The 72,089-nt window shown below is 40.2% G+C and overlaps 1 long non-coding RNA gene across 2 annotated transcripts; it reads left to right on the top strand.

The window, feature by feature from the left end:
• The first annotated feature begins 16,608 nt into the window (after window positions 1-16,608).
• On the top strand, window positions 16,609-63,869 carry LOC124606816. 2 transcript variants are annotated; one of them, XR_006978735.1, is made up of 2 exons: window positions 16,609-16,811; window positions 63,645-63,869. It is a non-coding gene; the product is annotated as an uncharacterized LOC124606816 (long non-coding RNA). The 2 variants fall into 2 exon arrangements; XR_006978734.1 differs by lacking the exon at window positions 16,609-16,811 and adding an exon at window positions 46,109-46,334.
• Window positions 63,870-72,089: the final 8,220 nt, after the last annotated feature.

Here is a 72,089-nt window from a genome sequence, read left to right as displayed (position 1 = left end):
CAGATGGCGCTATGGTTGGCCTGCTAGATGGCGCTGCCATAGGTCAAACGGATATCACTGCGTTTTTTTAAAATAGGAACACCCATTTTTTGTTACATATTCGTGTAGTACGTAAAGAAATACGAATGTTTTAGTTGGACCACTTTTTTCGTTGTGATAGATGGCGCTGTAATAGTCACAAACGTATAAGTACGTGGTATCACGTAACATTCCGTCAGTGCGGACGGTATTTGCTTCGTGATACATTGCCCGTGTTAAAATGGACCGTTTACCAATTGCGGAAAAGATCGATATCGTGTTGTTGTATGGCTATTGTGATCAAAATGCCCAACGGGCGTGTGCTATGTATGCTGCTCGGTATCCTGGACGAGATCATCCAAGTGTCCGAACAGTTCGCCGGATAGTTACGTTATTTAAGGAAACTGGAAGTGTTCAGCCACATGTGACGCGTCAATCACGACCTGCAACAAATGATGACGCCCAAGTAGGTGTTTTAGCTGCTGTCGCAGCTAATCCGCACATCAGTAGCAGAAAAATTGCACGAGAATCGGGAATCTCAAAAACGTCGGTATTGAGAATGCTCCATCAACACCGATTGCACCCGTACCATATTTCTATGCTTCAGTAATTGCATGGCAACGACTTTGAACGTCGTGTACAGTTTTGCCACTGGGCACAAGAGAAATTACTGGACGATGACAGATTTTTGGCACGCGATCCATTTAGCGGACAAGCGTCATTCACCAACAGCGATAACGTAAACCGGCATAATATGCACTATAGGGCAACGGAAAATCCACGATGGCTGCGACAAGTGGAACATCAGCGACCTTGGAGGGTTAATATATGGTGCGGCATTATGGGAGGAAGGTTAATTGGCCTCCATTTTATCGATGGCACTGTAAATGGTGCAATGTATGCTGATTTCCTAGGTAATGTTCTACTGATGTTACTACAAGTTATTTCACTGCATGACAGAATGGCGATGCACTTCCAACATGATGGATGTCCGGCACATAGCTCGCGTGCAGTTGAAGCGGTATTGAAATGCATACTTCATGACAGGTGGATTGGTCGTCGACGCACCATACGATGACCCGCACGTTCAACTTATCTGACGTCCACGGATTTCTTTCTGCGGAGAAAGTTGAATGATATTTGCTATCGTGATCCACCGACAACGCCTGACAACATGCGTCAGCACACTGTCAATGCACGTGCGAAAATTACTCGCTGTTGAGAGGAATGTCGTTACACGTTTTGCCAAATGCATTGTGGTTGACGGACATCATTTTTAAGCATTTATTGCATTAATGTGGTATTTACAGGTAATCACGCTGTAACAGCATGCGTTCTCAGAAATAATAAGTTCACAAAGGTACATGTATGACATTGGAACAACCGAAATAAAATGTTCCAACGTACCTAAGTTCTGTATTTTAATTTAAAAAACCTACCTGTTACCAACTGTTGGTCTAAAATTTTGAGCCATACGTTTGTGACTATTACAGCGCCATCTATCAGAAAGCGGAAAAAGTGGTCCAACTAAAACATTCATATTTCTTTACGTATTACACGAATATGTAATAAAAAATGGCGGTTGCTATTTAAAAAAATTCAGTTGATATCCGTTTGACCTGTGGCAGCGCCATCTAGCGGGCAAACCATAGCGCCATCTGGTTTCCCCCTTCAAGCTAGACAAGTTTCGTTCTTTGTAGTTTTTTCGTTTGACGCTTATTTGGTGATTAGGAATACCACTCAATCCATGATAAGAAGATGACAACACTGCATTGATATCAATGGTCATAACTTTGAACACCTTGTGTAAATGGATGTTCCTGACAGCTTTTTGACCTTCGTTGACCTTACTGTTACACATGATTGGATTCGTCTCGATAGCTGCTATCAGAAAATAAGTATCAAACTCTAACATCCCATTTAAAAAGCAAAGTTGATCTTTCTCTGACGCGACCACGCCTAGCAACAAAAATCCAACGTCATACTGTGGCCCCCTTTGTCCCATGCAACATTTGTCCCACAAAAGTTTCAGCTACCATCATACATTCGGAGTTATTGAAGGTGGCAATAGTTAGTGACTCACCCTGTATAAGGTTTACTGACTTGGGTATCACATGAGTTTTAGATGTGAGAATAACACTGTTTACTGTGATAATTCTCTTAGAGAAGTACACTTTAAGCTGTACATTAAATCACCAGCAGGGTTGATGTGCGTATCGCAGTGTGGTTTGCGTGTCACATTATACCAGGCCGATTGCGAAGTTCATTGGATGTCATCAATACGAGGCTTGTCGGAGCAAAGAAAATGAGCAGTCAGTGAGTTCAGTGTTATGGATGTTTGCCTGTCTGCTTTGTGACACCTGAAATGCGTCATACATCAATTGAAAAGGGGCGTATAATTTATGTGGGACTTCTTTGTGCCTTACACCATCTATGAGTATGGTACAGAAATAGAACTTTGCACATACGCAAGATCTCTTTCATACAACTATTGCATGAATGCATTTGAAATTGGCGCAATAAATTCAGTACCTTCGAATACTTTTGGACACACTCGACTATGGCTGGCTGTTTCATTTCGAGAGTTTGTAATGTTCTAGGCTCCGATTGGCGGAAAGGAGGATGGAGGGGGAAGTGTGACAAAGTACAGCTGTATTACGAATTCCCGCCAAATTTAATTTTTAAATTTACCACCATCTCTTATTTATAGTTCCAGCTTTCTGTTATCCACCATCCCTAATTTTTAAATTTCCTGCCATACACGGTCTTCTTGATATCATCCATTAAGGAATAATGGATGTCGACATTTCCCCTGACGTATAGGCAATTCACATTAACGTTTGATTCTAGGTGAAGTGGTGTACTTTGTAAGAAGGTTTTTGCCGTACAAAAGTGGTTTACTCGACGCCTCCAACTTTTGCAAAGTCAGGTGAAACAACGTAAGTAACCTAATGGAATCGCATAAAATATTGTTTGAGTGGTTGTCTGAGCATTCGTATAAATTTGTTGTAGAAAACTTGTACGAGGATGACTGTGCGTTAACATCTGTGCAGCAAACTATAGAGAGTGCTGGTGCTACAGCTCATTCCAAAGGTCGCCCATAAGCATCGCGATCGCGCTGGGACTAGCATGATGTGCTTCAGCATGCTGGCTCGGAATTTTGTCAGATTCCAGGAAACTAGGTTCCGGGTATTTGTAATCAGTTCGTGAGTGCTTTCCAAGAAAACAAGTTCCAGATATTTGTAACTAGTTCGTGAGTTAGAAGGGGGTCAGCGTTGGCCGTAATATTGATGGTTTATTGATAGCAAAATCTATTTTCAATCACATAGTGATCATCTTCAGTGCTGTGGTGAACAAATTAAACTCATAGGCACTGGTATCAAGTTATTATCACTAACCAAAACTGAAAAACGATCACAATAGCTCATTATTGTGATCGTTTCTTAGCTTTGGTTGCTGATTATAACTTGATATCAGTGCCTATGAGTTTAATTTGTACACAACAGCACTGAAGATGATCATTATGTGATTGAAAATAGATTTTGCTATCAATAAACCATCAATATTACGGCCAACGCTGACCTCCCTTCCAATTTCGCGTATATGGTCGTTGTGCACACAACACTCCATGGAGTCGCCAATCAGTAGTTCGTGAGTGCTTTAGCATTCACTAGGGAGATCTATTTAAGCCACGATACTACCAATTACACTGAAGGAATGGGTTCACCTATGCGGTACCTATTCAATTTCATTTGCTGGAATACAGGAACGTACATCCAACTTTGTCGGACACAGGATCCTATTGTTTCCTGTAAGTAAGGGTTGTAGATGTATAGGCCCTCTCTAAGATACATGTGAGTTGGACTTTTGTTTGGAGATGGATGGATATTTGATATATCCGAGTGCGATGATGTTTCGAAGTGACTGAACTATTCTGATGGACCTAGAAGAGAAGTAATCGTGAATGTTTTTAGTTAGTGCTTCATAAAGTGTTTAGTATAAATAAGTTGAGATATAGCCTAGCGTATATAAAGCTATTGCCCCATAATTTTGATACCATGACGAGAAGCGACGTGCGCCTTTTTTGTAATATGGGAATACATAGTGTGACGTGTGACCACAATTAAATGAGATTTTGTTGGTGGATTCATTATCTGACAGCTGCTGACTTTAAGGTCACGTTATACAACTGCAACTCAGAAGTGGCGGTGATATTTCGGTTTTTTTTTGTGTAATTCGAGTCCAACAGTGGCGATTACTCATTCTCGCGATAAGAAGTGTATGAATCACACACGAATAGTCAATATCGCACAAATAAAGAACGGTCCTTGATTGAAACAAGAAAAAACCTAAATAAGAGGTTTTCTGATTTGGCAATCAGATTGCCTGTGCGCTTCGTGAATGTTGGAAGCTCACAGGAATTGGGACAGATGGAATTTTGTCGAATCACACAGCTCTTAATGAACGATATTCACGATAATTAAATTTTCCCTGACGATACGACCAACTTGCATTGGAAGTTACAATCAATATTTAAAAAAAAAAAAGAGCGAAACTCGACGAAAGAAAAAAAAGTTACGACTACGTTCCACATAAAGTGCTACATATAATAGTGGCAAGTCTTCCTCCTTTACGACTAACAGACCTACTGCAAATAAAAGTAAAGTTTGTAGGAAATGTTAAATAAAGTCCTATAACCGGAATAAACTCAAAATAGTGAAAAAACTTGGCTGTGTGTGATTTATTTTAGAATCGCATTCAGCAGTTACAAATATTACTGATATAATATCAGAAGCAGTGAGCTTCGCTAATAACATCGCTGGTATAAACACAGTCAAAGAAATAATTGACATATTTACTGCTTACGCAAGTAGCATATTTTGAAATTGAGTATGTTCTTCATCTTATCAGTGAGAGCTAAGTTTTCTCATGGCATAAAACTGAAAGAAAGGAAAAATAATTATTAGTTTGCGTATTACGGGGGATTGGCGATAATTAACGGCATGACAATAGCAAACTTTACAGGTACGCTAATTTTGTTTCAGTGCAGTAGATTATTATTAAGGTGTCACATGTAGTATTTGAAATGTGATAATCTGTTGTAGGTGAGATACTGAGGCAGTAATAACGTTAGTTATTGCCGTCATATTTGCTTGTTACAAATTACTTGTAAGTTTCTCTCGTTTTTGCTTGTTTGTAATACTTTGACATTGAGTAATACGTGTGATTCAAGACTGTCACTTCTAGTACGAATTAATTGGAATACCGAAAGTACAAACGCATTTAAAAAGGGAAGATATTTTATATTACTCATCTAGTCCGATATCAGAGTTATTGAAACGATTCACTATGTGCTTGTGCTGAGACCTAGGTCACATGTTTTTGCCCAAACTGTGTATTAAATTTTTTTTGTATATGTGTCATGTCAGATTACACTGAGTGCTTGAGAGATTGCAGGGCACTCTCACTTCTGTTGGGGTGTCATGCTGCTTAATGTTCTTAGAGAAGATGATCTTTATTATGATCTGACTTCATACATCATGATGAAATGGTGGGTAGTAGTTAACGCTCATGATTGTGTGCTCTAGTGAAGGAATAGCGGTAAGCTTTACCAACATTCAAAGGAATAGGAGGCTGATTTAAACGACTGCAGCAAAAGCGTACAGCGACTGAGGGACGAAGGGAGTGCGTTTCTTCTGCAGAACGTGGGTGAAAACATTTCCGGACAGCTGAGTTCCGCGGTCTCGTTGTCCAGACACGTTTCGATGGCGCCAGTCGGTTGCTAGATGCGTCCAGGTAGGCTGACTAGCGCCGAGGAGACGCCGTTGCAATTGCCAAAGCTTTGTAGACTGGCAATAAAGCAGAGGATGGGCCTTGTTAGGCAGGAAATCGATGAGACGACTGTGAGTGTTCTGCGAATTTCCGTGAGAGAGGTCTCTGGCGCCCAGACGTCTAGACTGTTACGAAAACATATTCGTGAAGGCACGAGGCTTTTAGCAAGTTTACAGCCATTCTTTGGAAACTTCGAAATGGACGCAACAGGGGAGATAACAGTCTTTTTATAGGGGACTGTGCTTCCATCCTGGTCATGTTCTTAGCAAAAGACACAGCATAAACGCATGGGAATGAGGCTGCGAAGCTGAATCTTTCTTTTTCTTTTCTCCCAATTAACTTTAAAATAGCTGATTGGTGAAATCGGTGTATGCAGAGCAACGAGCAGCCTCCCATCTTAAAAATGTGGCTCTCCATCTCGTGATTGGCTTGTGCTAAAGTGGGAGTAGTCTAACATGTAAATGGGCTTCACTACTGAGCTGGTGAGGAAAACAGATCGAAAGAGAAGAGGTCACTCATGTACTGGCGCTTCTCTAGTAAAGAACTGCAGCTCTCTACCTAAACGGTGAGACTTGTGTCCTTTGCTAGTGTGCCATATAGAGCCTGTGCCAGTCACCTTCTGAACCGTCAGAGGTCTGCTTCTAGCATCACGCACACAACGAGTGATGTGTGGGTGTACTTATTTTTCTTGAGACAGCCACTTAAACATTTGACATATTGCGTCATGTACGGTCGTGAGACGAAGTCAAATTGGTTTGTCAGACCAGCAAACAGATCCTCCTGCACACTGGAATCCACCAGGGTTTCAGAGGCTCATAGGGAAGTACCTGCGTTCCGATTTCCAGATCGCGTAATTGCATTTTTCGGGCGGGCGCTATTAATAACAGGTTGGTGCCGTCCATGACTTCAGTCGCTAAACGCATCGTCGTGTGCTACCCTGACCAACAGAAGGGTAAAGTATTTGCTGCTATGTCGTAGGGCTCGAATATATGTTTCTCAGCACCCTGTTGTTTCGAACCATAGTTTTCTTTTTGGAATAGTAGAGTACAGATTGTGGAGTACTTTTTGTGCCATATCACGGATTCCCGTGTATGAAGTTAGCTAGAGTGATTAGTGTTCTGGTTAGTGTCGTGTGTCGATCCCCAGCTGATTACTTTGTCCACCATAGGCCCCATATTAGTGAAAGCGTTTATCAAATGAAAATGTTTGTGTGACGTTTCTTTAGTCTCTTTTTTGTCTTGTGATGTTAAGAAGATATAAATCTGATGTCATTTAGATCACAACTTCTCCCTGTGTTTTGATTAACTTTACCTTTGCCATTTTTACCAAAGCCCTCATTACAAAGGAAAGTAGCAAGTTTGCATGCTTATCACAGTCACTGTTCGACATCGACATTAACATCGGAGTAGAAACCAAAGTGAAGAGACAGGGCAGGAAGGCAACGTTACATTTGGTGGCGTGTCTGCCACGATTGTTCAGTTACGAGACAATTCTCAGTATCGAAATTGAAGTGAACAATGAAACTTCTAAGTGTATCAGCTGAGTGGTTGTGGCTATAGTTAATTAGCGTCAGTGGGTCCAAGTTAGATAACTGTCACAATATAACTGAGAGGAAACTGTTCTAATATATTCTTCTAAGTTTCGTCCACGGTGTACACTTGTTGCGTTGCTGTTGTGGGAGTTTTTTACCGACGGAAGGAGTTTTTGTGACATTAACGACCGTCATCCAGGACTTTAATTGCAGTCGAGCCAACACCACTACTGAGGCATCACTCTGAGCCAGACCTCAACTTCGGATGAGCCAACGCTTCGGTCGACACATCGCTGTGAGCGCTATCTGGCGAGTGCCGAGACAACACTTCAATCATGTCATTGCTGCTGGAGGAGCTGCTAAGTAGAAAAAAAATTAAGTATGAAGTTCTTTTGTTGTGTTATAAAAGTGCAGCGTGCTGTATGTCTATGGTAGTATTCTCTAGATGCAGTAACTCTTTGGCCCGGTAAGGACGTGCCTTAAATGGATGTTAGGGAAATTAGTTTATAGTAACTGGTAAGATGTTGGCAATGTGGAAAAGTCAGGGAACGTTTATTTTATGAAATTAATAAAGGAATAAAGAGACTTGATAAAGTAATGGTAGGAGGAAGCCAAAGCCTTGAGAAAGTAACGGCAGGAAGAAGCGAAAAAAGATAGAGAGGCAGTCAAAGACTTGATGAAGGAAAATTAGGAGGAAGCGAAATGAGACAGTGAAACGTTAGTGAACTGATGGAGGAAATTAATGAGGTTGACAATCATGAATTGTTAAAGAATGAGTGTTCTGAAAACAAAAGTACAACGACCTACAGCTCCTCCTGATGAACTGGAGAAGATGAAAGACAAAGAGTATAAGTGAGGGCGTCATTTTTAAAGGATGTATCCGAACAATTGCCAGAAGATCACAACCAAATAGAGGAAAAGTTAAAATGATATTAGCAACTTTGAGTGATTGAGTCTATTTCAGGCGACAGAAAACTCAGACTTGAGTGATAGGCAAATTTAAATCTTTAAGGTTTCCATTGACGTAGCAATTTCCAGAACATAAACTTAGAGGTTCGTTACGTCCAGTTATTTTTCTTAAGTCTTCCAGGGATCTCTGCCATTCTCATGTGACAGGCAGAAAAACAACATATTTGTTGTGAGTCATTTAGTGGAAGATGCATCCCAGAGGGTTACAACATTTAGTAAAGATTTTAACTTCGAGGCTACCAGGCAAAGAGAGGGAGTGTTTGCTTTGTCAAAAGTGGAGTCAGGTCCAGCCTGTATTAGAGCTCTTAGATCAACTGGATTATTTGCAAGAGTACAAAGAGAAATCTGAGGCAAGAGTAGTGAACCAAGTAGATATAAAGGGCAAACATAATGGAAAGAATCAGCAAAACATGACTTTGTCATAATAATGGTGATAGATTAATTGACAGAATAATTATAGTAATAATCACAGTGATAATTATAATTATTATTATCCAAAGCTGGATTCATGGAGTAGAATACCTGATGGGAGAAATCGGTGCAGATGTGAGGAAGAGAAGAGAAATGTACTACCTAATGGTCAGGGTAATGTTGGCAGCAATAAAAGAAGGAATTTTGGTAGAAATATAATAATAATAGTAATAATAATAATTCGAATAAGAAATGGCTCTGAGCAGTATGGGACTTAACATCTGTGGTCATCAGTCCCCTAGAACTTCGAACTACTTAAACCTAACTAACCTAAGGACAACACACACATCCATGCCCGAGGCAGGATTCGAACTTGCGACCGTAGTGGTCGCGCGGCTCCAGACTGAAGCGCCTAGAACCGCTCGGCCTCACTGCCCGGCTAATGGGAATAGTTCAAGTGGTTCTGAGCACTATGGGACTCAACTGCTGAGGTCATTAGTCCCCTAGAACTTAGAACTAGTTAAACCTAACTAACCTAAGGACATCACAAACATCCATGCCCGAGGCAGGATTCGAACCTGCGACCGTAGCGGTCTTGCGGTTCCAGACTGCAGCGCCTTTAACCGCACGGCCACTTCGGCCGGCTAATGGGAATAGCCAGGATCATAACGAAGTAGTTATTCAAGTGATAACAGAACCAAGTCAACCCAGTCCTATGCCAAATTGTTCCCTTCCCAATGTTCATGAATACAACAGTAATTTATTGAGGTTTAGAGATCAAGAAAATTTGAGTGATGAGTTATTGTTAGAAAAAGAACAACTATCGAAGGATATGTCAACACTAGTAGTCTCATGGGCAGTAGTTGACCAAGAATTGGATCTTTCCGTTGGCAATGGCTGTGTGGTTAGTTCATTGTCGAAGGTGATATAGAAAAGGAACAACACCAAGCGGAAGTGTCCTTCGTTTCCTTACAAATTTGTAAGTGATAGGCGTATAATGAACGAAAAGTAAAAAAATGTCGAAGATATAGAGTTACCGACATTTACAATTTCAGATGTTAGGTCACAGCATTCCACGTTAATAGTTGCGGGTATTAACTTGCCTATTTTATTTGCTATGGGTTAGTTAGCCGCGTATGATGTGCTCTTACGTGTTCCAAATGAAAGGATGCAGATAAAGGCTGAGAACCGTCTATGGAGGATTAAGCTAAATAAAAGTAGGAAGATTCCGGAATCTGACGATAGTGTTAAGCGCTGGAATTATCAACTAAATAGGAAGAAAGAAGGTAAAAAAATTGAAGAAGGGTTCCCTGAGGGACAGAACAACACCCTCCAGCTCCTTAGGGAAGAGATGGTTACAGAGAAATGCTTGGAATCCAGTCATCGTGTCGCTCTTTTCAGTTCTGAGCTCACAGTGAGAACGTAAAGATGGCTAGAAAGTAGCGTCTACCGCGAAGTATGAGGGCCTGGCGAAAGATTTCACTTGAAACTATGCCATAAACATAACTGTCATGCAGTTCGTTCTACTTGCCAGTTCTCGGTCGCACTCTGCAGGGGCAATGAAGATGCTCCTGCAGCGTTTTCGATGGGAAGTGTTTGATCATCCACAATACAGCCCATAATTGGCTGCCACTGAGGTTCATCTCTGCTCAAATGAACCGCTGGCTATGAAGACAATATCTTGATACAGACAACGAGCTGCAGTCCAGAGTAGAATATTGTCGAAAAGCGCTGGCGGCTGTCTTCTATAAAGAGGGAATTGAAAAGTTTGTACAACGCTACGACAAATGTCTGACTCTGAGCAGCGACTGTGTAGAGAAGTAGCTGGAAGGCGTAGCTAACCGTTGCAAATAAAACAGTTTCGATTTTCAGTCGTTTCCATTTCGCGACCTATCCTTCCTTACTTTCCGAATAGCCCTCGTATGTCGTGGAGAGAGCAATTGAAAGCGGTATTATTGAGAAGGAGGATGGCTTTTGATGAGAGGTTGGGAATATGGGCGTAGACTGAAAATTAAAGAACATGTGCTGCTTTTGAAGTCGCCATAACCTATTGCACTGAGTATTCATGAGGAAGTAAAGAAGTAAATTAATAATAGAATGTTAAGTTGGGATATTATTGAAAGATATATTACCCCACATAACAATTCCATTGAAGCGATTGGAAAACTTGGTGAGACGCTAGGCTGGTACTAGATGCAGGAACAGTTAATAAGATTATTGAAATGGAATGTGACAGGCCTCTTCCTGTAGAAGAGAGGTTACTCTGGTATACTAATGCCAATTATTTAAGCTCGATCGATTTGATGGCTGGCTACGGGCTACTTTATCTTGCTGAAGAGACAAGGAAGTATACAGGTTTCTCAATTTCATGGACGGTAATACAATTCAAGGTGCTCCCTATTGGCTTAAATGCAGTTGTAGTGGAATTTATTTGAATTGTTGATTTGACGTCAGGGAATGATTTTCTAGAGTGTATGTTTGTGTATCTAGACAATGCGCTATTGGTGTCTAAAAAGTTGGAAGAACCCACTGAATTAATCGAACAGGTGTTATACTAAATGGGGCGGAATGGAGTTACGGAAAAATTTTAGAAATCTAATTTTCGCTGTAGCGAAATAAAATATCCTGCGCATGTGGTAAGTTGGAAGAATATTACACCACACTTGAATAAAATATAGACAGTTCTTAATCCTCCATGCCTCGAAATACGGAGCCGTTGAAGTTTTTTTTTTGTTTTGTTTTTTGTTTTCTTGTCTCGTGAGATTTTATCGTTATTATATCTCAAGCCAGGTTATGAATTGTAATCATTTGGAAGCACTGCAGGAAATGAAGTCCACTCATGTATGGAATGAAAATGCCAATTCGAGTGGGAGAGTATTAAAAGAGATTTATACAAGGCACCTACTATAGGACACGCTGGCTTAAGTGAGGAATTTTGTGTAGTGGTAGATGTGTCCAGGTATGGACACCAGTAGAATGCTAATCCCTTGTGGAAGAAATTATTCTACTGCAGAGAAAGCAACTTTGGCTGTAGTATGGGTAGTGAACATATTTAAGTATTTGTTCTATGGACACAAACTGGAGGTGTATTTGGATAAATGACCATTTAAGTTTTTGATGACTAGTTAACAGTTGTACAGTCCATTGGTATGATGAGCCTTGTTCTTGAAAGAGTATGATATAGAGCTTGGATATAAGAGGGGCGACATGAACAAGGTACCAGACGCTTTATGGAGGCTTGAATGGATATGGAATTTGCTGTATAAAGTAGTAAGCGCTTAATTTAGTATGCTATATTCATCAGGTGTGTGGCGGTTTTGCGTCAAGAAATGTTTAGCCCATATATGAATTTATGATTACTGCAAAGTCATAATCTGAGGTATTAGAAAACAGTTACCCAAATGTAGAGTCTGTCATCAAAAATTTGTATGGAAAAGATTAAGGTCCAAGGTTATCCCACTGTCCCTTTGTGTATTTTGGATGTAAGTGTCATCGACATTTCTGGCCTGTTACCTCGTGGCTAGAGGTGTAAGCTACTAGCAGTCATACTGGAGGTACGGTCCAAATTCGTAATATTGTACCCCATTAAGGTGGCAATGAACAAGGCCAAGAAATATTTTTCCGAAGTAGGAAAACTGAAGAAGCTGATATCGACTAATGGACCACAATTTGTAGAACAAGAATTTAAGGACTTTCTGAGGAAACAAGGAGTACAACATCTGTTAATAACGCTGTACCACCAACAAGCAAATTCCTCAACAAGGATGATGAGAGAATTAGGGAGTTTAGGTAGGGCCTTCTGTGCCAAAAGGAGTACCAAGTGGACCCCTTTCTAGCAGATTTGAATGGGTACTCAATGACATTCCACATGATAGTACGGGGTCACTCTGAAGGAAATAGTGTGGGTAAAATCAAGGTGGATCGGCTGATGGATAAAATAGACTATCCTTCCAAAGAAGCTAATTGGTATAAAAAAGACTAGAAGAATTCATACCACAGGGTTAGAGAGAAGTTCCAAATGGGGGTGTGATAGAATGAATCGAAGAGCAACTAACTTGTGGGTACAAATAGATCGAGTTCTCTTTTGGAGCCACTGGAAGAGCAAGAAAAGGCACAAGAAAATGAAGAAGCTTCTATATTTGTATGATGATCTGTATGAGATCAAATCAGTGACTAACCCTACAACTATACTTTTTAAGGAAGTAGGATCTTACAGAAGAATATGTAATATTCACAAGGGTGATATTCGAAAGTATGTGGAATCTTTGCTTTCGTTAATGACCAGGGACTAGGAAATAACCTGAACTATGAGAAAGAAGTAGGTGATTTAAGACTGAGTAATGTGTGAGAGATTTAAAGAGATGATTTATACCAGCAGGAGGCTTTGATGCCAAACAATGAGGAACAGACAAGCGTGACATGTAATAGTGTATGGTCTATCACAGAAAGAGATGTAGAATGTAGTAGGACACAAGAGGTAAGCAATCGCCATAAAAAGGAATCGAATAGTACGACAGTGCTAGTTAGGGGATATGGAATCAGAAAGATACGGAGTGCCTGCCAAGATGAAGTAAATTTTTAAATACCAAACAAAAGGGATCCAAACGAAAAAAGTTTGACATTGAATCTAGACGGCCAAAACTCTACCAAAGGGGTGACAACGTAGGTGTGGGCCTGAAAGAACTACACTACTGGCCGTTACAATTGCTACACCACGAAGATGACGTGCTACAGACGTGAAATTTTCACTCTGTAGAGGAGTGTGCGCCAGTATGAAACTTCCTGGCAGATTAAAACTGTGTGCCGGACCGAGACTCGAACTCGGGACCTTTGCCTTTCGCGGGCAAGTGCTCTACCAACTGAGCTACCTAAGCACGACTCACGCCCCGTCCTCACAGATTTACTTCTGCCATTACCTCGGGTCCTACCTTCCAAACTATACAGAAGCTCTCCTGTGAACCTTGCAGAACTAGTACTCCTGAAAGAAAGGATACTGCGGAGACATGGCTTAGCCACAGCCTGAGGGATGTTTCCAGAATGAGATTATCACTCTGCAATGGAGTGTGCGATATGATACTTCCTGGCAGATTATAACTGTATGCCGGACCGAGGCTCGAACTCGGGACCATTGCGCAGGAGAGCTTCTGTAAAGGTTGGAAGGTAGGAGACGAGGTACTGGCAGAAGTAAAACTGTGAGGATGGGATATGAGTTGTGCTTGGGTAGCTCAGTTGGTAGAGCACTTACCCGCGAAAGTCAAAGGTCCCGAGTTCGAGCTTCGGTCCGGCACACAGTTCTAATCTGCCAGGAAGTTTGATTACTGAGTTATTAGGCCAGTCGTTGTAACAAATTTGTTTGTCTTAGAAAGAAAGAAGAGCAGGAAGTGGGTGCGGATTTGCTGTTAAGTATTAAGAGAAACCACCCAAGAGTGTGAAAACGAGGCTAAAGTAGTAGAGCTGACAATCTCTGGGAGTTTATCGAATGAACCTATACGGTTCCAAAGACTTTCAAGTCTCGAACATCTATGCTGCACAGATGCTGACTGAAACTACGCATGAAAATTTGTATCAACGCCTTCAATCGACTTCGTATATTGGCTTTGGCATAAATTTTCGTTTGTCGCTTCAGGTTGCACATACGGTCTTGAATTTAGTAAGATCTGTGAAAAGAGTGAAAAGTACGTAGTTATGGCCCGCTGGAGAATGACAGCTCTTGTCTTGGCTATGGGAGTTGACAGTTGGCCAGGAGGTGGAAAATCCCGTTTAAAAGATGGTGGAGGCTTAGGTTACCAATCAGCAGCTAGAGAAAGAAGTTGAGTGCATAAAATTATTTTGATATTGTAAGCATCCAGGCTCCACTCTAATGTCTTGGAAATATGGTTTATGGTAAAAGTAAGGGTAAGGAGGACATTGTATCCAATGAATTGGCAGATTTACTGAAGGAAAAAGTACGTCCTGGCTTTGCAAATATGCGAAGGCGAGAATCAGGCTCTGTACTATGTTAAAAGGTTTTGCCATACGAAAGTGGTTCAGTTGTCGCATCCACCCTTTCAACGTCACATAAACGAACATAAATTACTATAGTGATTCGTGTAAAATATTGTTTAATTGGTTATCTCAGCATTCGTATGTTACTTTGTTGTAGAAATCCAATACGAGGATGGCTGCGCGATGATAACGATGCAGCATAGCAGAGAGAGTGCGGCGGCTGCTACTGATTCCAAAGATCGTCCACCATCATCCCAATCTGGCAGCTAAATGAAGCTGCGACAGCCATTCCTTACAGTGATTTTATTAGTGTGAAATTACAAAATCAAAGAGAGTTAATCAGTTCACTCTTGGCCACGATACAAGTCAGATCGTCTTATTTGGAGGATCTTAGTGAGGAACTACTCGTCTCGATGAAAAAAAGTCAAACCACGCGAGGAGACTGCGTTTAGCACGCTGTACATGAGCACGCTGGATCGGAATTTTCTCGAATTACAAGGAAATAGCTTCCGGGGCTTTGTAATCAGGTAACTTATTTCGACAGGGCTTTAGCATTCTGTTTAAGCGACAGTGTTAATAATTAAATTATCAGTGATAGGTTTCCTCATGGTAAATAACTGAAAGAAAAGAACAAGACCTGTGAGTTTGAGTATTACCGACAATTATCGATAATTAATTGCATGGCTATCCGGAAGAGCACAGATACGCTAATCTTATATGACTAAGAGGATTATCACGAAGGTTCCACTCGTAGTATCTGAAGTGTGATAATCTGTTGTACGTCACATATAGAGGCAATAATAACAGATATTTCCGCGAATTTTGCTTATTTGAAATTGCTAGTAAGCTTCTTTCGCGTTCGATTATTTAGAACTAGTGGGCATTGAGAAATACGTGTAATTCGAGAGTGTCCTCTCTCGTACAAATTACATAGCCTGAATAATACTAAAAGCAAAACTCACATAAAAAGGGAAGACATTTTATAATCCTTAGCCAGTCACGTCTTAGAGCTGTTGAATTGTCTCTGTATGTACTGGTGCTGTGGCTTAGGTCGAGTGCTTATCGCAGTCATTGTTTGGTAATATCTACATTAACATTCGAGTACTGTACATCTTGTGGTCGTACTAAAGCAAAACAGAGTGTAGAGCTGACCCTCAATAGACAGGGCACGCGATCACGTTACAGGGCTACAATCTTGGTTCGTAAATTCAGTGGCATCGAAAACTCCAACGAGTATATAAGTGTTAAGTGCACCAAGTCCTTCATGGATATCCTACAGGGCACTGTTGACTGCAAAGAGCCTAATTAACATGTAAATGTGTCCCCTGTTTTATAGACCGTGCAATACCTGACTTGCTCCCTGAAACTGTTTTCTTCTAAAATGATCAGCTAGTCACACATCCCCGTGTCCTCAAGTTAGTCCACTTCTTTTACTAACCACATTTTAAATCATCTGAGAACATCTAGACTGACTTACAGAATTTTAGAGTGACAGCGTGAATTGCGCATGGACGTCCCAAATGACCGCGCAAATTCCTTTACACGCATGATAAAATGTTTCCTGTTATGAACTTCATAAATTTCGTCATTGATTGTGAAATAGTAATTATTCGTCTCCAGTAGACAGTATACCGCATTGCAGGTTAAGAGCTAGCGAAAGACATTGGAACATGCAGATACAGTGAACATGGCAAAAAATGTTAGATGTACAGAAGGAAAGGAGCTTGCGTAAAACTCGTGACATCGTTATTTGGGAGCCGGTTTTCAAGAAACTGTTTAGCAGCGATTGCGTAACTGTTGATTCACCTTGGAGTAAAGCGTGGAGGACGTGAAAGTCAGCAGAATTACATAGACGCGTCACTTTAGCTGCAGACGCCGCGGAAGAATGATGTGGATATATGTATTGTGTATCACTTTAACAGTACAGGCGGTTTTCGCTGATCCACAATCAACAGAAACTACAACCTTGAGGCCTGTTGGACATGGTATCGACGTACCAACGAAATGCCATTCCGGTTACGTCAACGTCAACGGGAATTGCGTGAAGACTGTCAAGCTACCAACGGTATGATTGAAGCGATTTCACGCATTTACCTGTGTCATATTTAAAACTAACCCGTCGTGTAGATTGTTTATGTAACTAATGTGCTAATAATTCTCGTAGGTAAGGAACTTTTTCTATGCTCTGTCCTTCTATTTCATTTTTTTGTGAGTTACACAGTGTCTTTGAAACTGACATCATACGACATACGCAGGTATTGCAGTGTTCTTTATTATGTGCTCAAGTCATGTGCTTTGAGGAAAAGCGTCGCCAATGAAATCTCTGCTGCACTAGTTTACCCTTATGTTTAGCTACTAATACATGCTATCGCATTAAATATGGTCACTTGTAGATGAGATCCCGGAGTCGATTACATGGTTAAAACAAATTGCTCTGAGCACTATGAGACTTAACATCTGTGGTCATCAGTCCCCTAGAACTTAGAACTACTTAAACCGAACTAACCTAAGGACATCGCATACATTCATGCCCGAGGCAGGATTCGAACCTGCGACCGTTGCAGTCGCGCGGTTCGGGACTGAGCGCCTAGAACCGCTAGACCACCGCGGCCGGCCATGGTTAAAACTTAATATATGGTGCAGCTAAGGTATTTTCCTTAAAACAATCACGTTCTCGCTCTTAAATTATTACTCCTTTTCAGTGTATCATCTATAGTAGAGAAGTATTTCGAAGAAAAAACAAATTTAGTGAGTAACTGTATACCTGTGTGCAACTCTGCCTAAAATGTAACACGTCTGTGTAGGTATCTGAATGCTTCATGCCAGTATACCTGTACCTTTTGAGCAGGAGCAGATCGCAAAGTTAGCTGCTTGGTCTACTGGCTTTAGAGTCGAAGGTATAACTCCCAGAGTTTCATTCTGGTATTGTGTTCACGAATGTGATTACAAAAGGAGTTGGCAAAAATTAAATTTCGACAAGAGAAAGAATATACTACGAAGCTGATTCAAATACCTCCAACTCTTTCAATAGTGAGCAGACCTACATTTTGCTCTAAATAACGGACACAAAAACTTTGTAATTGTTGGGTACTGAGTGTAACTGCTCCGTCACATAAATTTTAAGGAAATGTATTGAGGGCTAGTATTGATTCTCAGCTGAAAATAATGAAAGGACAAAATTGTCTTAGGGCTACAATACCATGCGTAGACATGTTCTTTATTCTTAAGCAACTAATCACTGGATATAAAAAAGTTACGTTTGTAATTCATTCCCCTACAATAAGAACAAGATTATATGGCATCATCTAAATTGTAGAGAGTAATGGAGACTCGTGGTACATATATCCATAATGTGCTAATGCTGAGATGACCACATATAAATACAATATGAGTGAAATTAAGGCATACAGAGAGTATTAAATTCTTGTGATGGATTAATGCCATGATAAGCTCACATAAATAAAATATTAACAAAATTAAGCCACATATATGGTTTTAAAGTCATATTCCTGGATAGTGGAGCTTCAGACAAGTTTTTCGTCCTTTACCAACATTGCTCAAAATACACACTTGTGAAACTTTGAAAACTGTTCTGGAATGTACAGTCAAATGGTTTTCCAACTTGGACCGGTCTTTCTAGCTTAAGAGTGTAAAAACGCTGGATATATGGTCAGGAAACGTATGGAGGTTGGTCTCAGCAGATACACACCAAACACGAAACGTTTAGTAGTTGGGTCATTGTAGAAGTCTATGTAATAGACATAGGAAACGTGAAAATTGATAGGAAGTTAAGACATCTTGATAAGTAAATTATGCCTAAAAATAATGCTGATATCTAGGATCTCTTGCGTCCTACCCCCACGCCTGGCTGTCACGTTTTTCACCATGTTTCTGGAAGGCTGAAACTCCAGCACAGGTTTCGGTAACTGTTTGAGGTCGTGGTCAGAGACAACACTTGCACAAGAACCAGTTATGTACTCAGCATAAACACAGACAACCCTCACCTCAGGAGTCAATCCAGGGTCATCAGCTAGTGCAAATGACGTCAGTATTCCCCGTAACCCACTGCATATTAGGCACCAGGGCTCACCACCCCTGCACTTAAGGCCACGGTAGCGTTCACCTTCCACAAGGTGGGGATAGCAATGAATGGAGGTGGAGCCGTTCCCTCTGTGGCACCTTAGCAGTCCATTGAGGACGGCGAAGAATGGTGTCGTACTTTTAGCCGCCAGTGAGGGTGTCGTACTTTAGCTGCCAGTGACTGGCAGACACTCCTGAAGATACTGACGTCAAGATGGATGTGCTAGACGGGTTTCTGGTACCTCTCTCTTTTAGATGTACCACTAGGCACTTTCACCTTGTGTGCCTATTAAAGGGGCGGGTGAGGGATTTGGTACCCGCACCTGTCAGTAACGCCGTAACTATGAAGAAAGCAGAAACAACAATGCTGGCAGCCATCGGACTGGTCATGGTGGGCACCGACAGGGTGGTCCACACTGGAGAGAGTCCATTGTTTCTGAAGCAACAAGGTAAGGCGGCTGCCACTCCTGTCAGCTGTATGGACGATATTACCGTGTCAGTGTTGTGCAGAAGTGTGATGCAAAGTTCCTTCAGACAAGCATGTATGTCCAAAGTAACAGGCTTGTGGAGACAACATCAATTATGAAATCCATCGAATGTATTCTCAGTTACGAATATGAGCGGCCATCAGCTGTGTAATGGAATGATGACGATGAAAGTTTGTGCCAGACTGGGATTCGAACCCGAATTTTCCGCTTATCGCCTTACCATTAGGCTATCTGAACATCGTTCATGGCCAGACAAAAACTTCCGTATGTCGTCAACCATGTATGAACAACCAGCACTCATACATCTATTGTGTATATTCCTGTGGAAGGCATCCATTTTAATTGAAAGTCATTGGCAGGCGTCGATGGATAAATACGATGTTGCAGATCCTGTGTTGTTATGAAGTACAAGACAATATTCCTTCAGGCATGTATCCATGTTTGAAGAAACAGGCAGTGTGGTACTGACAGCCTTCATGAAATACATGAACTGTATATACAGTTGCGAGCATGGACATGCGTACATGTCTGAAGGAACATCGCTTCCTACTTCTGAACAACATGAGCACAGCATTATCATAATTATTCATCGATATGTGCAAGCGACTTCTAACTAAAATGTCTCCTCCCTACAGGAATATAAGAGTAAATAATAGATGTCAGAGTGCACGTTGAAGACATATGTTTTACAACATATTGAAGACTGGGTCTGACGTGAAGTGTCCTCAGATTACCTATGGTAAGGCAACTGCTCGTGATAAGGAGGAAAACAGGACATGAAGTACAGTACAAATTTTCATTGTGGTCATTTCATTATACAGCTGATGAGTGTTCACATCAGCAGTTGAGAATACATTTCAAGTATTTCATAACGTCGCCGCAGTGCCTGTTCATTATGATGTGCATGCGTGTCTGAAGGAACATTTCATCGTACTTCTGAACATGACAGGCATTGCAACGTCATACTCATCCACCAACACCAGGCAACAGACATTAAAATGTCTCCTCTGTACAGGAATATACATAATGGATGTACGACTGCAGGTTGTAAACAGATTGTTGATGACATTGGGAAGTTTGGTTCTCTGCGTGAGTCATGCATGGGTGACCGCTCACGATAAGTCGGAAATGCGGGTTGGTGTCCCAGTTCGGCACAAAATTTTGAATGTCGTCATTCCGAAATACAGCAGATGGTTTTCCATATTCCAAGTAAACGTTTGCGTGTTTAGAGGTATTCTGTTTTTCAGATTTCTCTCTATACAGTACTTGTCCCATTGACCTTCTGACTTGTGTTTGATTTCGATTAGGTAAGCTCTTCGGACGTTAGAGCTCTCGCTGATGACAAACTGGAATGGCCCAGATAAAATACTCATAACCAACAGGACATTTAAACCTGCACATCCTTTTTTTCCTCAAAGTTGCCCATTGAATGTGAGGGTCATACAAAGGTTGAAGTCGGATACAGTGGCAAAGACTATAGTGGTAAACTGCGAAAACGTCCGTCATAAAAGCGCACTGACCTTCTTGAATGTGCCCAACACTCAGGTTGAAACATGAAAACTAGTTACTGACGTGACTTCTTCGCATGCAGTTACCCCAAACTCGTGCAAGTGTTTCCAGCTGTCTCCACTTCCAGCGTTCATCTATTAAATCCATAGAGAACAAAATATCAAAAATTTTAGAATCCTTTTTTCCATTCCACACTCAATGCTCTCCTTTAAAAATATGAAACATTCAGTAATTCCCTGCAAGTGTAATTTTAGGATAAATACAGATTGACATTTAGAAAATTTGGCTGTAGCAACATATATGGCAATACGTTACAATAACCTCCATGAACTTCTGCACACACAGACCTCTTTGCAAGGTAAATTTTGCATTCATTAGCACATAAAATATTTTAATGTTCTCCTCCTCATAATCCGCATAAGTTATGGCCATCATGCTGTAGCCTACACAGTTATAGGAGACAACATGTGGTTTTAAAAAAATCAGAGAGGGAACGCGCTCGATGTATGAACTTCACGTTAACACGTTTACCACTGGATCACCAATGCATGCAGTACTGTTTCAGCTCAACTTTAAAGCAAGTCTTCCTGTAGAAATCTCCATATCCTACAGTGTTGCCCGATTTTAAAGGTGGACGTTGCGTGATTTTATTTCAGCAATTACATAATCAAAATAAAAGATAGTAGCTCAGGTAGCTGGTAGTAGAGTACTTGTGGAGTGTATAAGTAGGTTTTTTAGGGTAGGCGGTATTTTGACGTCTCTGATGAACGTTCGCCAGTCGATGCGCAGAGTGAAGTAGGACCAGATACAGAGTAAAGACACTTCGACTGTCAAAACTGTAACAGTAAATAGTCGAAATATTTGTAACAACATTCCTGAATTTACTACCCTCCAGCGAAGATATGTCGGAATCGAGAGCTGGCTGAAAAACGAAGTAGAAGAATCTGAAGTATTTAGTGAGGTATGGAACGTTTATTGAAAGGACAGACTGGACGCCATAGTATGGGTGTGTTCATTGCTGTCAGCATAAAGATTGTGTCAGTCGAGGTCGAAATTCAGTCTCACTGTGAAGTTACCAGGACGCGAATAGCACGCCAACGAGAATTAAAATTAACCATCGGATGTCTTTCGTGGCCACGCAATCCCGTTGTAACGATTGTAGAATCATTCAAAGGAAGTGTACGGTCAGTAGCACAGAAGTACCCAGACCATCCAGTGTTAGCTGGTGGCGACATTAATACAGATTTGGACATCTATGTATTCACTGCAAGTGTCACAGAAACGGTTCTGTGGAATATTTTTGAACGTGCTTTCCCAAAACTGTGTGGAACAGCTTTTTAGATAACCCATACCCAATAAAAATATTTTAGACCTTCTTAACTTTCGGAGTACGGAATCAGACAAACCAAGCGTATCTACAAGCGTGTAAAGTTGCAAAACGGATTTAATTAACAAGATATGAAGAGTGACTCTGTCACTTATAAATACCATCCGGATGTAGTGTTTAGAAACAATACCTAACCGGCAACAAAAAACAGTTACATCACAGTGAATATCACACAAACAAAGCATATACCAAGGTTTGTTCAGTGATTTTCTAGGATATTCACACTATATTTTTGTTCAAATGGTTCAAATGGCTCTGAGCACTATGGGACTTAACATCTATGGTCATCAGTACCCTAGAACTTAGAGCTACTTAAACCTAACTAATCTAAGGACATCACACAACACCCAGTCATCACGAGGCAGAGAATATATTTTTGTCCCTAAACTCTTCCAAACTAACTACTCTGAACATTATTAATAAAAAACAACACAAAACAATAAAAGTCAAAGAAAAATTATCTCTTCCAAAAGAATAAATGTAATTCTGCACTACATAAATTTATTTTGAGTCATTACCCATTTAAATCAAGATGAAACAGTGGCGCAATCGTCCAACGGACGTGTAAAGCGTAAGTCACACTAAACTAATACTAGTAATCATCTGCCTAGTTCTGCTCTAGTTTTCGATGTGCTATCTGTGAGATAAATGTAAAATGACCGACATCACCTCAGTACCGAACTGTAGAAGAAGCTACTCCTAAACAATTGATTTGATTGTGGAGATGAACACAATTTGCTTTTACAGCACCACAATGGCAGAGTGAGTCGCGATATCATCAAGAAGACAACGTGGCGGTGAAACGAAGCGACGATTCTCGAAGAAAAGAAGAGCACGGGCAGCAGACTGCGGTCCACAAGCTACTGAATCTGAATACTGTTTTGCAGCTTCTCTCGACGCAACCGGTGAGAGACGTGAACTCCTAGTCAGAACGTTGAAATTCAGGGAAGTCTCAAGTTGAGAGTATAACAAGAGAAGTGCTCTATATATGTCGACATATGTTGCCTAATAAAGTAGATCTCTTCGAAATCGTCGTAGTTTACAAGTACAATGGACTAATTACTCGCTAAACTACAAGGCCGCTTAAGAGCAAAAGAGAGCAAGTCCATCCGTTATCAAGAAGGGCTGAAAAGTGCAAAACATCGGTTCCTCATGGGCGTCTGGATGGAAGACCCTCTCTGAACTAGTGCTGTTAACAGCATATCGATACATCGATATATCATATTTTTACCAGGAAATGTCGACATATATGGGCCTTGGTCGCACCTTAGTTGATGAGGCTTGGGTTGGGTTGTTAGGGGGAAGAGGCCAAACAGCGAGGTCATCGGTCTTATCGGATGAGGTAAGGACGGGGAAAGAAGTCGGCCGTGCCCTCTTAAAGGATCCATCACGGAATTTGCCGCGAGCGGTTTAGGGAAATCACGGAAAACCTGAATCAGAATGGCCGGACGCGGGATTCAACAGTCTTCCTTCCAAATGCGACTCCACTGTGCTCACCACTGCGCCACCTTGCCCGGTCATATATGGGCGATACCTTTTCCACCCATTATCGATATAGAAATGACAATATCAAGTGCCGATCTTTTTATTTTATAGTTTTTTCACAATTTTCGGTAAATAGCCGCGTGGGGTAGCCGCGAAGTCTAGGGCGCCTTGTTACGGTCCGCACGACTTCCCAGCCGAAGGTTCGTGTCCTCGGGCTTGGCTGTGTGTGTTGATCTCAGCGTAAGTTAGATTAAGTTAGCTTAAGTAGTGTGTGAGCTTAGGGACCGATGACCTCAGCAGTTTGGTCCCATAAGATCGTACCACAAATTTTGAAATTTTTTTTCGGTTAATATTTGGAATTGTTCCGTTGAAATTGAGAGGGAACATAATTTTACTTTCACTGTGTGAAGGTCTGTTACTCTTTTTTGGGCTTTCATCACGTCTTGTCTTTCTCATTGAGGTGTGAAGCAAGTATAGATGGCGGAAAGAAGTCAGATTGCACAGGTGGGTTGCGGTGTGAATGAAATAACAAGATTTCCGATTTAAAGAAACAGCACAACAGTTATGTTAAGAAACAATTTTTAACGCAAGTCGTGTTCTATTTCTTCAAATCTGAGTTTTTGAAATACAGATACTGAAAATGACGAATAGAAATCCAAATGACAAGATTGACCTTTGCAGCTGACGGAGGCATGTGAGAGGAAATAGTGACGTATTCAGTACTCTTTTCTACCAAAAGAAGATGCAATTTTTAACTTCATCATGCAATTTTGACGCTACAACTGCTAGTTCGCTGACGCTTTTGCAGAAATGAAAAAACAGGAGAGTCGACATGAATTGTCCGGCCAAATTCGATACGTGATGAAACCAAACGATTGACCCATCGGCCTCCTTTTATGCTGCCACTTACACGCAGTAACCACTGTTAGCAAAGTGCTCATTGCCAAGCGTGAACATTCATGGTTTTCGTTTTAATTCTTGCTCTAAGGGGGGTAATCAGGCTCCTTGCTTGTTAATGTACGGAATATCTAGTAATAAATGGATACTTAAATGTGTAGCTCCAAAAACCGGCAGTACATGTACAATGTGCAGCCGATATTTTTATAGGCCGGTACGGCGATATTTTTTCCGTCGATATATAGATACTTTTAACGGTAAGGGCCTAAAGCTGTTTTTAAATATCGATATATCGGATTCCTGATATTTTTGAAATTATTAACTGTCCTACCCTGAACACTGCTGGTTCTCCAGCAAACCTCAGATGTCCTCTGCCCTAAGTGCGGGCAGCGAATCATAATCACTGAATTCCCTATACATCACCCTCTCTGCTCAGTTTCCTGACAGTCGCGCAGCAACCGACTTTAGTTTGGCTTTTGGCCCCTAAAGTTCCAGAATTTATCCCTAATGTGCCATCTGAACAAAATTTCACCAACCGAAGACCAAATGGTGGAAAATTCAGGAGAAGCAGCCCGGCGAATGTGACAGCCACGCTAATGGCTGCAGGCACCGCTGTGTCCCTGAGGACATTCCAGACTTCCTCTGTATTATTCAACAAGATTTCCAGAAGCGACTGAGCTCGGGTGTAAATCGCGTTTGCGCTCTCCTGATCCAGCCTGTGGGGTAACCGAACGCTCTAACATGAAAGAACCCCCAGCCGGCCTGCTCGTCCCTGTGGGACCTCCTGCAGTAAGCCGGACTGAGAAACCGCCTTTGAAAACTGTGTCGCCACATCCCCACAGTACTCGTCACTTCAGGGTTGGCGAAGGCCGCCCTCACACACACCGTGAGACCTATGTCCCATTTCTATCTCTTTTTCCACTGAGCTCACAGACTTTGCTAATGAAACCAATCCCTCATTCAGTGAATATTAACAATTAACGGAGAACTGCACCTTACGACGTTAGTCACATTCATATGGTCTCATAACGGTAGAGAACCTGTCAAATGTTTCCTACTTTCAGATTAATTATGCAGCAAGGGATAGAAATTCAATCATTGTGAAGTACCACCCTACAATGTTGCAGCTAGAAACAGGCTGGACCATATATATAGATTCACTATAGAGACAGGGATCAATGATCAAGGTGTCATCATAACGAAGATGGTTACTAAAGTTGATATGTTCATCAAAAAGCGCAGAAGAGTATTTATAATAGAAAGTTCAGACATGCAGTTGGTAGCATCCCACTTAGGCAATGAATGGACACCATTTAGTTGCAGTATGATGGACGTAGAGGAATTTTTGGCAAAGTTTAAATCAAGCTCTGGAGAAATACGTGACGAGGAAGTGGATTAAGAGCGCAAAAGACGCACCACGGTTTAATAATAAAATTCGGAAAATGCTGACGAAGTAGAGATCGTTGCACTGTCGGTTCGAAATAGAACGAAAACATTTGCGATAGGCATAAAGCGGTAGAAATTCGTGCGTCTGTAAGAAGGTCGGTGAGCAACGCAAACAACAAGTTCCACCATCAAATCGTAGCTAAAGACACAGCAAGAACCCGAGAAAATTCTCTTCCTACGTAAAATCGCTGAGAGGGTAGCAGACTTTTACCCAGTCGATCAATCTGGCCAGGAAATAGAAGATAGCAAAAGGAAAGGTGAAGTTTAAAATTTCGCATTTAAGAAATTATTCACGCAGGAGGATCGCCGGCCGTGGTAGCCGAGTGGTTCTAGGCGCTTCAGTCTTGAACCGCCTAACAGCTACGGTCGCAGGTTCAAATCCTGCCTTGGGCATGGATGTGTGTGATGTCCTTAGGTTAGTTAGGTTTAATTAGTTCTAAGTCTAGGGGACTGATGACCTCAGATGTTAAGTCCCATAGTGTTTACAGCCATTTGAAACGTTTGAACTATCCGTCGCGTTATTTCTTATTCAAACACGCGCACATGTCACTAATGGTGAAATTAACTCATTTTTGGCGTAGTTTCGTGGATAAAAAACAACTACGATGGGTTCCGTGTTTGAAACGTGATACGGCAAATTTTTTCACCTCGTTATTGCAGTAAAATTCATCTTGGCTGTAGGTGAAAAAATCGATATCTAAGATTTGATTGTGTTTTGTTAACCAATGGATTAGTTACTGGATTCGAATTTCCATTTGACATTAAACTTTGTGCCATGTTATTTCAAGTTTAAGCTAGTTTAACTTGTTCACAGTTTACAGTGTGATGTGTGATGTGTGTGTGTGTGTGTGTGTGTGTGTGTGTGTGTGTGTGTGCGCGTGTATGTGTGTTATATTTCCGGAATTGCTTTGCAAACAGAGGTATAAAATTCCCTCGCACAACGTTTACTTGTTGCACTTTTGCCCTGAAAATGATAGGATGTGCACCTGCCGAAATATCGGCGGTTGGCGGTTGCGTCAGTCGGCTGCATTCCTGTAAACTGAGAATGGTATACCCCGGGTGAAACACAGGTCTCACAAGTCTACAATTCCTTATCTTGAATGGCACCAGACGTAATACATTTCGTGGTTTCTTAACAGGGACAATATTTGCAGGATAGTACTCCCGGGTAAAACTCAAGTAAGAAAATTGTTGTAGTGAAAATTTAAGTTGAGACTCGGCTTTTGAAATGTCACTTATTGTAATAAAGTTGAGGTCACAAACATTAAAGACAGCGTCATCTTTAATAACATGTTTCGTGATATTCGCGGTATCGTGGTATTAATTTCCATGAGGACTGAGCTGTGTGCACTACTACCGCTTTGTGATGTCGAACGATTACACGGAAGAGAGATTACAGGAACTACAAGGAACTTAGGTTAAGAGAGCTGCACATAAATAATGCAGAACGCAATCGGATCGTTCGAATACCTTTGAGCATATGTAAAGAACGCGTAACCGCTTCTTTGAAATTTTGAAGTACACGAATCAAGTTTATTCGATTTTTTAACGTTTTCCTAATAGGGAAAGAACTTGTTTTAACTACAAAAATAGCAATTATTAGCTCATGTACTAGCAGTGATTTCTTTCAAAGATATTAAATTTGCTACAGAGTACGATTTTTATTTACTGGAGAGCCGAAGTTTGAACGGCTGTGTCCTACGTGATAACAGCCCGCTGTACCGTCCGCTTACACAGCAAATTGGCGCGCGACCCCGCAGCTGCCTTGCGTAGCCTATCATGACATTCGACCTCCTTTCCGAGAAACTGACACAATTTGTCGGTTAATAGAGATTGACATTTAAGCTGCAATTTAAATTTATTACTACTTTGGTCACTCTAAAGACGTTTAATTAACTAGTTGTCCACATGTGACCTGTCGGAGTATATTGTTATTATTAGGCAGTTAATTTTTTCATGGATCTCTCTCCAAAGCGCGATGGGGATATCAGGGCTCGACTTGCAATAATTTTGCACACAACAGAGGATATTTCACTGAGTGATCACTTAACTGCCTCCCTGGCAGTTTTATCCTCACCACAGTAGTGAATAGATTATAGACTAGTATAATATTACTCTATCACATTCCCTCTGTAAAAGGTAGTATTATACATAGATTTTCGGTCGCCAGCAGTGGAGAGGCAATTTATATTTAATACTTCAGAATCAGTTTTACTGTTACTAAATTGCGGTTTATTTGTTGTAATTATCTTGGATGTTCTACATGGTATCAATATGGACTCAAGGTGTGGGATTACTGCATAACTCAATGACAATGAGTTAATGGAAATATAAAGAACTGGAAAAATTGCAAATTAATCTCAGAACCAACACCGGCAACTTAATTGGCCATGCGACTAGTACATTTCACAGAAATGTAAATAAATTTTAAGCTATCTTCCCCAGTAAAATTAACATTAGTTGAAATTACAACAGTCTTCCATTGTCATCATATTTGAAAACTAATATGATCTTCTGACAGTTTATCTGTACGCAAACTTGTTGCAAGACAGTGTAAAGAAAATAGGTCTAGCAGAAAATGGCACTGCCAGAGCACAAAAAGGCTTAAAAGACTCGGACAGAAAAGCGGGAAAAAAGCTGTCTCAGTCTTCATTCTGCCTTCCTCACCAAATATTTTCGCATATTCCCGCTCTTTTCACATACAAGATTCTGAGTCTTTTCCACTGGTCTCTTGTTGTAGTGAAGCCTTCATATTCAGCATCTCTCGCTCACTGTCACTGTCTGTATATGTCTTTCTCCTCTGCCTTCTTTCTTCACACTGCCAGTTTCTCCTGTCTAATTCTCACACTGTCACTGTCTTCATCCCCTTCTCTCGCTCTTCCTTATCACTGTCTCCTCCTCTGCATTATCACTTCCTCTCTGTCACGCTGCCGTTGTCTTTGCCTCATTCTTTTTCTCTCATTCCTACCGGGTTTTTCTATCTCGTTTGTAGGTTCCCATGGCTCTCTTCAACCATCATTGTCTCCTCTCCCCACACGTGTCTGGGGATGGTTTGCTTGGAATATGGACACTTAGAGGAGGAAAACTTGGGTATACGGGACGGGGGACAGTGGTTAAATTATAGGTCGCCGATTTGGTGGATTCCACACTCCCCTGGGCCGATGTATGATCTCTGCTCATCTGCATTTTTCATTTCCACTGCCTTCTCGCTCTTTTGCACATACTTCCACTTCCTCCATCTATCACTCAATTTCTTTTATTGGCAGTCACTCTCAGCATCATTATGTACATTCTTTTTCGCTCCAACTACTCTCGTCTTTATCCAAGTTTCTTTCTCTTTCATTCCCACTATGTCTCTCCCACCATCGCTGTCTTCTCTCTCTTTCTCTCTCACTGATAATGTCGCCTCTGTCTTTCGCAGTCACAGTCTCTCTGGTATTCTCTTTGAACAAAAGAAGTGCAATTATATTCACCTACTAATGTTTTAGGTGAGGAAGGCGTATGAGGATTGAGGCATATGGTTCTCCATCATTTTGCCAGAGTCTTTTAAACGGCAGTATCCCATTTTTTTTGCTCTGGCCGGAGGACCTTCCAGCTAGTTCCCTGTTTTCCCTGCCGCAGCAGGTTAGTGAAGAACACTTTCTTGATATGCTTGAGCATCTTTGCATATTTTGACAGTGTAAACAACGTGTAGTTACACATAATATGAGATTAATGCAAAACCGTATCCTACTAACTTGAGTTCATTTTAAACTAAAATACTTTACATAAAAGTGCACGACACTTTTAAGCTAAACGTACAGTATACCAAAAAAGCGCTGTTTGATTTGCAAGTGCAAAGAATTTCGTACGACTAAATAATATTTTGTATGGTTCTTACACCAATATGTGGCATCATCGAACGATTTACAGGTCAAGTGAGTCTGTATTGGCATGAAGTGTCTGTTATACAAGAGGAAGCGAGTCACGAAGCTTATTGGCGAAAAAATGGAAAGTAAAACATATTTTGATGGACTCAGAATCATTTCAATGATACCGGAATCCTCGTCATCTGGTCAATATATCAGTTAAAATTACATTTACGCATCTGACTGGAAATTACCTGCAAATTTTATTGCATAAGTACGATAACTTAGAAACTCCTAATCTTGGTAAAGGGTAATGATGTTAAGAGAAGTTTCAGGGTTCCCTGAGAACACAATCTTAAGAACATATGTCAAAATTTCGATGATTTATCACGAATAGAGTTTCAGGGGTGGTCTTCCCACAACTGACATTTTTGCTAGCCAAATATCACGGTTTGTCTGGGTTTTCTGGGGAACTACTCATTAATAAATGGTGCTTTTATAAGCCACCTAACGCGCACCCTATAACATACCTAATGCCAAAGAACCAACCGATTTCCTCAATTTTCCTATGTTGGAGGAAGTGTGTAATGTTTAAATTTTGATCCTGTGCTGCAGGGCAGATACAGCATGCCCATTCTCCTTCTAGGTATACAAATGGTCGTAAGGCCAAGGGCTGTACAAAAAATTTACACCTTATCTGTGTTATTAGCAGAACCCGTCACATGACTCCATCAAAAATTTAATTTTCGTTTGCGGCTTTTTTGTCACATTTTGGTGCGGTATAGGCCACTATCTTGTTTGCTGCACTTTCAAATAGGCGCGTCGCCAGTTAACGTCACACAGTGTGCGCAGGAAGGCATTATAAATGGCGCCGTTTATTGTTCTGCGCTGACCGATAATGTTTGTAATCTAAGGAGCATGAAGCTATTGCGACGGCCATTGCTCTTGAAGCAGATCCTCGGAATATTATGGTTCACCATAGTGCTCAGAGCCATTTGAACCATTTATTATGGTTCAAATGGCTCTGAGCACTATGGGACTCAACTGCTGAGGTCATTAGTCCCTTGAACTTAGAACTAGTTAAACCTAACTAACCTAAGGACATCACAAACATCCATGCCCGAGGCAGGATTCGAACCTGCGACCGTAGCGGTCTTGCAGTTCCAGACTGCAGCGCCTTTAACCGCACGGTCACTTCGGCCGGCGGGAATATTACGCTCGGAATTCCCTTAGAGATTGAAGTTAGAGAATATTGCTTCCTAAAACCCACAATTTGTGGAGACGCCTTTGCAAGACTAATCCCACTACCAAAAAAACCTTCTCTTGAATTAGCACTGACAAAAATATAAAATATGTACATCGTCAGAGACGACATAGCAATGTGTGCAGACATGGCTACCCTGCCTGCCAACACCATTTTCTCTTTCTTTCGACTACATTCACCAACAAGGTCATCCACGCAAAACGGATTGAAAACCCGTAGTGCATAACCACCCTTCTTACCAAATTTCCAAATGACTTCTAAATATTACAGTCGTTATAACTACTATAATCATTCATTATTATGCTATTAACTTCTTTAACTAATAATTATTCATTCACACATTTTTATTACGCAGTCAAAGTCATTTAACATTGCTCGTAAACTCAATATCGATTTTTATGGTTACAGTCTGGGCTAAAAATGTTGACACAGTTTTAGTCAAATTTAAGGAGTTATATTTCACATGGCAGTACAGTAAGATTTAAGCGGCTCTATATCTACATGCCTATCTTCAGCCCCATAGACCGACAGCATTATGGCATAAAACTTGCTGAGAACACATGAGTGGCCTAGCACACAGTAACATAGATAATTGTGCTTAGGAAGAGTGTGAAAATGATTGTCGAAGTCATGTAATGGTTGGGAATAAGTAAAGATTCGATGTTGATCGTTCGACTTCCGTAAGTTCTCTGATTATTGATAGGTTGATAAAATGTTAAAGTTTGTGCTGTTCGCTTTAACCAATATCGTATGAGGTCAGAGGTTGCATACTTTGGTACCATACCTCTTTTACTGGCTGTTTTGCGTGTAAGGCAATGAATAAGTATGTTCTTCATTATAAGTACACTAATGTTCTATGGAGACAAGTGCATTACCATCTTATGATGTTTGATACAGAATTATTCAACATCCTCAAAGAACTGCGGCAAATGAGAGTTGTTTCCGCTGAGAAATCAATCTGTGTCGACCATATAAGTGCCTTTCAATATAATTAGCAATTCTACGAAATAACTGAACTAATCTGCAATATCCAGGACGAACTACTTTCCCTACGAAGTTTGGGGAGCCAAAGATCATTCTGCTGGGTCCTAAGACACAAAGAAATTGAAGGTACGAATTATCGGAAGCTGCGTCCAGGACGGCTCGTTCTGACATTCCCTTGGTTCAGTGTGTCGTCTCTCTACATGCTATCAACTTCTTATAGAGCAACTAGCGAAAAAAGTGCCCATCGAAGCACAAAGAAGTGGAACATGTGGCTCTACATATGACTGTGATAGAAAAATGGGGAAGCAATCCTATTTCCACTTTCCAGACAAAAACTGTTGGTATGCGAAAATATTCGGGCTTTTTTTAGCACAAAACATTCTAAATCGTTTTCTCCAATATCTATTTATACTTAAGGCTCATACTCAGAATCTTCCTGGCATTATTGCTATCTACAGGGTGTTTCAAAATGAATATACGAGTTTTAAGGCTTTGTAGCATTTATTACGTTCACCTTACAGATACAAATAATACATCAAATCATGTAGCAACTCAAACATTTTCGTTTCTTTATCTATACGCAAAGGGAAGAGAATGGAACGGCCAAGAGTAACTGAAGAACCTGATGAACGAGTGAGAGCCTTTCATTCAGAAATCAGTTCGGATGGCTAGTTGTGATTTAGCATTTCCAGTTATGTCTCTGTGGACACCTTTAAGGAGACGCTTACAACTACATCCTTATCGTCTGCAGTTGTTACAAGCTGTAAAAAGCTTACAGCTTACGGTTTATGTGTGAACTTTTCAAACGAAACGTTGCTGCATGACGATGAAGATATTCTGGATCGTGTCGTCTTCGGTGATAACTTGACATTTCACCTAAGTGAACACTTGTAAGAATACCTGTTTGAGCTGCTCTTTCACTTGATGTATTATTTATAACCGTAAGCTGAATGTAATAGATGCTACAAACCCTTAGAATCCGTACAGTCATTTTGAAACGCCCTGTATATATGTGTGTCTCCCACCATACCTCGACGGCTCAAAAATTTTGGGGGATGCAACTTACGTTTTCCCCCTCTGTTGATGTGTTAAAATTTCGGTCCAAAATGCGCTCTCCGCTATACCTACGTGTTAAAGTTCGTCAACTTATACCGTTCCGACACCCCTTTAGCTTACGTATGGCCTCCACTCATCTGCATTTCTCGTTTCCACTGTTTCTTCTCTTTTGTTTCCTAGACATCTTCCTCCATCTAGTTCTCTTACTCTTTTACTGCTACTGTCTCTTATTGACCATCAGTCTCTCTTCTCTGTTTGTCTCCCATTGGTACTGCAATCATCCCTCTCCCCTTCTCTTTCCCTGACACTGTCTCTCCTTCACCATCTCTATCTGCTCTCTCTTTCTTTCCGGCTGGCACTGTTTACTCTCTCTTCCACCATCACTGTCTTTCTGTTACTCTTTTTAAGCAACAAAAAAAGGGCCATTATGTTCCAACGATAATTTTTTCATGAGGAACACATAATCGCGTATGAGGCAGCTGGTACCCCAGTATTATGCCAGTCTTTTAAAGGGGAATACATTCACACTTTTGTGCACCGATAGGAGCCTCTTTCAGCTGGTTCCCTTCTTTTCCCTGCTGCAGAAGGGTGTTCTGCTTACGTCACACGATTTTTGTAGGTTAGGAAACTTTTGACACTTTATTTACATCGTTCGACACATTTATATACATTGACACCTATGAACGACACATAAGAGTGCACAATATAAGGTTAACACAAAATCGTTTGCTCAGCATTTTTTCTGGATGGTTTGCTCATCGATTGGAATTTATCGAAAACGTGAGACTTATGATGTGCGTCTTAAAAGAGGAAAAATGCTATGAGAAATATTTAATTGAATTTTCAGTCTTTCCAGTTTTACTTAAATTTTGAACAGTCATGTTAAGTTCTTTTCAGGCCTGTTAAGGGCATTTTTAGCCCCCTTTTTCTTGTCCCTGCAGTATCACTTTGGGCAGTACCACTTGCGTAGCCGTGAAGTTTCTGTTATACAGAGACGGCGCGTCAAACATTTTGTTGGTGGAAGAGTCAGACAACACATCACTTTCGCCCACAAACGTCTCGGGTAATGATCATGAGGAGGAAATTCGAGAAATTAGAGCCGGAACATAGGCTTATCGAGAATCGTTCACCCCACGCGCTATTCGCGAATGGAACAGCGTTGGAGGGCTCAGTTAGTAGTACAAAAGGTACCTTCAGCTAAACACCGTTAGGTTGCTTTTGGAGTATGATGTTCACGCAGATGTAGACTTAAACATAGTTTGATGACCTCAGCACCCTTGTGATGACCGTAGATCCCTAGGTATGTGTTCACTGTGTCAGTTAAAACTGCATCTCCGCCTCATACCGGATATTACCGGCATATTTTAAGTGGATAATTACTGCAATTTCAACATCTGGATACTGTTAACAGATGTGAAACACAGTTTCCGGGTTCCCACAGAGCATTATCGTAAGAATACAGTATATGGTAAAGATTTGGACGATTATCCATGACGGCACCTGTAAGTTATAGAATTGGCTATACTCGCAACTGGAACTTTTGGTGCCCAATCACCACACCTTTTTGGGTTTTCTCAGTAGCTGTCCACGAACGAATGGTATTCCTATAAGCCTCCTAACGTCAACCCTACACAAAACTTAATGAGAAAGAACCAACCAATTTATTCAATTTGCCTGGGTTGCATGAAGTGTCTAGTGTTTAAATTTTTACCCTTGGCAATTACTGTGTATGTGTGACGGTGACTATCTGATTTAGAAATTTAACTTGTAGCCTCCCACAATTTTTGAATCAGATTCCACTAATTCATGTACCCAATTCAAATTACTAACGCTACCTGAAGACCCTCAAAGCTATCAGTCTCACAAGCAATATGTCATAAAATCTAGTGTAATGTCAGCGATAGGTGCTAAATACAAACATAGAGTTGTTACACATTAATTTATTCATACGCAAAGTCGATATTCATAAAGTACAAAAAATCAAATCTATGATGAGCAAATAACGTTCAAATGAAAAGTTGTAACGCCGGAAATGCATGTCCTCCTATTTCCATCTATTGTACTATTATTTTTTTTCCTTGTTTTGTTACCTCAAGATATGACATTTCTGTCTCTTTATATATTGTAATTGTTTTACTGTTTGTATATATATATTTATGCACTCATGTCGATGTATAATTGGTTTGTTTCGTAAATATTATTTGTATTTTTACGCTGAGTCTTGCCTAGGGAAAACTGCTATCGAACGATTACATCGATGGGTCGTGTGAAGAATCAAAGTGTGTAGGATCTTTGGTAGTGTTAACTCTGCCGCGTGGAGCGCGGGCAGGGAGAGTCTGGCTGGAGTAGCGAGTGGAGCAGGTGTGTTGTGTGACGCTCCCGCGAGTTGCCGCGCTTTCGGGGTTTGGCAGCATGTAATTGCGCTCGACTTGCGATGATAGTTTCTGACATGGTGTCGCGGACGGGAAGCATTAGCTGGCGCACATCAAGAGCCCGTTTCGCCTGGTGACCGTGTCGAGAAGAAGGCGCGCCAACATCCAGCTTCTGCAACAGCGACGGCCGACAATGAGTGACTGTCGCCACCTCCTCGATCGACGGCTTCAAACCTTCAATCAACCAACAAGGAAGACTAAAAGCACGTAAAGTTTCAGAACTGTATGGCAGACCTCAGCTTTTCAAATTGTTCCATTTGCCTCGAAAAATTACAGCAACTTAGCATGAACCTTTGTTGCTCATTGTCCCAACTGCATTGCCAAGCAGGGTCCCTTCCTTTTCCGAAATGAGCCCGAGGGTCGTTGAAATTCAAACGCCAGCATCATTCGATTTCACTGCTTTAATTTCAAAGTTCAGCTGGCTACAATATTTAGATTGCACAAGCACAAATTAAGAGTGCGAGTTTTGTTACCGTATTTTAGTTACCTGTGACTGCAGCTCAGCTTGGTACGTACTAAATTTTACTATTGTTAATCGTTCAGAATCATTTAATTCAAGTTCAAAGTTAATTCTCTTATTTCTAAATTGCGTAGATTCAAGTAGCTTTTGAAATGATTGTTGAGGTAGTCCAAGACTAACCTTATTTTACTGAATGTCGATGTGCTTCAGAAAGAAAGCTCACTATTAACTTCAGTCACTAAATTAACTTTCGATTTTCCAGTTTTATAAATTCTTTTGCTAAATTAAGTCAGAGTGTAGCGAAATTTATTACTTCTGACAAACTTTCAGTTTTCACACTACACGTGTCAACCTTCAGTTGCCACGCTTCTAGTGCTAATTATATGTGTAATTACCTTTCTTTTTCAGTTACTATAGTAATTGTCCTTAGGACTGGCGACCGTAATTTCCCCCAAATCTCAAATATCTAATTACCGCTAGTTAATTGTTAACGTAACGGCCGCACATTTACTTTCTTCATTAACTTTACCCCTTTTCAAAATTAATTTCCACCAGTTTCATTTGCATTTTTCCTTTCATTTAGATGTAACCCTTTCCTCCCTCTTTACCGACAGATTAACTTCGGTGACGATTGCTTTTCCCATATTTCCATTAGGTACACGCGGTTTAATTTTTCACTGTCATTAAGGTCGATAATTGGGGGGGAGGTTACAAAGTTACTGCGTGTCCACTGGCTTACCGAGTTATACCGCTGCCGAATAACAAGGCCCTTGCAACACAATAACTCCGAACCCTGTTCACTTCAGTTCAGCTGCAAGAAGTATAACAACAAAATACAGTGACTGCACGTCTGACGAATTACACAGACCAACGATGGAAAAACTTTTTCGCTGAAAATACTTTATTCTCATGTTTTTCGGGGTGAGAAATCCAAATATGATGCTTGAAAAACTGTATCACCCATCATTTCTTCGCATTTTACAATTAAATTAATTAAATTAAATGATTTTTTAAAGAATTTGACAGCTTTTATACAGTTAAAATAATTTAAAAAGGAGGTGTAATGAATGTAGATGACATTGGTAGCACTGAAGAAAAACATTTGCTGCCAAAAAAGTTGCAGGAAGAACTGGCCTTTAAAACATGGTGAGAAGTACATTCTACGCAAAAACTTTTTAGGTCCAAAAAAACGTAGTCCTACGATCTCTACATATAAACCTAGGCATAATGAAACAGTTTGTAAAGGCTTTGCCTAAAGATGGACCATGTTTTAAGTATCTCTGTCAAAAGTTTCCACACCTTTCAGAACATAAACTAAAAGAAGGCGTCTTTGTCGGACCTGACATTAGAAAATTGATGTTTGATGTTAACTTTTAATCCACAATGACCTTAAACGAGAAAGAAGCAGGGGTATCATTCAAGTAGTCGTTACAAAGTTCTTAGGGCATGAAAAAGACCCTGATTATGTTTCTATTATAGCTACAATGTTATAGAAGTTTAAAACTTTAGGATGTTTAATGAGCCCAAAAGTCCATATTTTTAACAGTCACCTTGATTACCTCCCGGAGCAAGAAGAGCGCTTTAACCAGGACATTAAAGTGATGGAAAAACACTACCAGGGCGAACCAACACTACCAAGGCTGGAAAACCAACTTAGTGGGAGACTACTGTTGGTCACTTCTGCGAGGGTTCAGCAAGCGACTGATCGTAGAAAAAGCTACACAGGAAGCTTCAAAGAAAAATGAGGAAGAAAATACAAACCAATTCGAGTTGACAAGTGAAACCTCTATTAACACATGTCATTGTTTTAAGTAGCTTAAATACAAACTATGCTTATGTTGTAACAAAGCGTTTCATTAATTTCCCCGTTTACCGTATAGCATAGGATTTTTATACTATATAATATACTGCTCAAAAACTATGGCTGATATAATTTGGACTCAGCTCATAAAAATCTATCAGCTATCAAAGTAAAAAGGTTTTTAAAAAAAAAATTTCGTTGGCCTGTGTTATCGAAAAACCACATGCTTCAACAGAGCTACTGTGGATTTGAGGTACAAACTATTCTTTGACATAACACCTAATGGATGACTCCACGCGCTGGTGCTGCGAATGACAGTCACCATCTGCTGGAACGGCGCTGCTAACATTCTGCTGGCTCTGCGACAGTAGACGATGCCACCGTTGCAACTCGAACACTGGACTTTCGTGAAGGAGCCGACTCTGGACCTCCTCTCAAACTGACCTTCAAAACGCGGAGTGTTTCTGACAAGACACAACGGTAAGCACCGTCCGAAAAGTCTAACTTAACCCCATAGAGCCAAGCTCGACCTCACTGCACGAAGCCCGGCGCCGAATCCTCACTTCAGCGCCCACATTCGCGGGCTCTTACAGAATCCCTCCAATACACGTTAGTCCCCAAATCGTAAAAAGTGCGGAGACCGCCGCTCAAATTCTTTTTGAGCTCCCTGTCACCGAAGACCCTCCCAGGACGACGAATTCTCCGATGGACATACGGAATCTACCCCCACTTTTAAAAAACACGATTTTTCAGTACCGTCGCCTTGACGTCACTGATTCCTCTAACAAACCGGTCTTCTTGCTTTTTCCTCTAGCCTCGATGCAGAAGTGATGAGAATTAATACCAATTGAGATATGAGGCCAGGTTCACTATTTTACCCCCCCTTGTTCTCTGCGGAAGCGGCCGACGGATATCTGCTCAAATGTTCAAATGTGTGTGAATTACTAAGGAACCAAACTGCTTAGGTCATCGGTCTCTAGACTTACACACTACTTAAACTAACGTATGCTAAGAACAAACACACACACACACACACACACACACACACACACACACACACACACACACACACATGCCCGAGGGAGGACTCGAACTTCCGGTGGGAGGGTTCACACAGTCCGTGACAGGATGCCTCAAACCACGGGGCCATTCCGCTCCGTGCAGTTACGGATATCTGCAAAGAAGCTACAAAAAATTATCTGAATGCAGCTCTCCGCAGCCGTTATAAATATGAGCAGGGCATAGTTTGAGCGCCCTGCGTGACTCCTCATCACATCGGTGCCAGACTTACGTCACCTAGAGCCATTCGCTGGTCGGACAGAGCTCTCGGAACTGTCACTTACGTAGCTACAGTCCACTGGCTGACCACTCCCCTTCACAATCACACCATGCTCTGATTCTTCCAACACACACCAGAGACTTACGAAAATAAGCTAGCCGTCATCAGTTCAGAGAGAAAAACTAATTATGCTTTTTAAAATAGGTCGTCCAGTCTTTGCAACTGTGAACCTTGACAACGTGAGACAGTTCGCTTCAGATTCCCTCTAATTTTCTAATCAAAAATATAAATGGAAAAATAAAATGCACGTAAGCAGGCTTGCCGCCTTTTACCTTCTACTTTAGTACAGTATGCTCGTTCTTCCGATAAGTGTACAAACGGGCAATCCCAAACACACGACTCTTTCTCGCTGTACTCTGTAGAACGCGACAAACAACCTCCTAAAAAAACCACCTTTTCGCGCACGGCTTTTTGGAACGATACGCCCCCGGTAGCTGAGTGGTCAACGCGACAGAATGTCAATCCTAAGGGCCCGTCTTCGATTCCCGGCTGGGTCCGAGATTTTCTCCGCTCAAGGACTGATTAGGACAAACATCATCATTTCATTCCCATCGACGCGCAAGTCGCCGCCGTGGCGTCAAATCGAAAGACTTGCACCCGAGGAAGGGTCTACCCGACGGGAGGCCCTCGTCACACGACATTTACATTATTTTTTGGACCGTATTGGCAACGTCCATTGTCATGTACGCAGCGATACTTGAATGAGATGATGACTCATTTAACATGACGAACTGTAAGATCCATCCACACAGACGAGTGGACGTGCTATGAACTGGGTTCAGTCTTATGAAGTATGACATAACAGGGCAGAAGATATTTTACGTTTCCCCGTGTTTTAGATTCTGTGAAATAATCGACTTGCTCTCTAGAAGTGCTTTTCTTTTAATTGATCAGTAGGAAACTCTCATCGCTGTGTCCTGGTGTTAGCCCCGTTCTTTTCTAACCGTGTTTTAGAAAGGTTCTTCTTGTAGAAAAAGTAAACGACCAACCAGCTGCAAATTGAAAAACTTCCTGTGGTTTCAATAAACTTTCCGTTGTAAAACTCACTGACTGTTTAGTATTTCTAAAAGAAGGTTTCAATCTACAGTTCTTGCTCCAACCATGTACAAGCTTTTTAGAAAGGTGTAAGAGCTCCTAGCCAATGCATCACCAACTTTTCTTTATGAAATTAAGAAAATTATAATTCTGTCATGGCATCTGGAGGACCCTAATTCAACTCTGTAATTACTCCACCCGGTGTGCAAATGGAATGCACAATGGGTTTCGCCGGCCGAAGTGGCCGTGCGGTTAAAGGCGCTGCAGTCTGGAACCGCAAGACCGCTACGGTCGCAGGTTCGAATCCTGCCTCGGGCATGGATGTTTGTGATGTCCTTAGGTTAGTTAGGTTTAACTAGTTCTAAGTTCTAGGGGACTAATGACCTCAGCAGTTGAGTCCCATAGTGCTCAGAGCCATTTTGAGCCACAATGGGTTTCTACCTTCCTTGGCAGCAATGTATCTAAGGGGCCTTATAACGTGCCTAACATTGGAGCTCCCAAACACCAGTAATCCGACCCACTGTGAATACCTGGGTCTTGGAGGCTGAGAGGTTTCCACTGAATCAGGAAAAGCGACTGCATGTTACTGAGGGACAGTGTCACCCACAAACATGCCTGAAACCTGTTTTTGAGACTAACTGGGGCCGCTTTACGCTCGGCCCCCAGGACGTTTTAGGCAGCCTGCCACTTCCTAAGGTGACTTAACACTCGACAACCTGTGAGGGGTGAACATCAAAGCGATCAACAACTGGGATGGCTTCCAGTGTGGACCTATCGGCGGACTCGTGGGTCGTGCTGGACGTCCATTGGATCTTCACAGCTGGCCCACAGCAGTAATGTCCATCCGCTGCAGCCTCAAGCTGTTGAAATGAAGCCAACACAGTCTGGAGCTGAGAGCGTGGTGTCACCAACCAGGCTCAAATCAACACACAGCAGTCACAGTCTCTATCCATACTAATGTCTGTGGAAAGTACACTACATAGACAACCGATATCGACACGCACTACGAAACTCTACTCTAGACACTGACCAAAACGCAAGCATTATGTGTAATAAATTAGATTAACACGCAGAGATTCAAGAACTTAAGTGCCAAAACAACGGGTGAGACTAAATAACTCGCTCCTGATTAGGAAATCTTAATATGTCACAAAATCTACTTACTTTTCGACACAAACGACAAGAAAGAACTGTGTCTATAAAATATTCAACTAACACAGATGAAACTATATAATTCCGTCGTGGATAGGAACTCGTAAAATGACACAACTCGATTACTTCCCTGTTGGTGCTCTGTCTTGGCCGATGGCTGCTGCCTCACTGCCTGACTGCCTGACTAATGCCATCGAGTGATCTCCAACTTATAAAACAAACGAACAAACGACTGTCGACACACGCTACGAAATTTTACTGTAGACACTGACGAAACCGCAAGCAGTGTGTCTATTAAAGGAGATTAACATGCAGAGATTCAAAAACTAAACTACCAAAACAACAGGTGAGACTAAATAATTCGCTCCTGGTTAGGAATTTGCAATATGTAATAAAGTCGGGCTACTTTCCGACACAAACGAAAACGCGAGAACTTTGTCTTTTAAATATAGAATTGATACGCATAAATTCTAAAACTATTCTGCCAGAGTACACTGATGAAATTATTTAAATCGATACTAGTTAGGAACATCTAAAATGTCACAAAATCGGTTGCTTCCCTGTTGTTGCTATTTGTCAGCCGGCGGATGCTGTCTGGGTTAGTGGTAAAAAAAATTATTTGCAGCATTGTGCTCTCCCTTTTGTGTTAAAGACATCCTCGGTGTAGGGTAATGAGGGTCGTTTTTCCTTCTGGTTTTGTTCCTTTTGAACTGCGGCGAATTACCTGCAGCAAACTTCACGAGGGAGAAATATGCTATGAAACAGTAGTCGGAATGCCCAACTTCTTAAACAGATTTCTATAAGAAGGTCATGTGTGAGCATGACATATTATTCTTACAACACATTTTCGAGCAATAGAAACTTTATTTCTTAAAGATGAGCTACCCCAGAACATTACACGATATGAAATTATTCAGTGAAAATATGTACAATATGTCACCTTACTGACTTGCCTCTCCCAAACATTTCCAGAAATTCTAACTGGCTAGATTGAGTTGTTTTAGTAGTTCCAAAGTTACACTTGTCATTCGTGTAATACGCATAGATGTGCATAACTGAATGTGTTGTGGTTCTTTAAATTTGAGGGTGGGGTAATCACAGAAAGCCAATCAGTGATACTTTTAAAAACATCGTTTATCATTTGTTCTGTTTGCGAATGTATGCTTGGACTCATTACAATACTAGTGTCATCTGCAAAGTAAATTAATTCTGCTTGTTGTGTATTACATGGAAGATCGTTTATATATATGGGGAATAAAAGAATTAGTAAGTCTACAGCAATAGACTTAATAAATACACATCAAAGTAATTAGTAAGTACTACTTCCTGGACTGTTTTGGTTATATATGAAATTATCCATAGCCTGACTGCAGCAACAGTCCCTTGTAACTCTAGTTTATATAGTAGAATACTGTGATTCACACAGTCAGATGCCTTAGATATGCCAACTGCAGGTGGTGGCCCAGGTTGGTGCCAGTGATATGTATTACTTTGGGTCGGAAGAGATACTCTCTACCTTTGAGCGTCTATCATAAGTTGTAAAGGCTGCCAGTCTTGCTTGCGACATGAAAGCAGAGCTCACTATTTGCAGCATTGTCGACAGGACCGACTGCATACCTCTGGAAGCTCAGACGGTTCTGCGACCGTGTAAGCTGCAGATTCCACGATTTGCACCATAATGCAGTGGGGTTTCGGGTTCTGCCAAATAGGGAAGGAGTCCATTACATGTAGGATACTGCCACGTGGGTGGTGGGGGCTCTGTGGCGTACACTGGACAGGTCTCGAGCAAACACAAAAAGGGCTTCAGGCTCAAAGTGTGCAGGTCGAACACAGGAAGAATGTACATCTAGGAACCATTAGTACAACAGTTGTAAATTGTCGTAGCTGTGTTGGGAATGTGCCTCAGTTCCAAGTGGTAACAGAAAGCACAGATGCTCAAATCGTTACGGGCACTGAAAGCTGGCTAAAACCAGAGATAAGTTCAGCTAAAATTTGTTGAATTGCCGGCAGTAGCCTGCTTTGTAGCATGAAACCCAGACGTCTGTCTTTTACACTCTTCTACTCTTTGAAGAATTCAACCCACTGAATTCCCCCTGATGTGGAACCTGGAAGTTATTAACTCCTTACAGTTCAATGTAGACACACCTAATTAGCCTTAGACTCATTACCTCTATAGGAGATCATTTGTAATATATCTAGAGCTATAATAGATACACACAAAATATGCCAAGGAAACTGGCACTAATCTAGCGTGTACCAGAGATCCAATATGGCACTGGCACTACACGCTCGTGAGTCCCTTTTAGTTGTTTAATCTCTGCTACCTGCAGCAATCAAGAAACATGAAACTGCCTCGGTGAGGACAACTCTCGTTCAGCCCCTATCTTAGGCTTTTCCACTTCGATAGCAGTGCGTAACCATCGCCTAAAAATTAGAGTGTGGGGATTCATGGGGCATCCTACAACACTAATCCTACTATCACTACGAACCTATGTAGTCAGTTGCCCTTCTCCACGTATTACCCTTCTGCACTCTATAATTTGCTTTAACAACGTATCATTCACCCTCTTTGATGTAGCTGCCGGCAGCGTCGTGCTGTACGGCAAGCGTGGGAGAGTCATGTTCGCCCCAATATGCATGGATGGTATGAGGCTTTTGTCAGCTGTGTGCATTTTACCGACTGGGCTTTTAACTAGATATGTGGTCGGCCAAAGTGGCCGAGCAGTTCTAGGTGCTACAGTCTGTAAGCGCGCGACCGCTACGGTCGCAGATTCGAATCCTGCCTCGGGCATGGATGTGTGTGACGTTCTTAGGTTAGTTAGGTTTAAGTAGTTCTAAGTTCTAGGGGTCTGATGACCTCAGAAGTTAAGTCCCATAGTGCTCAGAGCCATTTGAACCCATGTATACGTGTGGAGTGCCTTTTATGCTTTGAATTCATGTAATGTAAAATGTGCAACTTTAAAATAAGTTCCATAAGATAACGGGAAGGCAGTGTAAGACTGTTGAAACCGGTCTCTTGGAAGAATAAAAGTATCTACACTGTGATCGCAGCTTAAAAAATGTGTTCTTCATTTAAAGTTACTCTATTCGCTGATATGGCTACGTGGCGTCTCAGTTCACCCAAAGTTGGAGGGAGGTCATGCACGTAGACGTAGTCATTCATAAAATAAATAAATATCAATCGTCATTGGAGGCCAACGATGCAATGAGATATCCCCTGTGGGCAATCCACCGTTGACGAAATCATTATTAAGAAATGGTCTAACATACACTGCCAAAAATAAAACTCTGTTTTTGGTGTGTTATTACCAATGTCGACGTCACACACATTGGAAAGCGAACGAGGCAGTGTCGAGATTGGTGTACTTTTGAGACACCGTAATGGCAACCACAAGAGCCGACGATTACAATTGATACTTAACGTTAAAACGTACCGCGCTTGTGGGGGGGTAAGTATGGCATCGCTGTGTTCCTGCAGTGCCGGCCGGAGTGGCCGTGCGGTTCTAGGCGCTACAGTCTGGAGCCGAGCGACCGCTACGGTCGCAGGTTCGAATCCTGCCTCGGGCATGGATGTGTGTGATGTCCTTAGGTTAGTTAGGTTTAAGTAGTTCTAAGTTCTACGCGACTGATGCTCTCAGAGGTTAAGTTGCATAGTGCTCAGAGCCATTTGAACCATTTTTTTGTTCCTGCAGTCTCCCTCGAGAAAACAGGCAATCTATTTTCACTTTCTAACAAATACCGTGATATGGGACAATTTCACAACAAAATGCAGAAAATTTGGCTTTGTTTGCTTGTCTGGATGCGTAATCAGCAACAGAAAAAACACCAATCTCCATCGTTTCTATATGTTTTCTTTGGAGTAACAGCATCCATGAAGAACTTACTTCATTGCTCTATAACAATTACTTTTTACTTTGTAAAGAGACCATCAGATTAAACCGAAATTCACTATACCGAAGAAAAGGCTAGAGGCCAATTGAGAGTAACAGTTACAGCTACATATAAATTATTTATTTTTTAACTTCTACTTTTTATAGATATCTGATCACATAATGAATAACTTTTCTTTGTAACACAACTCCTTCGTTCGTAGCACAGTGAGGATTAACCTTGGAAACTGCGAGTACCTTTTTGTATTAACTCAAATGGAAAATTAGTATGGGTACCTCGTGTTTCTTTATTTATTTATTTATTTTATTTTATTTTTTTACGGACTTCTCTTGTTCAATCAGTCAAGATAAATGTGGGATACTTTTCTCACATACACAAATTGTATGTTCAAGAGCGACAAAAGTAATTAAACAACAACCTTCATAATTACATTTCGTCTGCTTAGGGAAAAGTAAATTAAATATGAAATCATAGGAAGATAATTGTGTGTGTCTGTAGGAATATTCCAAACACATCCTAAGGAGCAGCCACGCCAGAAATCTGTGATCACATCGAATCTCTGTCCAGCCTATGAGATTGTGTTGTGTCATTCTCTTCAGGAGAACGTATTAGCCGTTAAGATGATAATTTACTGTGTTACGTAACCACAAGGTGGCAGAGTAAGCGTGTGATAGTGGAATGTAGCCACAGCTATGAGCTTAGATAGTGGAGATGTTTATGAAAAAAGTACTTATAAAAACGGAGGGCCGCTTGTAGATCACGCTTCGCGGAAAGCTGTTGTCCTTGAGCTCATGGGCTGTCACGACAACAAGCTGCTGCGTCATTACAGTTCAGCAGACTGCGGCATGAGGATGTGGCTAGCTCTGCTCTGTGCTACTACTCTTTTTATCGATCCATCTTCTGGTGGGGAGAGCATGGAATATTCCATAAGCCAGCATGATTATCCTGAACATAGTGTCGACACACCCATTAGATGTCCAGACGGGTATACCGACGTCAACGGAAAATGCTTGAAGAAAATCGAGTTAACGAAGGTAAGGTCATACTACCTTCGATACTTACTTTTTCCGAATTTCTTCTTTTTTAAACTGTTAAGCAGCCGTACTATGGTCTTCTGGCCGAAGACTGATTTGATGCGGCTCTCCACTGTAGTCCATCCTGCGCACATATCTTCACCGCCGCATTAATATGGCAACCAAGCTGCTTATTGTATTCAGATGTTGGTCTCCCTCAACACTGTTTAAGCGCTTCATTTTTCAGCATTGCAAAACTGAAGTGTCCTTCAGGCTTCAGCATAGATACCGGTTATAGTTAAAGTGCAGCTAGTCATGGAGGTCCAATGTGTGCTGTAATTCATTCTTGTGCAGGTACGCTAATGTGATAATGTGGAACAAATTTATGGACTATAATTTCTAAAAAATTTCGCTACCATACGATAATTACAGCCCACAATGGAACTTAAGGGCAGCTGCACTTTAATTACAACAACCTCATACAATCAACCGAACCAATCTCTCAGTCATACTGTGCCATAAATTTTTTCACTCCAGTTTGATTCAGTACCTCCATACTAGGTACTTCATCTACCCATCAAATCTTAAGTGTTCTTCTGTAGATCCACATTTCAAAATCTTATGCTTACATTTCATCCTAAATATTTATATTTTATGTTTTACTCCCACATACAATCCAGAAAAATACCTTCAGCGAAAGACTTCATACCACATTTATATCCGATGTTGACAAATTTTCGTTTTTCAGATATGCTTCTCTAGTTATTTTCAGTTTGCTCTTTATACGTCCTCTACTTTTTCGATTATTGGACATTCTACTGCCATTTCATATGAAGTTCTCTCAGAATCGCCTGTTTTAATTCGACTGTATTCCATTGCCTCTAATTTATTTTATTGATGTCCATGTTATGTACTAAATCTTCTTTGCTTCCACTAACTGGATTGCAGTGCCGTCAATCAAATTCAGAGTTGTAAACGCTGCTCCTTGATCTTTAATTCCCGTTTCAAAAATCTCCATAGGTGCCTTTACAGACTGCTCAAATTATGGATTTAATGACATCGACGATGGGCTATAATTCGTTCTCACTTCTTTATCTGTTTCTCGGTTGATTCCATTTACTGCTGGCTCAATATTCAGTCTGAATAACGTTGGATGTAGGTTACAATCCTGTTCAGAGTTGTAACCGCTGCCCCTTGATCATTAATTCCCGTTTCAAAAATCTCCATAGGTGTCTTTATAGATTGCTCAAAATATGGATTTAATGACATCGACGATGGGCTATAATTCGTTCTCACTTCTTTCTCTGCTTCTTGCTTGATTTCATTTACTGCTGGCTCAGTATTCGGTTTGAATAACGTTGGATGTAGGTTACAATCCTGTTTGCTCCATTCTCAATTACTGCTTCCATTTGATGCATTCGACTTTTATAACGGTTGTTTACTTTCTGTATATGCCTTAGATAACATTTTACTGCCTGTATGTTATCACTGTGACCATCAGAATTTCGAAGAGCGTAATTTGGTTAACATTATCACAAACTTTCTCTGTATCTAGAAATTCTATTAACGGAGGTTTCCCTGTCGTCAACCTGTCTTCTACAATAAGTGGAGTCAGTACTGCCTTCTTTGGAATAGGAATTATTATATTCCTTTCGAAGTCTGAGGGCAGTTCACCAGTCTCATGTATCACACACACAATGTGGATTAATTCTGCCGTGGTTGTTCTCCCAGAAGCTGAATAATTCTGAGGAAATGTCATGTATCCTTGCTGCCTTGTTTCGACTTAATTGTCTCATTGCTCTGTGAGAATCTTCCCGCAGTACCATACCACAGATATCGTATTTATCTACTTGCAGCTTCCTTTCTAAATTATAATTTCCAAGTTTAAGATATCGATAAATAAATTGTTGGAGAGATGTAGAGATCGGGAAAGATAAACATAAAAATAAAGAGAGAAGGTGAGGATGAGAAAATGAGAGAGAGCCAACAGTTTTGACATATTGTCTTTTGTTGCATGTACGAAAAAAAAAAACAAGTGAGTAAATATGAAAGCAATGCACATGTTGAAAAACAAATTAGAGGAAATCTCGTGGCATAACTGTGTAATGCGCAATATTAAGGAAAGGACACCCTGAAGTGTATAGTTCTACCTACCACTGTTTAATTTTATCACATAAGCGAAAAGAACTACACAGAATCTCTCACGAAAATGCATCGAAAGTAACAAAAGCGAAACCTGACTGGTCACCATTCAGACGGCGAATCACTTAATCGTAGAGTCGGGATTTATACCATTAGACGTCATCAATTTTAAATTCCACGGCATAGGAAGAGAGAAGATACATATATGGTGATACATATTACAGGACTCGAATTTCTACAGGAAATTTATCGGAAGAGAATATTTTTACACTGAGCACTTACTCCAGTGACAATCTCTCGCAAATCTTTCAAGGGAAGACAGCAAGAGATCAAAGTACTCCATGAGTAAAATGTAATGTAGAACTGTCATCCCCTCAAACATTTCCCTTCCAGTCCACACTCCGATACCCTACCCTTTCTCTCGTTCCCCATAACTCCTAATTCACGTTCCATTCCGTCCACTCTACTCCCTCCACCTACCTAAGCCACATCCCTTTCTCAAAAATAGGCTAGTCAGAGAGTATTTAAGCCCAATCACATATTTAGGTCTGCCTATGACAAAAAAGTATTTTACGGTCCGACCTAATTTGTCAACTTTTCATTAAACAACACCACTTTCTTGGAAGAAGCCCAAACAAAGAGCTTCTATGCCAAGAAATTGTGCTCTTTCAATAACAGCTCAGTACTTTCCTGTCCAGTGATATTTATCAACTGCTTCTCAAGCCAAGCACCCTTTGGAACTGGGCCGACCAGGGAGATTCCAAGCACACACATTTAACTCTTTCAATAATGGCCCAATACTTTACTGTCCAATCACATTTCTCAGCTCCATTCTAAGCTGCCTTCTTTTCTTGGACCTAGGCAAATTAGGCAGCTTCTAAATCAATTATCTTACACATATTTAGACCTCCAGATCGCAGATCACTGATTTCCTGCACATTTATACTATTCAATTCCTTCCTAACCCACAATTCTTTTAGGAAATAGAACAATCAGAGATTTTCCTGTGGCAAGAACTGTCGATGGGGCATGACATCATTCTCGTCCAGTGGTGATGATATTTGCTTGATTGTCCTCCTTGCTGGTTGTACCTGTGAGGTACTCTGTTTGTCTGTCTTCCATGCAGCTTCAAACCGGATTGATAGTCATTGCCGCGCGGGATTAGCCGAGCGGTCTTGGCTGCTGCAGTCATGGACTGTGTGGCGGGTCCTGGCGGAGTTTCGAGTCCGCACTCGGGCGTGGGTGTGTGTGTTTGTCCTTAGAATAATTTAGGTTAAGTAGTGTGTACGCTTAGGGACTGATGACCTTAGCAGTTAAGTCCCATAGGATTTCACACAACATTTGAACTTTTTTTTCTTTTTTTTTTTCTTTTTGATAGTCATGGATCCATAGCAAACACTGAGATATTTCGTTCGTATTATACATTACTGGCGGGAAAAAAAAATTGTACTCTTGGAAAGCCGCCGCCGATTCTGATGCGATGACGGCATATGCGACCTGGGGGATAGTAGATGTAATGATAATGGTTTCAACGTCGTCCGCCAACAAAGAGAGTTATAGTATAGCTACAAGAGCGCCATCTGTGTCTAAAAGTTAATAGGAATGCTCACAGCCAGAAGGTTCAGTGTGGTGCAAGCATGTGGATAAAGCAGGGAACCATGTCACGACACTCACTGTCATTCCTATAGCTAAGTGAGAGAGTTTGTAAAGGCGTCAAACGATGGCCTTCCGAGTGGTGAGATGATCTTTTCGGAGAATTGCCACATAAGTTTGACATGATGTGTAGGTTGTGCAATTATGCTGTTTCGGTTGTCACGTAAACATTATCACACCTGTAGATGAGGTTTTAGCCATCCACATAGTACAGAATCCCGCCAGGATCGTCGTGTTGGAAGGGCATCAGTGGCAGATCGTACAGCTACCACAACACAGATAAGAGGGCTTATTAGCCCAGAAGTGCGAAGTGTCGGGCAAGAGAAAAGACGAAGAAAATTATTGTTCTCAGCAACTTCAACTTCAAGCATTAATCTCAGGTTTCAAAGATACCTTCATTAGTTTTTACTTCACTGTCAGGTACACTGATGTCCCTCATTTTTGATGCTAACAAGCACTGTAATCCTCGTACAAATTTATTTGGGTTATTACAGTGGGCATAGCCGATATTTGCTGATGATTGGATGGAGGCTGTCTTTAGTGGTATTCTCTCTTTCCTTGTTCGTTTTCATAGAGATCTGTATTTCATCGTCTCCCAATGATGATGCAGCACTTTCCCTATTGCAGACTTAATGATGTTGGTATTCTTGAAGCCTCCGTTGGAATTTGCTGGTCTGCAGGAAAGACAGTTCTCTCTATTCGGCCGCGCGGGGTAGCCAAGTGGTCTCATGCGCGGCTCACCCCGTCGGAGGTTCGAGTCCTCCCTCGGACATGGGTGTGTGTGTGTTGTCTTTAGCGTACGTTAGTTTAAGTTAGAGCAAGTAGTGTGTAATCCTAGGGACCGATGACTTCAGCAGTTTGGTCCCATAGGGACTTACCACCATTTCTCTATTATTATTGGTATCCCATAAGATTTTAAAATAATTTTGAAGTTCTCGTGCTGTGAAGTTTTTTATATTGGGTTTAATTTTAAACAATGTATTGTACAATCTTCTAGATCCTTTGTATCTTATGATATGACTCATTTAAGCACCTCCGTCGACAGCTGCCAGTATATCACCAATCATCCACACTTTTGTTATGAACCTATGTTTTCGTTAGTGAAGAAACAGGTTTAAATGCTTTTTCTAGTACAGATTTAGTTCCTGCCATCTTTTTTTGCAACAACAGTAGTTACTTGTGGATATTTCAGAAGCCAATATGTGCCTAAAGATTTGTGTGTTGAGCTTGTAGGCATCTCGCACCGATGCCAGTATAATGCCCCAGTTGGATTCACATCGTATTTTAAAGAATTACGAGAAAAAATATGAAGTTGCAACCATTTCCACAGGTAACTCTATAACACGTTTTAATTTCGCTGTATTTCAAAGTTTCTATGAGTAAAATGTTAAATGTATCGTTGTTGTTGATGTTATGGTCTTCACTCCGAAGACTGGTTTGTTGCAGATCTCCATGCTACTCTATCCTGTGTCAGCCTCTTCAGCTCCAGATAACTACTGCGACCAACATCCTTCTGAATTTGCTTACTGTAATTCATCTCTTGGTCTCCCTCTGTGATTTTTACCACCTACATTTCTTCCAATACTAAACTGATGATCCCCTGATGTCACAGAATGTGTCATATCAACTGATCTCACCTTTCCGTCAATTTGTGGCAAGAATTTCTTTCCTCTCAGTACTGTTCGTCATCTTTTCATTAGATACTAGTTTTCAACATTCTTCTGCAGTATCACATTTCTAAAACTTCTATTTTCTTCTTGTCTAAACTGTTCATCGTCCATGTTTCACTTCCATACATCCTTACACTCCAGCCAAATACTTTGGGAAGAAGAAATCTGTATCCGATGGTAATAAATTTCTCTACTTCAGAAATGCTTTTCTTGCCAATCCTTGTCTTCATTTTAAATCCTCTCTACTTCGACCATCGTCAGTTATTTTGCTGCCCAAACAGCAAAACTCTTCTAGTTCTTTAAGTGCCGCGTTTTCTAATCTAATTCCCTTAGCATCGCCTGATTTAATTCGATTGCATTCTGTTATCCTTGTTCTTCTTTGGTTAATGTTCATCCTACATCCCCCTTTCAAGAAAATATCCACTCCGTTCAATTGTTCTTCCAAGTTCTTTGCTGTCCCTGAAAGAATTACAATGACATCGGTAAACCTCAAAGTTTTTGTTTCGTTTCCCTGAACTTTAATTTCTACTCGAATTTTTCTTTCGTTTCCTTTATTGCTTGTTCAATGTACAGATTGAATAATATGGGGAAAGGCTACAACCCTGTCTCAGTCCCTTCTCAACCATTGCTTCCATTCCACGCCCCTCAACTCCTGTAACTGCTGTCTGGTTCTGTACAAGTTGTAAATAAGCTGTCGCTCCCTGTATTTTACTCCTGGTACCTTCAGAATTTTAGAGAGATATTCCACTCAAAATTGTCAAAAGCTTTCTCTAAGTCTACAAATTCTGTAGACGTAGGTTTCCATTTCCTTAACCTACCTCCTAAGATAAGTCGTTGTGTCAGTACTGCCTATCGTGATCCCACATTTCTCCGGAATTCAAACTGATCTTCCCGGAGGCAGGCTTCTACCAGTTTGTACATTATTTCGTAAAGTATTTTGCAACCACGACTTATTAAATTGATAGCTCGGCAATTTTCATACATGTCAGCAGCTGCTATCTTTGGAATTGGTATTACTGCATTCTTATTGACGACTGAGGGCATTTCTCGTGTCTCATGTATCTTGCACACCAGATGTGATGGTTTTGTAATGGCTGTCTATCCCAAGGCTATCAGTTATTCTGACGGTATATCGTCATTCCGGTGCCTTGTGTAACTTTAGTCCCTCAGAGCTCCGTCAAATTCTTCAACAGTATCATACCTCCCACCCCATCTTCATCTGGGTCCATTTCTCTTGCATAATCTTGCTTTCAAGTGTATGTCCCTTGTATAAACAGTCTTTATACTCTTACCACCTTACAGCTTTATCTTCTTTGCTTATAACTGGTTTCCCATCTGAGCTCTTGATTTTCACACAGTTGCTTCTCTTTTTTTCAAAGACCTCCTAAGTTTTTCTGTTCGCGGTATCTTTATTTCCCCCTAGTGAAATACGATTAGCCTTCTAAATCCTTACATTTGTCCTGTAAGCAATCCTGCTTAGCCATCTTGCACGTCCTGTCAGTTTTCTTTGTTAAACGTTTGTATTCCCCTTCACCTATTTCACTTGTTGCATTTTTATACCTTCTCCTTTCGTCAGTTAAATTCAGTACCTCTTGTGTAATTCAAGGATTTCTCTTAGGCCTTGTCTTTTTTCCTTTTTGATTCTCTGCTACCTTCACTATTTCATCTCTTAAAGCTATCCATTCATCTTCTACTGTAGTCCATTACTCTATTCTAGTCAACCGCTGCCTAATGCGCCATCTGAAACTTTCAGCAACGTCTGGTTCTTTCAACTTATCCAAGCCTCATCTCCTTAAATTCCAACCGTTTTCCAATTTCTTCAGTTTTAATCTGTAGTTCATAACGTATTAATTGTTGGCAGAGCCCACGTCTCTCCCTGTAAAAGTCTGGTTTCAGAATCTCTCTCTTACCATTATATAATCAATCCGAAACCTTCCAGTGTCTCCAGGTCCCTTCCGCGTATACAACTTTCTTCTATGATTCTTAAACGATATGTTAGCAACGATTAAATTATGCTCAGTGCAAAATTCTACCAGGTGGTTTCCTCTTTCATTCCTTACCCGAAGTCCACATTCACCTACTGTTTTTCCTTTTCTTCCTTTTCCTACTATCGAATTCCAGACCCCTGTCACCAATAAATTGTCGTCTCCCTGAACTATCTGAAAAATTTCCTTTATCTCATCATAGATTTCTTCAATCTCATCATCATCTGAGGAGCTAGTTGGATATGAACTTCTACTGCTGTGGTGGGTGTGGGCTTTTTGTCTATCTTGGCTACGATAATGTGTTTACTAAGTGCTCATAGCAGATCACTCGCATTCCTATCTTTTTATTAATTACTAAACCTACTCCATTATTACCCCTATTTGACTTTGCATTTATGACCTTGTGTTCACCTTACCAGAAGCCCTGTTCGTCCAGCCACTGGACTGCACTAATTCCCACCATATCTAACTTCAACCAATTGATTCCACTTTTTAAACTTTCTAACCTACGTGACCAATTAAGGGATCTAATATTCCACCCTCTGATTCGTAGAATGCCAGTTTTGTTTCTCCTGATGACGACATCCTCCTGAGTAGTCCCTGCCAAGAGAGCCAAAAGGGGAACTATTTTACCTCCAGAATATTTCACTCAAGAATATGCCATCATCATTTAACCATACATTAGAGCTACATGCCCTCGAGAAACTTACGGCTGTAGTTTCCCTGTATTGACAGTACCAGCCCAGTAAGACCGTTTTGGTTTATGTTTCAAGGCCTGATCAGTCAAACATCCAGTCCGTGGCCCTGCAATTACTTAAAAGGCTGCTTCCCATCTTTGGGATCCAGAGGTTTGTTGGGCCTTTTGTCAGAATCCTCCTGTCGTGGTTGCACCTATGGTACAGCCACCCTGTCGATGGCAAGGTCCATGGTTCATTTTCAGGAGCATGTTGTTAACTTACTATATACTACTGTTTTTCTGTATTCGATGTAAAATGTTCTCAACTTTTATGATTACGTTGTCTGCTGTTGGGTTGGGGGGCAGGAGAGCATCTCTTACTGTAAATAATAATTCAGGAACAGTAGATACAAAAGTGGAATATTATTCACATGAAGATATTTAGAAATTCTTCACTAATGCTTTACTTCACCAACCAGCATTTGAAGATAGCACAAACTTCTGATTAATGTGGGTTTCTGTTCTTACTTCACAAACACATAATTTATATTATACTATACTAAAATCTGATGGGTTCATAACAAGTACATAAATAATATCAGTAATACTTTCATTGAAACTTATAAGTATGTTAATAATCAATCCAGTATTTAATTTTAATGTAACATGATACAGTGAACATAGTTTATTAATTTCAACAACAGATACTACTTTATGTCACTTATCATGTGTAATATTATATACATTATTTACAAATATTCATAGTAGTGCTCAATGCTCTGTTGCAAAATCAAACGTCTGAATCTCTTTCTTTATAACTGTTAGAGCAAAAGAAAATTTAAAAAAATGCGAAATAAGGTATTTGACCATCGACATAAGAGATGTACTAGAGTCAACACTTGACTCACAAGTTAGTGGTGGTGATATTATAGCCTTACATCCACCATCTTTAGTGAGATATATTCCTGATAACAAAACAACCCTACTACGAGATCTTTCACTTAACAGTGTGACCTTAATGCTAATGGCAACGAAACTGTGAATGCTCGCAGGTTGTGAATGTGCATAACCCTTCAGTTTCCCCATGTTGCTTAGAGTGAAGGAACTCAGGAGTTTTATCCAAGCAGACAGATGGACGTTCAGAAGGAGATGTATGCTTAGATGGTGCTATTTATTTGTCAGCTTCCATTGGCCCTACACACTAAGAAAAATGAATTGAAGTTTCAGAAACTGCAACGTAAGTATCTTTAGTAAACAAAATAAAAACTGATGACAAAGACACTCAAAACGCTCCCAAATGGTGATGTAATTATATCCCGAGGAGCTTAGTTGACTAAGGTATCTTGTACTGGAGACAGTTCATGGGATGTAACCAATACAAATATTCACCGAGACACATCTTGAATTTTAATGTATGTAAGCATGTGAGGAATAATGCCTATGCTTTCTGTGAAATATATTCACACTTTCTGTAGTTGAAGATTTGAGAGTAGGTGCTACGGTTTTATAAATTGCTTGTCACGCCAAAGTGTATGCACTCCCTTCATCTCTCTACACAGTGAAAGGTGTAACATGCAATGTCTGGATGATGTTTAAGATGATTCGATGAAGCGTTCTTGAGCAGGTCTTCGCGCCTCAGTTGAATCGTCTTAAATGAGGGAGCATCTGTTGATGGCTTTGCTAGCTCGGCTTCTGACAGCACTCACATCTGTGAAGGCTGTAGTGGCTCAGTCTAATATAGCGTCCCAAGCCAAGGTAGCCTCAGGGAGTGATGCTAATATTTATGGTCTGTCATAAGAATCTACGAAAACTCCCATACATTCATATTCAAACTCCACGATGCTTTTCTGAGACAGCCCTCAATGATATTTTCTAATATCAGTAGTTTTTGCAATAAATACAGTTGATATTTGTATAAAGACACTTGTTATTGCTATAGAACATTTTGGAGAGCATTGAAAATTATCAAATGGTACTGAAAAATATCGGAAAAATATAGAAAAATATCCAAAAGCTACCGAAACACCTAAATCATTGGACTTTAGATTCGAATGTCCGAAACTTTGGCTCACAGATAATGAGAGAATATTTCCTGCATGTACATTTGAGTCGACAGTGTGAAATATGACATGCTTGGAAATGGCATCAACTATTCCTTGAATGTGTATGTGCAGATGTCAACAAGTTTCGACCTGTCTAACAGCTTGCTGAATAAGCAGGGAGATAGGTTCTAAAATAAATCAGTCACTATAGTAGTAAGCCACTGATGCTGTTGGTTGTAAAATAAAGTGAGTCACTGTAGTACTAAGCCATTGATACTGTTGGTGACACAGTTATTTGTCATACGTATATGTGCCATCTTTGTGCTAGAGTAGTGCACATAGCTTAAAGGAATCTTCTTCGTATTTGAGCTTCAAACACAGCCAAAAACTCTAGAATTCTGTGAAATCTCAGTCTTCAAGTTATCAGAGAATTAGAAGAGCTACTACAGACAGTTTTGGGGTGAACAATTGTAAATAACAGGTGGAACATCTTCAAAGTGCATTTAAGACTCTGATGATGCTACTGAATTAATTATCACGGATTTTTCTTTTAAAAGTAGGATATGCACTAGCATAATAGCCAGTCGCCCTATGGTTAAGGATCCAAAGCACTTTCATGATGTAAGTCTCCGAGATTTCGCCCACAGAGTGTAGGAGGTGCATCAGCCAGTTAAATTGTCTCGCTTGTCTGTAAATTCTTGTCTCCCAAGTTAGGTGAGGTTATGAAAATGCATATGAGCAGCAAGAATTCCTTTCTTTCGCTATCGAATGACATTAGAGAATTCGGTACATACCAACCACATAGGAAACTTCTCAATTCGGCAGTTCCACTGGCCAAGAAATTTTTAAACTTTGTGTTAATATGACCGCTACGGTCGCAGGTTCGAATCCTTCCTCGGGCATGGATGTTTGTGATGTCCTTAGGTTAGTTAGCTTTAACTAGTTCTAAGTTCTAGGGGACTAATGACCTCAGCAGTTGAGCCCCATAGTGCTCAGAGCCATTTGAACCATTTTTTATTAATACGAATGTAAACAAGGGTTTTTGTGCCAGAAAGCACACAAAATACCGAAAAGATGTTCCAAAAAGGATGCTGTGATAAAAATTACATCAAAGAGCAGTATTTGTAGCACAAACTGTTCAGCTATAGCTGATATGTGTCCAGAATATGACAATGTGAGCTAAATATCTAATTATCAAAGTTATTCAGTTGATTTAAACTTTTAAAATATTTTAATTTCCCAGAAATCTGAAGAATGACGAAATATTTGAGAAAAGCAACAAGAGTGTTTCTGTTAATGTTGTGGTATTCAGTACTCTGAGCACAAGACGATGAGTATAGAAGGGAAGAAAGAATACAATACAAAACAGTTTAACATAGTTCCACTGTGTGCTTCGAAACATCGTAATCGTGATAACACATTGGTAGGGTCATGATACTAGTGGAAAACGTGTGAATTTAGCATTCTTGGTCAACAACAAACCTTTTGAATCTATCAAATAGTGACATTACCCTTGTCATCACGATATTGAGGTACGTCAGCACTGTTTGTGGCATTTTCAATTTAAAGTGAAACTGGCTGCACAATTAGTTGTTTGTTCATAATTCAAAGCAGGCATCAGTCTCATACTTAGTACAAAGATATAGCACGTAAAATTCAAGAACAACAGAAAGCAACAAAATCTAATATTTGCACATATACAGTTATCGAAAGATTTTTATAATTGTGTGACAATTACGAAATCGATACACAGTACTTACTGTGATGAATATTTACAGTTTCAGCTGTTCTGAGGTGCTGACTGTATGGATTCGATTCGCAAACAGCTGAATTGCGTTCATGAGCACATAAGAAATTACTTGTTACAGAACAAGGACAAAGAGGAAGATGTGGTTATAACAGTAGAAATTGCCATATCCATAATGAGAGATTAAAGCAAACTTATGAAAAACATAGAGATCATTTCCCAAACAGATTTCGAGAATCTATATATGCCATCTCTAATTAAAGTAATAGGCCTAATTTTAAGGTGCTGTGTTTCACAGTCTAACAAATTACGATGCTTATTTTATAATAATGAGTCTATGAAGAACTAGTGGGAGATATTGACTATAATACACTCCTGGAAATGGAAAAAAAAAAACACAGTGACACCGGTGTGTCAGACCCACCATACTTGCTCCGGACACTGCGAGAGGGCTGTACAAGCAATGATCACACGCACGGCACAGCGGACACACCAGGAACCGCGGTGTTGGCCGTCGAATGGCGCTAGCTGCGCAGCATTTGTGCACCGCCGCCGTCAGTGTCAGCCAGTTTGCCGTGGCATACGGAGCTCCATCGCAGTCTTTAACACTGGTAGCATGCCGCGACAGCGTGGACGTGAACCGTATGTGCAGTTGACGGACTTTGAGCGAGGGCGTATAGTGGGCATGCGGGAGGCCGGGTGGACGTACCGCCGAATTGCTCAACACGTGGGGCGTGAGGTCTCCACAGTACATCGATGTTGTCGCCAGTGGTCGGCGGAAGGTGCACGTGCCCGTCGACCTGGGACCGGACCGCAGCGACGCACGGATGCACGCCAAGACCGTAGGATCCTACCCAGTGCCGCAGGGGTCCGCACCGCCACTTCCCAGCAAATTAGGGACACTGTTGCTCCTGGGGTATTAGCGAGGACCATTCGCAACCGTCTCCATGAAGCTGGGCTACGGTCCCGCACACCGTTAGGCCGTCTTCCGCTCACGCCCCAACATCGTGCAGCCCGCCTCCAGTGGTGTCGCGACAGGCGTGAATGGAGGGACGAATGGAGACGTGTCGTCTTCAGCGATGAGAGTCGCTTCTGCCTTGGTGCCAATGATGGTTGTATGCGTGTTTGGCGCCGTGCAGGTGAGCGCCACAATCAGGACTGCATATGACCGAGCCACACAGGGCCAACACCCGGCATCATGGTGTGGGGAGCGATCTCCTACACTGGCTGTACATCACTGGTGATCGTCGAGGGGACACTGAATGGTGCACGGTACATCCAAACCGTCATCGAACCCATCGTTCTACCATTCCTAGACCGGCAAGGGAACTTGCTGTTCCAACAGGACAATGCACGTCCGCATGTATCCCGTGCCACCCAACGTGCTCTAGAAGGTGTAAGTCAACTACCCTGGCCAGCAAGATCTCCGGATCTGTCCCCCATTGAGCATGTTTGGGACTGGATGAAGCGTCGTCTCACGCGGTCTGCACGTCCAGCACGAACGCTGGTCCAACTGAGGCACCAGGTGGAAATGGCATGGCAAGCCGTTCCACAGGACTACATCCAGCATCTCTACGATCGTCTCCATGGGAGAATAGCAGCCTGCATTGCTGCGAAAGGTGGATATACACTGTACTAGTGCCGACATTGTGCATGCTCTGTTGCCTGTGTCTCTGTGCCTGTGGTTCTGTCAGTGTGATCATGTGATGTATCTGACCCCAGGAATGTGTCAATAAAGTTTCCTCTTCTTGGGACAATGAATTCACGGTGTTCTTATTTCAATTTCCAGGAGTGTATATTGATGAAGAATTTCGATTCATTGCATCCTTCAGATTTCAGGCATGTGCTCTATAAAAATGGGTATCGCATTTAAAATCTGATATTGAACTGAAAGTAACAAGAAAGTATTTTGCCAACAGTTAACAGTTTAATATGAGAAGTGTGTTTCCTTTTGAGTAGGTAACTGACGATTCATTTTTGATAGATGAACAGTTGCCAATAATTGAGGCGTTCAAAAGTTCGAGAACTGGTGAACCGACTATCAAAATATCAGAATACGGAGGAGTTTACAAGGTGTGGTGCGTATTTCAGTGAAAGAAATCAAGCGATTACTTCAACAACATATCTGCTTTTCTGTAGGCCAATGTATTTCTGCACACTTGTCTCAAAACATATAGAACTGATCTAGCCCATTAGTTTAGTGTGGGATGCGTTTCTGAAAGTCAGTGATATAAAACTTGACTTACTATAGACAGAGAGCAATCACAATTTGTAGAGTGAGGATACAGCAACCGACAGGTTCATGGCTACTTGTTGTGGAAACAAAAATATACATTATACTATATTTCTCGTCCCTACATCTGGGTAGTGATGCAATATCTATCCCTCTCCGGTTCTGCATGGCTGCCTATGAACAGTTTTGATTCAGGCATAGGTTACATACTAAAAGTAGATCTGATCATCCGGAAAATATACATGAATATCGCTCTAACTTCCATTATACCGAGAGGAAACAGTAAAACTACCAGGTGTCACCAAGCCAGGGGTTCTAAAGAAGCTGATTTCTGCATTAAATGTTAAAAAAGTTATTTCATTTACTACAGAAATTTAAACCAGTGTCCGAACCATTACCACATGGTTAGCAAAACTCATGTGATTATCATTCGATCGCAGACCCTGGAAGAAACTGTATATCGATTAAATGCTGAGAAATGAATGGATGCAAAAACGATTCTGAAAAGATATTTTCGACGACTGAATAAGAGAGGGTTTTGCATCAGAATACGTAATATACAATGAATGAGTAATGGGAAGATGTTGGGAAGCTGCTCTAATTGCAATAGCGAATTTCTGGTTAGTGCTGCAATTAAGCAAAATTTAGTGGTTATTGACTCATACTATATAACACTGTTTTTGAAAAGTCCATAGTTGTAAGAATTTCTATTTCAGATATTTGTAAGATGCTTCATGTACATTTCATTCTGAGTACATGTTGAAGAAATTTGAGATGAAAAATATTGATATGTGTTACACAGAAACAAGTGACTTAATATATCATGCATTAACCTCAAATACTTATGACACTAAACGTGATTTGTACGTGATTTGACAATTCATGTTAGCTTGATAATTGCATTCATATAATTCCATGTGTCAGTTAAAACAAACTGGATTTAATCAAGAGTGAGATATGGAGGACGCTATTACAGAATTCATAGGATTGAGATTATAAATCCACAGTCAGTAAACAGAATCACAAGGTGCAGTGCATAGTGTGAAAGATGTAAAACACTCTTCAGCAAAGGCGAATGATGACTGTTGAGACTGTGTTTTAACTGATGTTGATGAATCGACTAATCGACTGCTTCCATTTCCATGGAAGGAGCGTGGCTTGGAAAGGCGAGTGGAGGGCAAGGGGTGTGTTTGGTAAGAAGACAAGGAGAGGGGAGAGGCAGGAGAAGTTGATACATGTGATTGGTGGTTTTGGTTTTATGGCAGAAAAATACTAAGCTTTATTGGAAGAGCTCAATATGTGTAACACTGCTGGCTTAGAAGCTTTTCAATTTGCCTGTTTCCAAGAAAATATGTGGGGCCCAAAGAATGATTTGAGAAAAATGATTGGGCAGTAAAATACTGAGCTAATACTAGGAAGGCTAAATGTGTGTGCCAGCTAGAAGAACTCTGACTGGCCTGTTTATCGAAAAGAGGTGTTGGTGAGTAAAGGGGATGTGATGGGAAGGTGAGTAGCTTAATAAGGGGGAGGGGCAGGGAAAGGGAAGGGGTGTAGTTTAGGATGAAGGTATGTTTAAGAGAGGGGTGAGGCAGGTTGGTGTAATGTGTTTGTTTCAATACGTGCTTATAGTCAACCCTATTTTCAAAGGTCAAATTTTTTCCAGAGAGTGTTTTGATCGCTTATCGAAGACTTTTTCGATCATTGGACATGAGATAACTTATCTGATAAGAGTGCAGCAAACTGAGTGATCGGTCTACAATTTTAACTTTGCTGTTCCAAATTCCTATAACTTAAATAAGCATTGTTCATAGCGATTAGACCATGCTCCATAAATACTAATAATGCAAAACCTTCACAAATGATAACCTATTTACATTCTGTGATAATTTTCTTTTAAAATAGCTTTCAGCACTACACATACCACCGACAGCGATTAATTAAAATACATTTATGTAAGATTTGCAACTGGAGTGAGGACCTACCGATGAATAGAAAACAGTCCCTAGCAGCAAGACATCATTTCTGATGTCCTGCAACATAGTGACCTCTCTTCAAATATGAAAGCACGCAATATTTTTTCTCATAAGTTCCATTGCTACAGATTTGAACTGTTGCTTATGTGGGAGTGATAAGTGAGATATTTAGACCAATTCTCAGAGTTTTCTACACATGAGGAACATGTCTATACCAGAAGGAAACACATGCACTAGCGTTAACAGTGGTGACAGACAGGAACGAAGTTTACAAATGAACATCCTGTTGAAGCTACTCATATATAAAAGATTATGGCATGAAGCTATTTCCTGAAATGTTTGCAAATAAACAACTGTTCTTATATGATTAAGAATTCTTCCATAATCCATCAAATGAAAGACAAAATGTAGTTTGCCTTCACCAACTGACGTTTATAATCTGAATAAAATTCAAAGTACTTCACTCTTGCTTACTCCCCAGCATCCTCTCCCCATACAACGTAGGGAAAAATTACATTGTCCTTAGTGTCATTAAAGTGTGAAAGCTTTGTTTGAAGTGTAATCCAGTATGAGCAAATGTCTCGGACAACTGACAGGTTCCACTCTGGGCAACTGTCAAGTATGTCTTTTTATCTTCTTGCAATCCATTACAAAGTGAATTTTATGTTTATATACCTGATGTAAAACCAAGTGCTTATCCTTACCGCACAGAAAACCTAGGAGAAAGACAGATGTTATGAAATAGTTATCTTCTGATCAAAGCACAAATGAAAAAGAAAATTAAGCACATTAAAATAGCATGTTTAAAGTTAGTTCAGCTGTAACCTAACATATACCACGATATATTGATACTGAACCCTTTGGCTATAGAACTTGTCTGAATATACCAAGAGCAGTCGCTGAATGCAAGCAGACAATACGAAAAGAAAATTATCTCTCTCTCTCTGCAATAGCTAAATTTATTATGTCGCTGTAGTGTAACATTGTGGAAGGTGTTCAATAAATACTCCCTAGTAGGAAACTTAAGACTGTGACTAATACATAAAGCTTAAATGTTTGTCGATAATCTAATGTTGCCTCACTTTATGTTACACTACTCAGTTGCTGTTGTTTCTGTCCAATGTAATCATGCAGTCTGAAAAGTGTGTTAAGAAAGTGGTAACTTCACCTTAAAGTATAATTAGTTCAATATGCTTTTTTCTGTTTCTAGGATGGAAGGAGATAAACTGATGAGTAACATGAGAACAACAAAGAATGGTGCAACAAAAGAAAAATTTCATCTAAAAAGATATAATATGTAAGTTTTGTAACAGAATGTTTTGACAACAGAATGTTAAATCAAACTGGATAGTTAAACGATCTGTATTCTTTTCTTAAATTATAGACACTTTGAAGTCTTCTGATCAATAGGTTGAATAAAGTGTCGTTGCTCACACTAATATTCTAAAAGATTAAATTTCAAACAGTTATTTATGATACACAGCAGTAATGAAGTATGTAATGAGAGTTTTGGATACTAATAAATATTTGCAAGTATATAAAACGGGTCAACAACTGGGAAATAACTTCCTTGCATAAACTACAAGAAGATTTTTGTCTCTTTTTTATATGATTTTGAATTCAGGAAAACCCTCAGTGGGCAAGATGCCGAAAATATAATTTCATTGATTACTAGTTTTAGCTTATCTTCAAGCTGTCTTCAGACCTCTAACACATAAATTTGTATGTAAGAGTCACAGAAGTGTAGATTACTAATACTAAAGTTCTATAAAACGATACACATCACAACAAAATGCAATTATTAGTACACAACTGCCACATCATGGGACGCATGATTACAACTTCTGTTAGTAGGATCGTTTGTTTATCAATGGAACAATGATTTAAATTACTGTATAAACATATTTAAATTGGCACAATAATATTGTTGTTGTTGTGGTCTTCAGTCCTGAGACTGGTTTGATGCAGCTCTCCATGCCACTCTATCCTGTGCAAGCTTCTTCATCTCCCAGTACCTACTGCAATCTACATCCTTCTGAATCTGCTTAGTGTATTCATCTCTTCGTCTCCCTCTACGATTTTTACCCTCCACACTGCCCTCCAGTACCAAATTGGTGATCCGTTGATGCCTCAGAACATGTCCTACCAACCGATCCCTTCTTCTAGTAACAAACTTCTCTTCTCCCCAATCCTATTCAATAGCTCTACCCGTCTAATCTTCAGCATTCTTCAGTAGCACCACATTTCGAAAGCTTCTATTCTCTTCCTGTCCAAACTAGTTATAGTCCATATTTCACTTCCATACATGGCTACGCTCCATACAAATACTTTAAGAAATACTTCCTGAAACTTAAATCTATACTCGATGTTAACAAATTTCTCTTCTTCAGAAAGGCTTTCCTTGCCATTGCCAGTCTACATTTTATATCCTCTCTATTTCGACCATCATCAGTTATTTTGCTCCCCAAATAGCAAAACTCCTTTACTACTTTAAGTGTCTCATTTTCTAATCTAATTCCCTCAGCATAACCTGGCTTAATTCGACTACATTCCATTATCTTCGTTTTGCTTTTTGTTGATATTCATCTTATACCCTCCTTTCAAGACACTGTCCATTCCGTTCAACTGCTCTTCCAAGTTCTTTGTTGTGTCTGACAGAATTACAATGTCATCGGCGAACCTTAAAGTTTTTATTTCTTCTCCACAGATATTAATACCTACTCCGAATTTTACTTTTGTTTCCTTCTCTGCTTGCTCAATGTACAGATTGAATAACATCGGGGAGAGGCTACAACCTTGTCTCACTCCCTTCCCAACCACTGCATCCCTTTCATGCCCCTAGACTCTTATAACTGCTATCTGCTTTCTGTGAAAATTGTAAATAGCTTTTCGCTCCCTGTATTTTACCCCGACCACCTTCAGAATTTGAAAGAGAGTATTCCAGTCAACATTGTCAAAAGCTTTCTACAAATGCTAGAAACGTAGGTTTGCGTTCCTTAATCTCTCTTCGAAGATAAATCGTAGAGTCAGTATTGCCTTATGTGTTCCGAAATTTCTGCGGAATCCAAACTGATCTTCCTGTGGTCACCTTCTACCAGTTTTTCCATTCGTCTGTAAAGAATTCGCGTTAGTATTTTGCAGCTGTGACTTATTAAACTGATAGTTCGGTAATTTTCACATCTGTCAACACTTGCTTTCTTTGGGATTGGAATTACTATATTCTTCTTGAAGTCTGAGGGAATTTCGCCTGTCTCATCCATCTTGCTCACCAGATGGTAGAGTTCTGTTAGGCCTAGCTCTCCCAAGGCTGGCAGTAGTTCTAATGGGATGTTATCTATTCCCGGGGCCTTGTTTCGACTTAGGTCTATCAGTGCTCTGTCAAACTCTTCACGCAGTATCATATGGCCCATTTCATCTTCCTCTACCTCCTCCTCCATTTACATAACACTGTCCCCAAGAACATCACCCCTGTATATACCCTCTAAATACTCCTTCCACCTTTCTGCTTTCCCTTCTTTGCTTAGAACTGGGTTTCCATCTGAGCTCTTGGTATTCATGAACGTGGTTCTCTTTTCTCCAAAGGTCCCTTTAATTTTCCTGTAGGCAGTATCCATCTTACCCCTCGTGAGATAAGCCTCTACATCCTTACGTTTGTCCTCTAGCCATCCCTGCGTAGCCATTTTGCACTTCCTGTCGATGTCATTTTTGAGACCTGTGTATTCGTTTTTGCCTGCTTCACTTACTGCATTTTTGTATTTTCTCCTTTCATCAATTAAATTCAGTATATCTTCTGTTACCCAAGGATTTCTACTAGCCCTCGTCTTATTACCTACTTGATCCTCTGCTGCCTTCACTCTTTCATTCCTCAAAGCTACCCATTCTTCTTCTACTGTATTTCTTTCCCCATTCCTGTCAATTGTTCCCTTATGCTCTCCCTGAAGATCTGTACAACATCTGGTGGTTTCAGTTTTTACAGGTCCTATCTCCTTAAATTGCCACCTTTATGTAGTTTCATCAGTTTTAATCCACAGTTATTAACCAATAGATTGTGGTCAGAGTCCACATCTGCCCCTGGAAATGTCTTACAATTTAAAATCTGGTTCCTAAATCTCTGTCTTACCATTATATAATCTATCTGAAACTTTTTAGTATCTCCAGGGTTCTTCCATGTACACAACCTTCTTTCATGATTCTTGAACCAAGTGTTAGCTATGATTAAGTTATGCTCTGTGTAAAATTCTACCAGGCGGCTTCCTCTTTCATTTCTTAGCCCCAATCCATATTCACCTACTACGTTTCCTTCTCTTCCTTTTCCTACTGTCAAATTTCAGTCACACATGACTATTAAATTTTCGTCTCCCTTCACTACCTGAATAATTTCTTTTATTTCATAATACATTTCATCAATTTCTTCATCTGCAGAGCTAGTTGGCATATAAACTTGTACTACTGTAGTAGGCGTTTGCTTCGTGTGCTCCTTGGCCACAATAATGCATTCACTATGCTGTTTGTAGTAGCTTACCTGCACTCCTTTTTTTTATTCATTATTAATCCTACTCCTGCATTACCCCTATTTGATTTTGTATTTATAACCCTGTATTCACCTGACCAGAAGTCTTGTTCTCCCATCCACTTAACTTCACTAATTCCCACTATATCTAACTTTAACCTATCCATTTCCCTTTTTAAATTTTCTAACCTACCTGCCCGATTAATGGATCTGACATTCCACGCTCCGATCTGATCCGTAGGACGCCAGTTTTCTTTCTCTTGATAATGACGTACTCTTGAGTAGTCCCTGTCCAGAGATCCGAATTGGGGACTATTTAACCTCCAGAATATTTTACCCAAGAGGACGCCATCATCATTTAATCATACAGTAATAGACCATTAATACATAATTAGGAAATGTAAACTGAAAGTACAGCCCTTAACGAAATAAAAAGTCATGCACACTGTAAGACTGAGAAAATTAAAATATGTGGACATTGAGATGAAGCTTGTCCCATGATGTTATTCTAAAGTAACTCCAGTTGCAGTGAGAATTATGGACTCAGTAGAAGACTAACTGATGTCATGCATCAAGGCCTATAGGAAGACAAGTTCTGCCATATGGAGCAAAAAACTAATTTTCCCTTAGCAGAAACAACAACATAAATAATTATTTATATAAAATGAAAGATTTATATATATTTCATATTTGCTAAGTCCATACCAAAGTAGCATAAAAGTGTTAAAACACCAATAAAGACATAGTATATGCTAGGTTGAAGTAAGTATAATCACTCCTCAGTCGAACTATAAAGAAGTAAGAAAGTATAGGAGAATACAGGCAGAAATCCATAGTACTTTTTCGTATAATAACACGATATATAATCGTTAACAGCAAGATGTTTGATAATGCACTGTGATTGTGCAATCACTATGTAATTTGTAAATTTTAAAAAAGAGGTTGGAAATGTATGAAATTTCATTTCTGACAATAACAGTATTTTAATTTAGAACAAAAAATTAATGACGCTTCCTACAAATTATAAGAAATCAATTCTCTACTATCTGATGATTTCAAGATATTTTATAATGTCTCCTGACAGTTATACTGCAATGCTCCTATATGTGACAGACAAATTATATAATTTTGCCACTGCAACTGCATGACCAGCAACATGGAAAAATAATTCAAAAGAAATACTACAATCTACTATTCATACACCTATCGCCATATTTTTATATATCAATTGATCAGAAGGAGTTTGTAACAAGCTTTAAGTGGTGTAAAGGCAAATGAAACCGTTAAATACTTTAATTTGCTATATTAAAAAAATTGATGATTTAAACACTGACAAACTTGACACAGACCTTTTTCTGTTTGACTGTATGAGAAACAACAACTTTAATTATTCCACAATGTCTATGAACGATAATCACATCTCTGACCACAACAAAGACACGAATATTACTCTCAACATATGCATACACAAATCTGACAAATCCCTCCAGTCCACAAGCAAGCAATAACTATGTTCAGCAAAAAGGCAAATTACCAAAAATCATCAATTAATACCAAAGTCTCTTCCAGCTGTACTAGCATGATCATGACTGGCTGCAACCTCTCATGTTATCTGGTGTCTCTCCACAGCTGGCTGTATCTGATGACTTTCAACTCCTGTCAACAACTGTTTACTCACTACTACTTGCAATAATGATATATCATACTCAGAGTTTGTGAATGCACACCATAGCAGAATCAGTAAGCAACTTTCCAAAGAAATAATAACATCCAACCTTCATAACCCTGGCCCTCTTTTCTAACAATTTTGAGGGGCGATACTTGCCTAACATATTGGCAAGGAGAAAACACAAAATTCTTATGTCACAAAATTGAGAAGAATAGCATGAGATATCTTGCAAAAGTAATAAAACAGATAAACATAAACATAATATTACTTAAGTTATGTACATAACAGGAAATAAATAAGCTGTACAATGTATAAAGAAAATTAATATACAAGCATCAGTTTTTTCATGTAATCATTCATATTCACATGATATTGGTAGTACTTTACTTGAGAGAATAACAAATTGTCATTTATAGAACTCAAAGAGTGTAAAGAAAGAGCCTTCAGTTCTGTAGATGCAAATGCTACATAGAATTTAAAATAGTGCAAAGTATGAAGAAATGAAAATAAAAGGATCATTGTTCAGGTAAGCAATCATATTCAGATGACACTGACAGTGGTTCAATCGAAAAGATATCAAAATATGATTTACAATTCTTTAAGAGAGTAAAAATCACCTGGCAATAGACAACCAGGTAAAAAAATACATATTTTAGGTTCAGCAGAACCAGGGACAACTCACACCATGTCCACTGACAATGAGACCGAAATGTTAATATATTCATTTGAAGCCACGCAAGTTTGAGATGAAAGCAGATTCAGGGACTCATTGCATACATTATGTTTACTGATAACAGCACCAAAATGTTTATATATTCATTTGATGATATGCATGTTTGAGATTTAAGCAGACTCTGTGCCTAGCTACATTCATTATGTCCGCTGATGATCACACAAAACGTTTAAGTGTGTCACTCCTTTTCATACTCAGATAAGGATATAGTAGAGAATCAGTACTGATAGTAAGAGTTGCGACAATAAAGTCATGAGACTTATGTGGAAACAAATGTTGCTTACCGGTTTAGTCAAGTTTAGTGTTCTCTCCTTCAAAGTAGTTCCCTTCTGATTGCATGCACTTTAACCAGCGCTTCTCTCATTGATGGTAACATTTCTGGAACTCATCTTCTGTAATATCCACCAAGACGCTATTCACAGCTTTTTGGACATCTTGTGTTGTTAGAAAATGGTGTCCCTTGACCAACTGTTTTGACTCTTGCAAATAGAAAAAAGTTGCACGGAGCAATATCTGGTGAATAAGGTGGCTGTGGTAGTACTGAAATTTGATTTCTGGTTAAAAATTGCTGTACTGACTGAACAGTCTGGGATGGCGCATTATTGTGATGCAGAATCCAATCATCAGCAATATTGGCACAGACATAAAGGACTCTCTTACAAAGTCTTTCTCAAATTTCTTTTTATTAATATTGGTTAACTATTTGTCCAGGAGGCACCCACTCTTTATGAACAATTCCCTTGGAATCAAAAAAGCACACAAGGATCCATTATACTTTTCACTTTGGTATGGGAGCTTGTTTTGGTCTGGGTGATCCCTTTCAGCACCATTGCGAAGTTTGGCGTTTTGTTTCTGGATCGTACTGAAAAAACCAACTGTTGTCACATTTTCAATCAATTTAACACAAAAAGAAATGGCATACCATTGCGTAATATTATGCGGTTCCATTTTCGTGACGATAGACATAAACACATATTAACTTATTACAACACAACTCATGACTGTGCAGTTGCATCGATGTGCCACTTGGTCTAGAAGCAGCTTATAGACCAAGGTCAAAGCTACTGCATCCACACAAGCCTGCAGGGTTGCCACATCTTGCAAAGAAAATCAGTCTCATTACTTTATTGTCACATCTCGTATAAGGCACAAGCATACCATGCTGAGTACCACAGAATTCATGAAGATCATAAAAGTGTTAGAGTTCCATGCCTTTGAGGAAGCAGGTTCTTGTAATTGATATAGATCAAAAGTCTCATACATGACACCACAACAGAAATGAATTATAGTGAATAAATGAATAATAGTGGGTTATACACACTTGAAAATAAGATGTACTTTATGTGAATGGGCACATAAGCTCAGAGCTCAGTAACTGGCTCAGAGTATGCATCGCCACAGACAATTACATAAGTGTGGCAAGTTTCCTGAAGTGTAGTGTACGTATTAAATCCAGTCCTACCAAACATGTTCTAGACAAATTCATTTTATGATGGTGTAGTATACGGTGTACCAGAAATTACATGTTTTCATCCAGAATATGCAAAATGTGTGACATGTAACATCACTGAATGACATACAGGTTTGTCCAAAGACATTAATGGTGGCATATTTAAAAAATGTAACAATTATTTGCAGATCCCAGGACTGATGTATACATTGCAGTAACATGTGTTATAAATTATCATACAATCAAATATTAGCATTGCTAGCAGTTGCTTTTACCTACACAGTAAAATTACAGGTAAACAATCATAACATGAAGTTCATATAATCCAATTACTGTGCTGGATATTTAAGAAAAATATATGTGAGTATACATGCAATCCTTTCTTATATAGTATAACTGAATTGAGCTCCAGTCAACATAGATTTGTAAAGAATGTCATTTCTTATTACTGCATTGTCAGTATGGTTCTGATAATTTATAACATATTCAGTCATTAAGTATTGGGTCAGTGATTATCTCAAGTACTTCCTTATTATTACAAGATAATTATTTCATATTTTTGGAGTTATAGTAATGTCTAAATGATGATCATCGAATGGAAAATGGAAGTAGAATCACATGGTCAAAACTGTCCTACCTCAAATGTCAACTTGTCTGTTTTTGGAGTCAGAATTGTATGACCATGCCCAGTTAATCAAAAGAGCAAAGTAAACAGAACATTCAAAAGACGTATCCTATAAAGAAACTAATAATGTCATCACCTACTCTGAGATGAAACACAAAAGAGATTTATCCTCGAACTGTTCAGTAGTAGCTGAAAGAAATGGTTTAGTAACCGAAAATAAAGCACATAACTTCGCTTGAGCTTCAGTACTGCTTAAGGACAAGAAAAAAGAATCATCATTTTACAGTCATTAACTTAACATGATAGAATAGGCACTGCAACATTGCTGTAGCAGATCCATAAGAGACATTTTGAAATAAAATTGTTTAAATAGAAAGGCAATAAAGAACGGAAGTACCTTATTTTAGGCAATTATTTACAACATGTATATAAACGTAACACATCAACTTGCAACAAGGTGCCAATGTACTACAAGCTGAAAAGAAAAAGTTATCAAAATGCATAACCTATTTATGTACAAGTCATGGAGCAATGTCTTTAACATGACTGGATACTTCTGGAACACAGACCACTGCAACATTCGCATTGTTAGAAAGTAGTCACTTGCTACCTACGTTTCACTCCAATCTGGAAGTACTATTTAGTTCATAAAAATACACACAGCTCTG

Source organism: Schistocerca americana, chromosome 3 (genome assembly GCF_021461395.2).
Source record: "Schistocerca americana isolate TAMUIC-IGC-003095 chromosome 3, iqSchAmer2.1, whole genome shotgun sequence".
NCBI classification, from domain to species: Eukaryota; Metazoa; Arthropoda; class Insecta; order Orthoptera; family Acrididae; genus Schistocerca; species Schistocerca americana.
This window is presented reverse-complemented; position numbering and strand designations above follow the sequence as displayed.